The 69,693-nt window shown below is 40.6% G+C and overlaps 7 protein-coding genes across 9 annotated transcripts in view; 4 read left to right on the forward strand and 3 right to left on the reverse strand.

Annotated features, from left to right (window-relative positions):
* The first annotated feature begins 365 nt into the window (after nt 1–365).
* On the forward strand, nt 366–3,398 carry LOC119120836 (putative ubiquitin carboxyl-terminal hydrolase 50). Its single transcript, XM_037248052.1, has 7 exons — nt 366–1,163; nt 1,262–1,454; nt 1,539–1,727; nt 1,792–2,013; nt 2,098–2,240; nt 2,375–2,510; nt 3,026–3,398. Exons 1-7 carry the CDS (start codon nt 586–588, stop codon nt 3,212–3,214), a joined length of 1,650 nt encoding a protein of 549 aa, XP_037103947.1. The 5' UTR covers nt 366–585; the 3' UTR covers nt 3,215–3,398.
* A 1,830-nt stretch (nt 3,399–5,228) lies between these two features.
* On the reverse strand, nt 5,229–14,245 carry usp8 (ubiquitin specific peptidase 8). Of its 2 annotated transcripts, XM_037247374.1 has the most exons (20): nt 14,146–14,245; nt 12,355–12,522; nt 12,131–12,275; nt 11,974–12,056; nt 11,745–11,886; nt 11,426–11,468; nt 11,103–11,274; nt 10,832–10,994; nt 10,602–10,752; nt 9,909–10,177; nt 9,326–9,817; nt 8,833–8,907; nt 8,417–8,706; nt 8,060–8,281; nt 7,654–7,864; nt 7,517–7,519; nt 6,954–7,190; nt 6,589–6,731; nt 6,373–6,505; nt 5,229–6,091 (listed from the first exon to the last, which is right to left on the reverse strand). In XM_037247374.1, exons 2-20 carry the CDS (start codon nt 12,456–12,458, stop codon nt 5,933–5,935), a joined length of 3,237 nt encoding a protein of 1,078 aa, XP_037103269.1. In that variant the 5' UTR covers nt 12,459–12,522; nt 14,146–14,245; the 3' UTR covers nt 5,229–5,932. The 2 variants fall into 2 exon arrangements, with proteins under 2 accessions (XP_037103269.1, XP_037103270.1); XM_037247375.1 differs by lacking the exon at nt 7,517–7,519 and having other exon boundaries at nt 5,933–6,091.
* A 2,457-nt stretch (nt 14,246–16,702) lies between these two features.
* hdc (histidine decarboxylase) lies at nt 16,703–20,768 on the forward strand. Its single transcript, XM_037247064.1, has 12 exons — nt 16,703–16,791; nt 16,849–17,021; nt 17,110–17,223; nt 17,638–17,760; nt 17,833–17,970; nt 18,048–18,191; nt 18,321–18,387; nt 18,473–18,635; nt 18,709–18,799; nt 18,870–18,968; nt 19,087–19,188; nt 19,437–20,768. Exons 1-12 carry the CDS (start codon nt 16,764–16,766, stop codon nt 20,187–20,189), a joined length of 1,995 nt encoding a protein of 664 aa, XP_037102959.1. The 5' UTR covers nt 16,703–16,763; the 3' UTR covers nt 20,190–20,768.
* Nucleotides 20,724–25,878, reverse strand: LOC119120295 (very long-chain acyl-CoA synthetase-like). The gene is made up of 10 exons (XM_037247062.1): nt 25,367–25,878; nt 24,198–24,407; nt 23,950–24,108; nt 22,925–23,049; nt 22,648–22,842; nt 22,485–22,575; nt 22,209–22,407; nt 21,995–22,092; nt 21,556–21,686; nt 20,724–21,161 (listed from the first exon to the last, which is right to left on the reverse strand). Exons 1-10 carry the CDS (start codon nt 25,839–25,841, stop codon nt 20,988–20,990), a joined length of 1,857 nt encoding a protein of 618 aa, XP_037102957.1. The 5' UTR covers nt 25,842–25,878; the 3' UTR covers nt 20,724–20,987.
* A 1,247-nt stretch (nt 25,879–27,125) lies between these two features.
* Nucleotides 27,126–35,912, reverse strand: LOC119120297 (very long-chain acyl-CoA synthetase-like). The gene is made up of 10 exons (XM_037247065.1): nt 35,327–35,912; nt 33,923–34,132; nt 33,615–33,773; nt 32,050–32,174; nt 30,089–30,283; nt 29,542–29,632; nt 29,266–29,464; nt 29,061–29,158; nt 28,638–28,768; nt 27,126–27,991 (listed from the first exon to the last, which is right to left on the reverse strand). The coding sequence occupies exons 1-10, from the start codon at nt 35,805–35,807 to the stop codon at nt 27,815–27,817; spliced, it is 1,866 nt and encodes a 621-aa protein (XP_037102960.1). The 5' UTR covers nt 35,808–35,912; the 3' UTR covers nt 27,126–27,814.
* Nucleotides 35,913–38,963: 3,051 nt separating this feature from the next.
* Nucleotides 38,964–44,895, forward strand: gatm (glycine amidinotransferase (L-arginine:glycine amidinotransferase)). The gene is made up of 9 exons (XM_037247066.1): nt 38,964–39,108; nt 39,996–40,214; nt 40,304–40,499; nt 40,860–41,050; nt 41,133–41,270; nt 41,845–42,009; nt 42,109–42,172; nt 42,643–42,759; nt 42,851–44,895. Exons 1-9 carry the CDS (start codon nt 39,040–39,042, stop codon nt 42,961–42,963), a joined length of 1,272 nt encoding a protein of 423 aa, XP_037102961.1. The 5' UTR covers nt 38,964–39,039; the 3' UTR covers nt 42,964–44,895.
* Nucleotides 44,896–47,824: 2,929 nt separating this feature from the next.
* Nucleotides 47,825–69,693, forward strand: part of pde8a (phosphodiesterase 8A) — a 38,545-nt gene continuing 16,676 nt past the window's right edge. The window contains exons 1-3 of one of the 2 annotated variants that reach the window (XM_037247863.1): nt 58,901–59,252; nt 59,333–59,392; nt 67,979–68,035. In XM_037247863.1, coding sequence (XP_037103758.1) covers nt 59,378–59,392; nt 67,979–68,035 — 72 coding nt within the window. In that variant the 5' untranslated portion in view covers nt 58,901–59,252; nt 59,333–59,377. Of the gene's footprint in view, nt 49,287–58,900; nt 59,253–59,332; nt 59,393–67,978; nt 68,036–69,693 lie in introns of those variants that run through there. The other variant, XM_037247862.1, reaches the window with a different exon arrangement.

The raw sequence follows: 69,693 nt of genomic DNA on the forward strand, positions 1-69,693 counted from the left end.
TCCAGAGACTCACACAGAGAAACCCTGTGTCTGCCTAGCATCTTCAAGTCCAAGAAAGTCAAGCCCTTTAGCAGGACTCAGACAACAGGGCCGGCTTACCAGGTGTACTACACGGCCCGGGAGCTACTTTTGGAGGTGCTGGATCGAGGCGCCCTGCGGAAGCTGATTAGGAGAGGCTCCGCGCAGAGGTGTGGACCTCCTCGATCTTCGCACGCTCTGAGAAAAGAACAAGGCGGCTTTTTCTCCGAGGAGGATTATATCGAGATGTTAACTTGCATCTCCATGGTTCTGCAAGATGGTCTCTCTGTAGGAGAGCGTGAGGTAAGCCTGGGCTTAGAAGGATGGAAGGGGGTCCTGAAGAGAAATTGCTTCCAAAGCTGCCTCTTGCATCTGAGCCGACTGGAGGATGAAGACAAGCTGGAAGCCTTGTCTGCCTTCTGTAGCCACGTGACCAAGCGCTATCAAGGATTATACACGCCTGGTGAGAACCTGGCTGTGAAGAAATACAACCTTTGGTACCAGCAGACTCCCTGCTCGCTTCATCTTGCCATCCTCTACGACAGAAGCTCGGGCTTCATTTGCAACATGTACCTGTACGTCCCAGAGCAGCTTCGGAGACAAAAGAGGAAGCCTGTAGTTGTGCAGGTGGTAGAGCACCTGATCGGGCCTTTCTGTAGCCAACGTCCCGTGGTGTGGTTGGACACCAGCGCCCGGATGGAGGGCAAGCTCATCGACGTTTTTTCGGATTCAGGGATTCGGACGGCGACGACGGAACCATTTTCACCAGAGGAAAGCACATCTCAGTTCTACGGGCGATCTCTCCTCGCAGCGCATCTCAAAGGCTGGACCGGACCGGCTCTTCTTTTTCCAATGTCGGACACGAGAGGATCGCAGGCGGACGTGCTACTCCCTGGTCTCTGGGTGACGCTGCACACCATCTACATCAACACGTTTGTGCTTCACACCTTGCAGAGCTCAGGCAGGCAGGTCCAGTTGACCCAGTTCACCAGAACTTTGGCTTCTCAGCTGGCTTTGGACAAGAATGGCGGAGTGCCCGTCCTGCCTCAGCTAAACAGCACATCATACCAAGAGATGCAAAGTCTGACAAATGTCCTGAAGCAAAGGTTGGTCTACAAATCCCATTTCACAGATCGGGTATTGCTGTTTTGAGATTCCTCCATCACCCTCTTCGACCAACGAGTCTGTTTCTGCGAGAACCTGCGCAAATTCTGATAGTAAATTCACCTACTTTCACCTGCAGAAGAAACACAACCAGCAGTGATCATGTGATAGAAAAGCGACTCCAGGAGTGGGACCGTCCCGGCGTGTGTGGTTTAGACAACTCTGGAAACTCCTGCTACTTGAACGCTGTGTTGCAGTGTGTTTGTTCCACGGTGCCCCTGGTGGAGCATCTCCTTCATCAGGACACACGCAAAGACTTGGCACGGTGTGAAGCATTTCTATCCGGCTACTATCATTCCCATTCCATCGAGTGACGGGTTTTCTTTTGCACCAATTTATGCTCTTTCAGGGCCAAGTGTCAGGTAGCCCAGATGTTTGTCCGCCTCCTGGAGCAGATGTGGCTCGGGAGGAGTTCCAGCTGTGCCCCTGTGGAGGCCAGGAATTTGTTGCGTTCCATCCTGCCACAGTTCAACAACCACTCTCAGCAGGACGCTCAGGAACTGCTTCTCCTCCTCTTCAATGCACTCCATGACGACCTAAAGAAGGTCCTAGATTGATGTGTGAATGGGAAATGAATAGTATGTACCATGGTTATTTTTTGCTTTACAGGTTGGGAGGCGGAAGATGCGCTTCTCCAAGCAGCTGATACGAGACCAGGAGAGAAATTGTGCCACCGGAGTGGGAGAGTCTACTATCGTTTCCAAATTGTTTGAAGGCACGCTCAGCTACGTGACGGTCTGCATGCGGTGTGACCAACAGACCATCAACACGCAGATGTTCACTGTGCTCTCTTTACCCATCCCTACACATATCAGCAAGTGCTCCATTCAGGTCCATTTTGGTCCCAATTGGAGCCCCAGTACGGATGACATGATTTATGACCTCCCGTCTCTTCAATGTGTCCGTTTTGTGCAGGACTGTTTGTCTCTGTTCTTTAAGCAGAGTCTCTTGACAGGAGGAGAGAAGATTCTGTGCTCAGCCTGTGAGCTAAGGGAAGAAACTGCTCTCCTTACTTATCTGGACAAACCTCCCGAAATCCTCGTGCTGCACCTTAAACGGTAGTAGTGATTGCAAACAATTGCTCCTTTTAGTGCTGGATACAAGCATTGTCGTCTTTCCAAAATCCCATTTGTTTGGGTTTTATTAGATTGTAGAGAAATTGCAAATGCTTTCAAATGGATGTGTTCTCCAGGTTTGGTTGTAAAGGAAAGAACCAGGTCAAACTGAGGACTAACGTTATCTTCTCCACTGAGCTTGATCTAAGCTTGTTTGCGTCCAGTTCGGCACAAAAGACTTCCAGTTCTTCATATCGTCTCTATGCGGTCATGGTGAGTCCAACTTATTAAATTCTTTCAATGTATTGTAGTTGCAGTATTTGCAAAAAGCCTCTGAGAGTGCTGGAAAACATTTACAAGTAGTATTTTTGTACAATATCTGAAGAAATTCGACCTAATTTAAGATTGGAGTATTTGACGGATAAATTATCTCAGCAAACTGTGGAGGTTAAATGTTTTCCTAATTCTGTCCAGACTTAGACTGCAACGTTTCAGATGTGATATTTACATCATATTTATGAATTTGTTTCTTTTACCACAAAAAGCACTGCCACTTTGGGCCTAGTTTGGACATTTTCTCTTATGTTTCCAGCAGTATAAACATTAATGGTTGTGTCATGAGTTATTTTGAGGGGGATAGCAAATTTTACAAGGTTGCACTGACTACAATATAAAAAAAAGGCTGAGTGGCCATTTCATCAGTGATGATTTGGTGACAATGTTCATGTCATGATAGCCCATCATTATCAAAAGGCAGTCGTTGAATGGAGAAACCTTTCCATCTTTAGAACCACGCAGGTCACCTGAACATGGGTCACTACACTGCTCTGTGCCACAACACCCTGACCCAAACGTGGCACCGCTTCGATGACTCTGCCGTCCGGGAGCTACACGACAGTCACGTCCAATCCCCAGACGCCTACGTCCTGCTTTACAGCCGCAAGCCATTCCGAAAACCAAAGATTGTTGGCCTGTAACCAAAGGTCATAAAAATGACAGAAAACATGACTGCATCCCTCAAGCAACATTGTTCTACAACCACACACACACGCAAACATTCAAAGCGATTTTAATAAATAGTCACGAGCCGTTGAAGGTTATATTTGTTATACTGAAACATTTGAAAGCATTGAGAAATAAAGTCCAACATTTACAAGAAAATAAAAGTTTGATGAATCTAATGCTCAGTGAGACAAGTAAAATCCTTGCACATTTCTGCTCTCTGGTCCATTTATTTGTACTGTGCGCTTGTCCCCAGATTGGGACAGCTAGTGTTGAGCGAGTGAAGGCGTAACGTAAATTCTCATCTTAAAAGTCAAATCAAGTCTGGATTTATGAAAGAATTAAATTAAAAAGATACACACACGTTAACGACCTACAAAAACTCGACCTTTTAAAAATCACCCAGGGACAAAAATACCTTTAATGTTTCTTCTAAATGCATGTTATAATGCAGACAGTTATATTGTATAGCTCTCACACTAACGTTATAGGGCTTGACAAGGCCGGATCAATCAGAAGAGATGTTTGACTAATATTTAAAGCATTTGGCATTGAGTATTAATGGATAAGCTATGCGTTCCGCATCCTTGCGATTGCATACAGTTCAACAACATGATTAACATGAACAAGCAACCATCACAGTTCCCACCTATCCTTTAATAAGTATCATTACTCAGTCATTCCCATCGCATTAAAGAGGACCTATTATGCAAATCATCAACTATTCTGGGAGGCTACCCGTTTACGTTTGCATGATTCACAGTTGAGAAATGATCCCTATTTATTTGCACTGGAACATTATCTATACCCATCAGTTCATTGCTGGGGAATTTGTTTTTAAGCTCAAGGAGTTGTCAGAAAGATTCCAGGACTGGTGTCACAATATAGTAACTGTAGATGTATTTTAAACCGCGCGTTTTGCCCTTGTCAGTGAGCTCCATCATTTCTTCTACGTTTCACAAAAGTAATCAAAAACAAACAACAAAAAAACACAGAGTTGGAACCAGCATGGGGGTCTTGGCAAGGAACTGTCAGAGGCTCCTGGGAATTGTGAGCAGCCACCATTTGTCCTGCCTCAACTTTCACCTAACGTTGCAGTATCTCTTTGTAGACGGTGCTGGTTGATGAGCTATTTAGAACGGTTTCTAATTCCGTCCACCTCGTTTAAGGTCTCAGTTCCAGCTGAAGACGAATTGCTGCAAATTGAAACGGTGTGGCGGGCGGACACCTTATCTAGGGTGCGGTGTTCTTTTGATGACCAGTTTTGTTTGCGCCAAACATACTTTTGGGCAACCACATTATTTCACTTTCTACTTTTACAAATAGCGTTGCAAAGGTAATAGATCATATTATTGGTGAAAAAGATTTGAAATCATCCATGAGCAGGAGTGTGTAGACATTTTTTTTTTTTAAATTTAATTTTTGTTGGCCTTGCTTCCCACAAGACTCATGGGCATGGTTCATTCCACTGTTTGCCCTGGCTCAGAAATGCATTTGATGCAATTACTGATCAAACTCAATCGGTGGCCGATAAGTCTGGATTTCCAGGTTGTGCTACTTGTGTACAACTACTGAAAATGGTTAGAATACATCCATTCATCAACTGAACTTATCCTCACAAGAGTCGCAACATGAGGGTGTGCTGTCCCAGCTGACTGGCAGGGTACGCCCTGAACAGGTTGCCAGCAAATCGCAGGGCACACCTCAACAAACAAAGCATTCGCACTCACAATCACACCTACGGAGTTTACTGACCATGCAGGTTTTTGGAATGTGGGGAGGACATACAAACCCCACATAGGAAGGCAAGAGCAGATTTTGAACCCACTACCTCTGCACCATAAAGCGGACGTGCTAACTAGTACTGCCAGTTTGAGTACATAAATGTAAAAATAATTGGTTAACATCAGCCGATTATTGTGGCTGATGTTTGAAGGGCTATGATGGGTCGGCCAAGAAATTGGTTGAGCGCTATTTTATTTTATTTTTTTAAAATTATGATTATATCTATTGTTTGGTTTTGAAGTGTTTGAAACCAGTCCTTGAACTTTTCTGACACACATTGCAATTTCCTCTTCCAAAAGCCTAAAATGAGATTCTGTATAAGATTTGAGAGGGAAATGTTGAGGGATGGGGTGAGCATGATAGGTCCCCTTTTACGATCACATTAAATACAAGAAACTCGCAACTATAAACCTTAATGCAACGAACGTGGTGGGAGCTCCAACAACAAAAGTTGGTCAGACAACATCTTAACATGTTGTAGAATATTTACATTTAGAAAAGTGCAACATCCGCTTTGTTAAATACGTACAAGCTATGTAAATGTGAACCTGCTGTTTACACATGTGAGCGATCCAGCCATTCACATGAACCGCATCAATAGTATCGAAGCAGCCACCTGCCCTACAATGACATAGGTGCAGCGTGACGTCCAACTGGCATCTTTCATAGTCTCTCGAATAGATGATCAGAATTATGAGCAGCCGGCATGTTTTCACAGCTCTAGGGTCCTCTAGTGGCTGAAGCAATGCACGGCATGGCTGTGCTGCACTGCACTATTCTTGAGCCACATCCTTCAGCTATCAGCTCGAAGATGGACACACCTGCAACTGCCACGTTGTAGAAGAATGGGGGGGGTGGGAAAAAAAACTGACAACCTTCTACGGTGTTCTTCAGGTCCAGCAGCTCCATCACAGGGCAGAGTAAAACAAAATGTAGGCAGCAGAAGATTTGACGGAGGAAGTGGAGATTTCAGAAACCTCATGATCGTCAAACTTGTACCAACGCTGCTTTGAGGCGTTCTTACAATAGGCAGTGTAATGGCCACCGTCCAAACCTCCATAGTGGTTCTAGGAAACAAAAGAAATCACAGACACAAATAAGCTCAAACCAAGCGTTATGAATACTACACGGTTGGTTAGGAACGTGCAGCTCACAGGTGCCAAACTCGTCTCTGTGTCTGGGTATGTATGTTGTATTGCCTCCAGACACACAAACGGTTTTATTCTTCACAATTTGTTTTAATCTTAAAATAAAGTTTGACCGAGTAAGGTGCTGCTTTTTATATTAAGGAACATATTTGAAACTATTTTGCTGGTGTTTTTTTCTAAAGCTGGACAGATCTACTCACAGACACGCCAAAAAGGTTATATCTCTTCAGGGTCTGCTTCGGTCCAATGACATATTGGGTCAGGTCCAGAGTGTCTAGTGAGAAATCTACAGAAGTCTGCAGCTTCTGTTTCCATCTACCCTCATAGGAGAAGCTGTAACAATGCCGAGGATGCAAAGAAAAAGTAAGTCAACATGGAGTAGTTAGGAGCAAAGCGATGGACACGTCACTACACACCGCTTCAGGTGAACCAAGAGAATTGGAGGGACCTTCCAGATCTCCAGTTTCTTGGTGGAATCTCTGTGAGCTTTGCAGTGCCTGCAGAAAACCTTGTTGTTATCCGTCAGTCGCTCTTCCTTGGAGAACAACCTCAAACAATCCTGGAATACAGAGCAGATTTTCCACTTTTCAGTGCACACTTTTTTATAGGCGTCTTCATGTTGGTAAATAATGAGCACCAAGCTCAATATGACATTCATCGATCTGAACCTGAGGTTTAGGACGTTTGAATTATCTTTTATAAAAAAAAAAAAAAAAACCTACTCCTAATGTTTAAAGCAAGCTAATTTCTACTTGTTAAAAGAATGAAAGGTGTTACTAACCTGAAGTGAGCACTTGCTGGTGGAGGCCAGAGGCAGCGACAGGTACATGAACGTCTCAAAAGTCCGAGACTTACGGTGGCAAGTCTGACACTGCACGGTGGATTTGAACTGGCCCTGGAAGAGCGCCACGATGATGGACTCGTTCAGCAGCTTGTGTTTGTTCCAAGCCTGGTCTGCTGCCATCTGATCGTCCAGGTGGTCGTTTTCCTCCTCTTTGTAGCGCTTCCTGTTGTCCGCCTGACAACCCGGACAGAAACATAACCAACGAGAGAAAACTAAGTAACCAACGTAATACACAGATTTAAAGTGCTGGATTTAAAATTATAATAATCAAAACTCAAAAGCTAAAAAAAAGAAATGATGAAAATATACTTGAGGCACACTTGTATTTTAGTTCCATTTATTAACAAAACAGCTGATGCAAGCAATGAGGTGTGTCTTGGGTCTACATGCACAGAGGTTCCGATGAGCATCAGACCAGACAGATGCGGACAGAGCACACTCGCTGGCTGCAGCGAGAGCAAACATTGACACACCCACTCACACACATACAATTTACTTACTCTCTAATTTGTCATCAAAATGAAACCCAGTGGGGGAAAAAAAAAAAGGAAAAATACATGTAATATTTTCAAAAATGGCATGGCAATATATTTTCTGTGCTTGCTTGGTTGATTTTGTGTGTGTGTGTGCACATTACCTTATTGAGGTCCTCATGGAGGCCGTCCATGAGAAAGAGCAGCAACTCTTGGGAGTCTTGCTGGTCAAAGCCAGCAAATTGATCGTTGATCTTTCCAATGGTGATTTTAAAGTCTCGTGGACTGATGCACCTGTACAGACCGGTCCACAGCGCTTTCACGATCACGCCAAATTCCTCCGCCACTTCCCCTTTATGGCCGAGAATGTTGCATCTGCCGGAGGACAAGAGGTATTCATTGTCAATGCAAATACAAAAGAATGGAGCACTAGCTAACCATTAATTTACCAGAGCATGGACTAGTCAATTCATTTTAGAAATATAGAAAATGAAAATGTCATTAAAGGCCTAAAAAATTGTGTTTCTGTAGATGTAATGTTGCAACACGGAGTGCACTTGAACTACACACCTGTTGATATCATCCAGGTAGAAATTATTGTTGAAGTACTCTACCATGGCAGGTGTATTGCACAGACACTGCAAGATTGAATTCATGTAGCAAGTGTTGCCAAGATTACGAAGGCCGGTCAAACTTGCACCCAAGCCTCCAAATGTTGGATTCAGGCTGCGGATTTTGGCGGCTGAAGGTCGTGTAAGCTCCACTTTAGGATGGGCTTTAACACTGGGAGGTCTGATGAAAGAAAGAAAAAAAAGCTTTTAGGAATAATGTCAGACATTTCCATTTTTCCCCCCATGTAAACTGACAACCAAACATGCACCCCTTCAACCTTTGTTCTGGTCTACTAGTAACAACCATGTGCCTCACTTGGTTTCTCTACTGAAGGTGGGTATGGAAGCAGGAGGCCCTGGTGCAGCGCTCTTCTTCTGGGCCTCCTCTCTTACATCCTGGCTGATGTCTGGGGAAGAGTAGGAGCGTTTTAACGTAGACTGTTCCTGCTCCTCCTCCTCCTTTGCGTTGGAGGGTGCCACTGCTAGTTGCGACTGTTTCGGCTCCGCTGCCGGTGGCGTCGGAACTGTCACCTCAGGCGGGTACAGGTGGACGCGGTTGGTTGGGGAATGGTAGTATCGAAAGGTTCCAGTCACAGTGTCAAGGAACTAGGAGAGAGGGGGGGCAGTATAAACAGTACACCGTTAGGGATCAGGTATTCATAAATTCTATACGTGTGCGTGTGTATATGTATACACATCTTAAATTGTGTCACATCTTCAAATGAGAGGTACCTTCATCCAACCAACTGGCAGACCAGGCACACTCCTTCCCATTTCCTCACTTCTGGCTCTTGTCAGTGGTTCCCTCTGTGAAATCAAAACACACAGACTCAACTTTGGTAAGAGTAATAAAGCAGACTTTGACTTTGAGTAATTCTAATTGGAACTCTTAAACACTAAGACCACCTTGTAGCCTGAATTTCTCTACACCTGGCCTGTATTCAATTTTTATTTCAGAAAAATCTATATTTGTGATAAACTATAAATGTGACTAATGAATACACAGACATAATGAGATTGCTTTTCACTATCAATTGAACAGTCTTGGGCTGGGCTATACCATTTATTCGCCTCTCAATGACAATTCTTCAAAATGACACATCTGAGCGTCCAATTTCAAGTCAATAGTTTCACATACCATATTCACTACCTACAAAGGCAATAGTCTTGAGTGTCAAAATGCTTGTGTCTAAACAGTGCATGAGATCGGATGTGAACGACCTACCTTGACCTCACTGATGATTAGACTTGGACCAGGCGAGTCGAGAGACGAACTTTTGGAGGGGGCTTCAGAGTTCTGCTCTTTCCCCTTATTGTTTATCTCTTTGCACCCATGGTCCTCTTTGTCTTCCTCTTCCTTCGCCTTCTGTCTCTCTAGTCTCTTTTTGTCTTGATGTCCTTTGTCCTCGTCGCCCTTCTTTATCTTATCACTTTGCTCCTTTGCAAGCCTCTCTTTCAGCTCCTTCTTCCGCCTGTCCTCTTCTAGCAGACGTCCTTGAATGCGTTTCTCCTTTTCTTGCCTGGCTTTCTCCATGGACGCCACCACCTCCGAGTGTATCTGATTTTGTTCTTCTTCGGACAAAGAAGGGATGAAGGCTGGTTTGGCTGAGCGGTCGGGGACAGAGGGCGTGTTCGTGCCAGATTCTTTGTCTGGTCCATTCAGGCTCACTTTAGGCTCGTCCGAGAAGCGGACCGGTGGCTTCTTGGCACGGTCAAACTGGTTAAAAGAGAGAGTGAGTGTCATATGTAAGCAAAACCAAGTTCAATAGCAGTTTCCAGACACTTGTTCATGAATTGTTCAGTCATACCCGTGGGAGGGCCTTGGGTGTGGAAGGATGGTTAGATGTGTCTAGCACTGGTCCTTTGTCACTCAATTCCATCTTAGAGAAAAGAACGTCGATGGAGTCTACCAATTTGTCTGTGCTCTCAGGTGGTGTGGGTGGGCGGTCTTCAGTGGGAGCAACTCCATTTGTGAGTGGGGGAGCAGAGGGTTCTACAGGCTCAGGTCTAATCTCAGGTTCTGGCTGAGGTGGGGTTGGGGGTTTTATTTCCTTGAGGGATGGGTAACTGAGGTTTACTGTAGAAAAACAGAAAATGAATACAGCTTCAAATCAAATTACAGGTACACATTTATTCGATCTTAAATGGCCTCTTAATGTGGGTAACTAATGTTATGGCCAGTGAGTATATTCTCCATTCAATATTCAACTGCACAATGAAAACTTGAGCTTCCTTTCATAATGAATATTTCATATGGTATACTGTGTTGAGAGAGGGGGCAGGCGAGGAGCAGCATTAAGTTCCTTGCTAGAAAACATCAAGTTACACCAAAAAACCCCCCAAAAAAACCAGTGAACAGATGCAATGAAAAGTGTGGAGAAGGTCAAATTAAATTCATCTGTAACGGTTACAGTGGATTTTGGGTTCATTCTGAAATCCTAAGCAAAAGACCGATATGGCGAACTTTTTGCAAGTAGTGTAGTTGGACCGATGACACTCACACTGCGACATGGAGGCAGTCACATTGTTGACGTTCTGTCGAGGCGAGCGGACTTTTGCATTGGTTGTGTACATTGGGTAAAACAGCAGCCAGCTCTCATAGCCTCCCTCCAGCACAAGTGGCTCACTGCGCAAGATGGTCATACTGTCCCACTGTGGAGTGTCCAGATTGTTTAAGAATATATTCGTATACAGAAAGATATTCCTTCACATCCAAAATCTCGAACATTACCTTATATAGGGCATCTTTGAGGTTCTGCAATGTCATGCCTATTGTCAGATCTGTAGCAGAGTTAAACCAGTCCAACAGGACTAAGTAATCCACGGATCCCCTCTGTTTCCATTGCTCTTTGGACTCACTGGGGAGCTTTTCCTCGATTTGATTCACAGTGATTCTTGAAAAAAACAAAAATCAAAACAGTCTAGGTTTAATGGTTCACACACAAACAATTATAAATATCAAGCTCCAGACTTCGTCCCCATATTCTCCTTTTGTATCATACCCTGGACTGATGGCCTCCTCAGGCACGCTGATGCAGGCCTGAGATGGGACCTGAATGTGAGACTCATCAAAGTCTCTTTGGCTTCGAGCATCCATGACAATGATAGTTATCATTTGGTCCTTCATCATGTGGAAAAGTTTCTCCGCCGTGATCCCACCCGCCGCCGCCGCAGCTGCAATCAGGTCAAGTTATTTAAATGACGCACAGCATATGAATGCGGACAAGCCAGAAAGACCACAAGCCACAAAATAAGCCGTGCTATTTGAAATTAGCTACAGTAAGATAGAAAAACATTTAAGTCAAGTATCATGTCCTCAGCTTACTTTTAGTCGACGCATTCTTCAAATCATTCGCCTCTCCTTTAACCTGAGAGTTAAAGATAAAACAAGCGTGTTAAAAGTGGATGCAGACCCTTTCCCAGTAAGATCCTGCAATTACTTTGAGATGCAACCTTAAAATCTAGGATGTAATCAATAACATTTGCATATTGTACGAAGATGGATGTCTTGAACCGTATTCAAAACCAGATTACAACTGTTCCAGCTATTTTGTGGCATTGCTCTGGGAAAGAATAGTTTCTCCTAAACTTTTGTATCACACACAAAAAACGACAATACAAGTATAAGGTAACGCTGCCGTTACCTTATTGCTGTCCTTGTCTGCTACTGAGGATTGAGGAGAGCTTTGACTGTCATCTTTCTTCATCTCCACTTCTTTCTCCTTTTTCTTCTCCTCTCGTCTGTCCTTCTCTTCCAGTCTTTTTCTGACTTCAACTTCCTCATACCTTTTCAAATATTCACACTTTAGATGATAAGCTACCATTTTTGTCTTTAAAAACATTTTCACTCAACATTCCGTCAAATCTTCTGACCTGAGTTTGAGGCTTTCTGCGAGTTTTTCAGCTTCTTCTATGGCTTTCTTAACGTTGTTTGGCCCAAGCATGGTCAGGTAGTCCTGCACACAATGGAGTAAAGAACAACTCGTATATGTATTTTGTCTTGTTTCCAAACAATGGGTGGTCACCATACCGCCTGCTGCTTGAAGTCTGGTCTGGCCTTGACAATCTTATAGACTGTTAGATACTTCATGTAGAGCACATAAGCTCTCTCCTCATCTCTGTCCAGACGACTCTCTTCTGCCGCCTTGAAGATTTTGCAGGCACTCTGAACATAGCTGCATCACAGTAAAATTGGATTTGAATTGTGTCCATCTGTTTTGCCATATCAGTTGTACATCAACTATTAACACGTACCTTTTTGTGCTTATCTTGTCCGCCTTAACATCTGTTCTTTTATTGAGGTCACCGAGAGAGGTGCTCAAATAGAGGTCCTTGGCACCGGTGGACACCGCAGGCATCTTGGCAGGTGTGCTCAGTCAGACCTCACGAATAATCAGTGCACTTCACACACTCTAATCATACCTGAAAACAACAGAACAGACATTAAAAATATGCTTTTAACACAAAGTGCTGAAATCGACCAGTGGGGGAAACACGTACTGTACTTAAAATAGAATTTTAAGGTATCGGAGTTTATTTTCCTGATGACTTTAACTTTTGCGTATAACTTTTGTTCATGTACATTGTGACCTGAGGGATTAAAAATTCCGGAACTCCGGAATGCCATAGTGAAGGTAGCATAATAACAGCTTTTTTCTTCCTCTTTGGAGAATATGACCACATACTGAGACACCAGCTGAGAACCATTGCAAGGTGGCAGGCACAAGGATTTTAACCATTTGGTCACAAAAGTCTTTTAAATGTAACAAACTTTTTTTTTTTTTTTTTTTTTTTTTTAAATGATCTTTTATTGTAAAGGAGTGAATCATTTTTTAATTACTATTTTTTTTTTGCTTAATTTCATTTTTTACCAAGTTGTTTTTGTACAGAACTTTTTTTCAGCCGTGGTTGTTTTTAGAGGACTCTAATTTTACCAAGTATCTGTACTTTCCAAGTATCTGTACGAATATTTTAGCCAGTGTTATAGCTAAAAAGTACAAAAGTGGTTATTGTAAATGTTTACACCACCAATGAATCAATCATTCATTTTTACAGATAGTTTGAAATCATGTAAACAGTATTTGTTTTGTCTGCCATATTTGTGGTTGAAAGTGATAGGACTCTCGGTTGAAACACTTACGCACCAGAAAAGAACTAGGTGATTTCCAAAAAGGCAATACGTGAGGTAACAGAAAATCACCGTTCATATCTTGAATAAAGCAACACAGAACAGGTCAATTCCATCCATGATAGTGGCTTTGATATTTCTGCCATCCATCTTAATGTACATATGCAACTATGCGCTTTGTACTCCCAATTAAAAACAAAATGGAATACTAGTAGGCCAACTACATGTTAATAGTAAGGCAAAACAAAGTACTAGTTCACATCCGTGTACTACTAGTACTAGTCGTGACAAACATTTCTAGTTAATATCTACTTCTTCACTCGTAGCGTCCAAAGTTGTCCTTCTGATATGGAGACATTTATACAGTAGCGGAAGTTGGAAGAGAACACATTACTAGTTCGACAGTTGTTCCGCGAAGGAAGTAAATTATCTCCCTAGTGATGACAAAGCTCGTATTAGTACATGTACATTGGGTTGAATACCGAATTAACTACATGAATATTAGTTTAACAAGTAGATTTTGTTGTGGCAGGACTTGACGCAACAAATACTTGGAGGCTAACCTTAGCACGTCTTCGTTTCAGCATATTTATGAAGTGAAAATCCACGATTAGGTCGTTCTTTCATGCGAGTGACGCGAGATAGAAAGGGTGTGATGCAAGCGGCGTGAAACAACGCACAAACAAACAACTTGGCTTTCAACCTTTCGAAGTTAGCAAGATAGCGTTTACGTTGTTTGACCAGCTAAACAGGCAGCTCACGCAGTTAAGGTATAGCAGCTAATGTGAGCTACTTAAGACTCGACTAGCCACGGACCACTAACCACGCAGAGGCTGGGTTCGATAGAACTTCTAATTCCGTCGAGAACATACGCAAACATTTTCGATTATTTGCCGACTTGACTGGAAACGCTGTACCTCTTTCGATGCGTTCTATCACACGGGCTACTTTTTTGACAGCTGATTCCTGATTCCTTGTTTGTCTTCTTCATCGGTGACGACTGTGGGCGGGGCCGCCTTTTCTAGCTGCACTGCACCCTGCTGGAGATATTTTTCACTACAGCGCAATCCCCATTTATTGGGTAGACGGGTGTACATCCGCAATAGAATAAACCATATTAAAAGCACTACAAAGTTTAACCCCTCTCACACGATTTGAACACATAAAACCCAACTAATACACACAGTCGAACATATGAGTACATGTACGCATATGTATATTCAGTGCTGTAAATAATGAGATATTAAAAAAAAAAAAAAAAAAAGTCTTTCATTACAACAAAGTCAAAGGAATTATAAAACCCACTTCAGTTCTTGTTATTTTGAAGAAAAAAATCAAGACTCTCGCTCACACGGTTGTCTTGAAGCAAAATGTGCTCGTTTCAAGCTGGGGAATAGCTTATTTCTCCAAGCCTGAAGGCAGAGGCGTAGCCAGGAATTTTTCCAGTAGGGGCGCACGCCCACAGGAAAAAAAATCGAACATCACCCACGCCGTTCGCTGATCGCTAAAACAACATCCGGGTCCGGGAGGCAAACGGTGAATGGATAACATCGCGCACATAGAATAGCGCAAGCACATTCGCGCAAGACCGAAAGAAAAAAACGGCATGAAAATGAAGAATCGAAAAAGCTCGATTTTTTTCAACCGGGGCGCAGGGAGTCCTAACCGGGGCGCCGCCCCGGCTCGCCCCGGCTTGGCTACGCCTCTGCCTGAAGGCAATTGGACAACGTGAAAGGAATACAGTAATACAGTATTTAAAAATAATAAATAAATAAATAAATAAATAAATACTTCATACTATAGTTGCCAAAGAGAACAAAGATAACTAATCCATATGTCGACCTTTCAGGGAAGGCTCATTAGGACACATTTCAAATTCTTTTGACATAAATGTTAAACAGTCTTTCTGATGTTTTCATTGTATGGAAGCCAGTGTAATAAAACATTGAAGCTCTGGGTTTTTAATTCTATTAATAAAAGCACACAGCTCTCATGCAGAACTTCCACTTTGAAGTCACAAGGGGGCACATGGAGCCTAGATTGGACAATTATGAAAATGAAAGCGCTTTCATCAGGCTCAGACTTTCAGACAAGTGGAGGACAATGCTGTCATTGTGCTCTGCTCCATCAACCTGTGATTCTAAAGTTTCATATATTTTGTGTCACTCAAAATTGACATTCGCAGGCATTCAGCCTTCAATGAGATCAAAAGTCTGCAATATGTTCATTGTTTGATTTACAGTACGGGCCACATGCATTTGGACAGTATGTACATACATCCTCTATCAACAATCATTTTCTATGCACACATGTTCCGGGTCAATTTTGAGAATAGTCTCATAATAATTAGCAACACCAAATTATGACGTACAGACCTTCTCAGAACGTATTAATAGTCTGTATGACATTAAAAGATCTACGATAATGCCTAACTTAATTTTTCAGAGTAAACATTACAGTGAAGTTATTTCGTTTTCCAGGTGCAGATCCCACACCCGTGTCAAGGCACCCTCTGACCTTTGTATGACTCCTGTTCCTTGTATTGAATGCCATAATATACAATTTTATGTTGCACTATGATGCTTCAAAGTGCACGTTAAAAAACACACACAAAAAGGTGAAACAAGAGGAACCCATGCATACTTGACTTTAAAGAAATGCTGCCGTTCCTGTACACCAGTCTTGTATTGTTCAATAAAACTAAAAATGTACGGAAGTGGATAAAAGCACTCTTGAACTTTTCTAGAACTTCAGACTAGCCACAGTGACATTCCAAACAATGAAATGAGTCAAGTGTCATGAATGCACACACAAATAACAAGGATAATTAGATTATGAATAAATTCAATAAAATAACGCAGTTTTTCAAATGAAACATTTTGGTGACCAGCAAGTTTTCCAAATAAAACATTTTGGTGAGCATGAAATGTCCTGACGGAAAAGTAAATAACTAATATTTAGATGATAAATAAGATCATTTGTGCCACTCATTATTATTTGCATTGTTGAATTTGGCTTGTAGTCTATGTTGACTGAGATTTGCTTGAATGACAAGATAGCTCCAGGAGACAACTGCCTGTTAGCAATCTATTGCTGCTGGAAGCCCTTAGACATGATATCTTCCTTTGTTAATAAGACAATTTAGTGAATTAGAAAAGGTAGAGCACATTATTTGAGAAAATGTAACACATTTTCGCGCTAAATGTTGAGTCTTAGTATGTATTTTACCTTTCATTGTTGGGTCTGCAATGAATTATTTTCAGTCGCAGTACACAAGCCTTTATGTTGTGTTAATAGAGCCAATAGAGTTTTCTTTTCTTTTTTTTATATATTTTGTAAAACAAATTGGAGTCAGTGACTGACATCATAAAAGAACATTTGTTCAGTGTGAAATGCGTCACCAGTTTAGGGCGTGCTCCTGCTAATACTGGCTATATACATGTGAGGCGATCGCGAGCAACTACTTTACTCACGCAAAGGCAGCTTCCCTGCAGCATCAAAACAAACCAGTCAAGAACCGCCCACCTCAAGAAATATGCAGGCTGACGAATACAATCGCCGAGGTAATAATCCTTTGTCAATGCCGTATATACAATAGTGAAGTCTTATTTCCTGACCAGGTAAGGAGTTGGTGGAGTACATCACAAAGTACTTGGGCTCCATCCGGGAGAGAAGGGTGATTCCAGATGTGAAGCCAGGCTACATGAAGGAACTTCTACCAGACACGGCACCCACAGAGGCCGAAGACTGGGAGAGAATATTTGATGACATCGAGAAGGTTATCATGCCTGGAGTAAGTTTTGATGCTGTCATCATGTCATCCGCTTCACTTGGGGGTCATGCATGTTGTGAACGCAGACTTGTTTTGACATTTTGTGCAGGTGGTCCACTGGCAGAGTCCTCACATGCACGCCTATTACCCTAGTCTGACATCATGGCCCTCATTGCTGGGGGACATGCTGGCTGATGCCATCAACTGTGTTGGCTTCACCTGGGTGAGGCGAGAAAAAAGCAAAAGGGACTGAAAGACTCCTCATTCTAGGGTCATTCCGAAATTGTTTTAAATATTTGAAGTTTGGAAGAAAAACAGGTCGTCAACCATGCAGATTTTGTGAGTTTTTTTTGTCCTATTGTGGAGTGCCCATCAATGCTATAGATGCGGGAATTAAAAAAAAGAAAAATAGATCATGTAGATATCAGATCAATTAGCTTGATGATATTGCTACAGAGTCATGTGGCTCAATTTTTTTTCACTTCCTTTATTGTTAAAAGGTTTTCCGAGACAGGATTGCGTGTATATTGAGACTCAATTTCAGAGCATAATTACAAAAAATCGGGCAGAAATTGTCCTTCATATCTGGTAAAAGATCAAATAATCTGTGGTGGTGTTTCTTTTTCTTTTTCTACAGGCCTCTAGTCCTGCTTGTACAGAGTTGGAAATGAATGTGATGGACTGGCTTTGTAAAGCCTTGGGCCTTCCCCAATTCTTTCTCCATTACCACAGCGAGAGCCGGGGAGGAGGTATCATACAGGTAGACCACCAACACATCTTTTCATATGGTGAGGCGTCATCGATTGACAGGTTGCTTTGACTCGCCGAACAGAGCACCGTCAGCGAAAGCACACTCGTGGCTCTTCTGGCGGCCAGGAAAGACAAAATTCTGCAACTGCGTGCCGACCTGGAGCACGAACTGGATGACTCTGTCCTAAATTCAACGCTAGTGGCTTACGCTTCAGATCAGGTCAGTATTTGGACAGTGCCACCACTGGCCTAAAGAATAATCCATTACAATGATGTTTTATTTTACTATGATCACAGGCACACTCCTCAGTGGAAAAGGCGGGTCAGATCTCTCTCGTGAAGATCCGATTCCTACCCACAGATGAGCATTTGTCTCTGAGAGGAGAGATGTTGAAACAGGCCATACAAGAGGACAAAAGCAGAGGACTGGTCCCTTTTCTGGTACGGAAGGACGGAGATGATTAAATCATGCAACCGTGATGTTAACGAGCTGGAAATATTTGCAACTCTTTTTAGATTTATCTAATCGATCATTCGTTCTTGCAAATATTCCTTCTGTGTTTCTCGCAGTTATGTGCCACTTTGGGAACCACAGGCGTGTGTGCCTTTGACACACTCTCAGAATTGGGACCCGTGTGTATGTTTTCATATTCATCCTTGTGTATTTTTAAAGAGGATTTCAATCGCTACATGCAGTTAATGTTATTTGCAACATTTCACAGGCGCACAAGAGGGACTATGGCTCCATGTGGATGCTGCTTATGCTGGCTCGGCCTACTTCTGTCCAGAGCTGCGCTGGTCGCTTGAAGGCATTGAATTTGCACACTCGTTTGTCTTCAACCCATCAAAATGGATGATGGTCCATTTTGACTGCACAGCTTTTTGGTGAATATATTTAATCTGTACTCCAGTCGGTATTTCTTTTTTTTTTTTAATTGTCTTCCATGTTTGGGTCAAGGGTCAAAGACAAACTCAAACTTCAACAGACGTTCAGTGTGGACCCCGTTTATCTCAGACACGAAAACTCACAAGCAGCCACAGACTTTATGGTATGTCCCCTTCACGAGCAACACATTGAGGTTTCTGGGGACTCACTTTTCTTTGGTTTTATCTGTGCAGCACTGGCAGATTCCACTCAGTCGGCGTTTCCGCTCCCTCAAGCTCTGGTTCGTCATGCGTTCCTTTGGACTGAAAAATCTCCAGGGACATATCAGACATGTATGCTGAAGTTCATGTTCTTCACATGATTTGGGAGTTACAGAATGGGCAAAACAGAACAGACATTTTATCACTGCTTTAATTGGCAAACTTTGATTTCAATACTTTTCTCTTTCAGGGTATTGAGATGGCAAAGCTCCTGGAGTCTCTGATAAGAAGTGACCCAAACTTTGAGATTCCTGCAAAGAGATATCTCGGCCTGGTTGTTTTCTGTCTCAAGGTAGGTAGTCCCGGATTTGGGATTAAAGCAGTCAACAATAAATACGACGAGTTAACTTTCTGTGGAGCAACGTGTTCTACAAAGGCTAATTAATCATTGTTGGGATGTACAAACTTGCCAGGCACACCTCGTTCAAAGGTAGGTGTTTTTATCACTTGGAGGTGAAGGACAGGTTGATTATGATCAGAAAAAGCAGTTTGATTTTGTTAAATTATCAGCAGCTCTGCTGTTTTTATTTCTTTTTTTAGAAAGGTAATGCTTCAACCCAGGAGCTGCTGAGGAGGCTGACACGCTCTGGTGCCATGTACCTCATTCCAGCAGACATTCACCGCAAACACATCATTCGATTCACCGTGACCTCACAGCACACCACGGCAGATGACATTCACAGAGATTGGAACATTATCTCCAAAATAGCTTCCAATCTCCTCGCTGAAACGCGGGCTCTTGATAGTTCAAAGACCTTAGGAGCCACAGTGAAAGGCGATGAAGACATAAGTGTCAGGGCACTGGAGACTGAAGAGACCGCCCCAAGAATGGACAAGGCCCAAGTGGAGCTTTGGATCGACAAGGCTTGGAATCAATCCAGGAGACCCATGGGCTCTCTGAGCTGCAACAGTGAGCCTCTGCCATACAGTTATCTCGGTCTAAGAAGCGGCTACGCCTTTGAAACAAAGCTGAGCCCTCAAGATGAAGTCGACCTGCCAACGTTAGCGACGACTGGAGGTGCTATCGCAGGAAAGATAGCGGAGGTGCCTTCTAAAATTGTCAGCAAGCAAATCATAAAAAAGCTGACCAAGTTCAACAGTGTTCCAAGCTTCTGCAATCAGTGGGCGCAGGGTGGTCACCACCAGATCTGCTGCCCTCTAAAAGTGTCTCAGGCTCCAAAGCATTTGACCTCCACTTGTAGGAGAATAAGCTGTACGCCATCTTCCCCCGTTACCAACCCAGCTGCCTCTCCCGACCCCATGGAAACTACTCCTACTTCCAAACTTCTGTAAATGTGGCATTTAGCAAGTCTGTGAACTAATTCTCAAAGTGAATTGCACAGGCTCCCTCTAGTGGTATGTGAAAGTATGACTTAAATGTTCAAACTGCATCATGTTACAGTGGCTTCAACTTTTGTTTGTAAATTCAGATTGTTAGTACATTTGTTTAGGTCACTTCTCATTGTATTTAACATTTAAGTACAATACGCTTGCATGAAATCTTTTAGAATAGTTTTTCAATATTTCTTTTTGTGTGCAATACATTTTAACTGAAGTAATTTAAGTACTAAAGTGAGGGGTTAAAGTCTCTGTAAAGTGAAACTAAATCTGTCTTGTAAATTTGGCACACCACAAAGAAGCGTTTTATTAACGACCAATGTTTATTGTAGTCTTTAGAAACATTGCTGAATTCACTTTGAAGGGGTTTTAAACTTACACGCAATGCATTTTAATTGAATCATTGCCAATGTTAATGTTCAAAATGTTACAGTGGCTTACAATGACATAAAATGTACTTTTTAGGAATAAAACTTCTGCTCTGGTCAGTGGTGGTACTTGGGACAGGCAAGTATTTTTCCAGGAGGTTTTTGACATAAAAAGTTTGAGATTGTCAAGTCAGGGAATATCAAACTGGGTCTCAATTTTGTTTTGAGAGTTTTATCAAAAACAAACAAGGCATTCAATTTGAAAACATTCATAGAAGAAAAAATACATTGGCCTTGTGTTCTTTGCAATGTAAAAGATTCCTAATCACTTTATGGCTTATTGTATGGATTTCACAGTTGTTTGAGTAGTGGAGTATAAAGTGATTCACAGCTTGATTCTTCCCTCTGCTATGGAGTTGAAGATCTCCTGAGTCATGGGGACGTAGCCTTGATTGTCCTCCAGGAAAAGCAAACGATCCTTGATGACGTCAGGGTTGAAGCCCTCCTCGGCCAGCTTCACTTTCATTTGTTTGAATGTCCCGGTCACCTGCAGTGCGTTCTGCAGGAAAAGACATGAAAAAAAAATCCAAATGGCGTAACATGATGACATCATTAGCTAATGTGATTTATATAATTATTCATTTAATCGCTGGGTATCGCTTAAACAAGATGTGACATGTAGTGTGATTTACTACAGTCATTAAAATCTGAAATTATTTTGTGTATTTTATTTCAATTTAGCCATATATGTTTTGCATACAAATGGGACGGTTACTTGTGTATTTAATCACATTTCAAAACGGATACTTTCTTTTAACCTTTGCTGTATATTTAAGAGTTGAGTCAACACTTTTGTTTTTGTCTCGATGTCTACTTAAGTGGTGTGTGGGTACTTCAACTATCTCTAGATGTACTGTAATTGTTGTATTGTTTATAGGCAGTATGTGATTTACCTGAATGCGAATAAAGCGTGGTCTTGCGTAGCTCGGAAGGTAGCTTTTGACAAACTGATACACAGCTTTCCCGTCAAAGTCCATGTTTTCTTTCAGGGTCAGCGCAGCCATTCCAATTCTTCCCTCGTGTCCTAATAGGAAAAATATAAGTTAATGTTTGTAAGCAAAGTAATAGATGTGAAATAAATAAGGTTGTATGTGTAACAAATGTGTTTCATAAGGACTTTAAAGTTATATTTGTCTTGTCACGATTCCTAGTATGACACAGTTCATGGCTATATTCATCAATGATTGCCAAAAAAAAAGTCACATTGCGGTCAAAGAGGCCATGCGACACTAGAAGGGCTTGATGAGGGCACAATGTTAGCATTAAATAAACAAAACCTTTCATGTTTTTAGCTGGTAGCTTATCAATAGGATGACGATGATGCAATATTACCTGGCACCTTTACCCCATAGACATTAACCTCTTCAATGCAGTCCACCATGAGCAAATGATCGGCTATCTCTGTGGTGGCCACGTTTTCTCCTTTCCATCTGTGATTAATTGTAAAACAGACACTAAACAACACTGTAGGAAGCACAGGGAGTAAAAAATTATTTTGATTTAAGTTGTATCTCCAGCCTTTCCTACATTTGTTTCATCCACTGACCTGAAAGTGTCTCCGATGCGGTCTTGAAAGAAGACAAAACCCTCGTGGTCTATCTTGAGAAGATCACCGCTGTTAAAGTAGATGTCTCCCTTCACAAACACGTCCCTCAGTTTCTTCTTCTCAGTCTGCTGCTTGTTCTTGGCGTAGCCTGAGAAGGGGGTTCTCGCGGCAATCTTGGACACCAACAGACCAGTCTCTCCTTTGGTTGAAAGTGAAATGTTTTTAGTTACGATATTTGGGTTGTGGAAAGCACTTCCTATTTTGGTAAACATGGACCTCTGGGTACTTCAATGCAAAATCCTCTGGAGTCTCTGACTGGCTCTTCTTTCTCCGTGTCGTACCGTATGAGGGCATAGGGGCACCCCATCTGTGAAAAAAGAAAAAATGAAGCTTGTATTTACGAAATTGAATACAGTATAAATGATTTAATGCATCTTACTTTGTGGAGGAAATGTTCTCTGCCAATAGCTCCAATTTTCCCAACATAGTTGACAAAGCCAACATTTCCTTCCGTGGCTCCGTAGCACTCGCAGATGCAAACATTGCCAAACCGTTGCAGAAACTCAGCCCAGGTATCCGGTCGCATCCCGTTTCCCAAAGCGACTCTGACTTTATGATCTTTGTCATTGTCTTTCTAGAAAGGAGAGAATTACACAGAACTGTTGAAAAGACAAGCAACATTCTCATCAACAATAGCAACTATGTCGGAGTTTTACCTGTGGTGTGTTGCAGAGGTATCGCATAATCTCGCCGATGTACTGAATAACCGTAATATTGTACCTCCTGCAGTCGTTCCAAAAACTTGATGCAGAGAACTTACGTTTTAATACAACAGTAATACCTGTAGGTGAAGAAGTACACATTAACTTATGCCAAGTCACGCATGGACGTATACCGTAATTTTCGGACTATAAGTCGCACCGGAGTATAAGTCGCACCAGCCATAAAATGCCCAAAAAAGTGAAAAAACCCCATATATATGTATATAAATCGCTCCTGAGTATAAGTCGCCCCCCCACCCAAACTATGAAAAAAAACCGCGACTTATAGTCCGAAAATTACGGTACTAAGAAACTTTAGGACTTTGAAATATAAACAGCGAAGACCAGGGGCATACTGCTTGCGGTTTGAGGTCACAAACTTGTTGATTTGTCCTTTGATAAACTCAGTGTCAACGTCAGAACAGTGAACCTTCAAAAGGTTGTCAAATTCAGAAAATATACAGTAGAAACTTGGAGGTCAAACACCTATTGTGCAATGATTAAGGGACGTGACAAATTTAGGTCTTCAACTGAATTAACAGGAATAAACTAGGAATTGACCAAATGGAAGGTTGACTCTTTCTAGGAAGTTACTGTAAATACAAAAAAGGAAAAGATGTACAACACAGGTGTCAAACCCAAGGCCTGAGGGCCAGATTCGGCCCATCACATCATTTGATGTGGCCAGTGAAAGCAAATCATGTCTGTCAACTCCAACCGCAGATTAATTTATTGAACACTTTTATTCTATTTTGCTCATGTTAAATGCAATGCATGAACTGTATTATGGTTACAAATGATTTATTGATTATTTGACAGTCACACATGGAATAATGCACTGCATTGTGAGTGGGAGATTTCATCGGGTCATAAAAGACCGAGGAGGGTTGAGCATCTGTTTTGGGGCAAGATGTTTGGAGAGGTGGACAAGGTGAGACAATTGTGGGCCACTCATACAGTATGTGATGATGTCACCTTACCTTTTTCTATGGCTCCACACAATCCCATAAGAAAACCAGAACTGTGGTAGAGAGGCAGGTAGATGTAGATGATATCATCCGAACGTACGCCAGCAACCGACTGAAGAAAACTTGCCAACCATACCCTCTCGTGGTTAATGATCGCTGCTTTGGGAAGCCCTACATAGTAAAACAGCAAAAATTAAGTCCAGTAACATTTCCTGCTAATTGGACCGTCACATAATTTAAATGACAAGCTTGGACACAACCTGTGGTTCCTGAGGTGTAAATATAGAGGGCAGGGCTCTTCATGTTAATGTCAGCCCTTAGCTGTGGTGACACAGGTTGGTCGGAGGCCTGGCGAATCTTGTCCGAGAGACATTCGATGCCCTCTGACTCAGTGCCTTCGTCGAGGATGAACACACGGACCCCCAGCTGCTTCAGGCTAGGCAGCACCTCTTCGACGGCCTCTCGTAGTTCTGAGACAATACAAGGTTGTAAGAGGCCAATATAACAATACGAGGGTCAAATTTATAGGTGACCTTTGAATCTTGGCAATGGGATTGAATTTACATCGTAACTTAAACGTTGACCCAAAAGTAGCTATTTCGTTAAAACAACAACTCCAACACTATGTCCTGACAAAAATACAGTAAAAAATAATTTTCAGAGGGGGAGTTTCTTTAAGTCATTTTACATACTGATGAACTTGTAACTGGCCTTTCCTTCCAAGACAAATGTTGTCAACGAAAGATGATTTGATACATTATATCAAAATTACTTAAAATTTAAACGGTTTGATTCGGTCTAATTTAAAATCCAAAATGATTTTCCTATTCAACTCATTCTTTTGTTGCATCGTTAATTTTTAGCCATCCAGAACAGTGGTTGTGCCATTTTGAATATCATTAATCTAGAGAATGAGAGCTCTATAGATTAGCAGAAATGACATGATCAAGGTAATTGCTCTGAGGTGGGTAGGGCAAAGGTAACTGCTCTCTTGTATCTTTTTTTTTCTCTTCTCAATATCTTCAGCTATAATGGAGTGTCTCACCAACCAAACAAACCAAACAAATAAAAAACAGTTTCTCATATGATCAGAAAACACACCAATTAATACTTTTTTTTTTTTTTAGTTCTTGCCACTTAGCAGGAGCAAACAAGTTGCATGCACTCTTGAACAAAAATGCTTTACGTTTGCATTACCTTTCAACTGTGTTACTTTAGAATAATACTGAAATTAAAGTACAGTAAAAAAATGACAACTAAAAATAATACTAACTACTAAGAAGTACTAACATAACGGATTTATCCCGCAATTTATTTAAAAAAATATATATATTTAGGGGAAAAACCTACAAATTCTTTCATGGTTATTTTGTGCATTTATTTACAATCACGTTTCCTATGCCGGTGCATTCTGGAACATGAAGCTTACCAGCCGCAGCGATCAGAACTTTGGCGTCACAGCACGAGAAGCAGTGCAGCAAAGATTTGGATCGGATGTTGTAGTTGAGCAGAGCAGCGACACATCCCAGCTTGGCGAGGCCGAGCCATAGCCAAACAAAAAGCGGCTCATTGCCAACAAACACGGCCGCTGTGTCCCCAGGCTTGAGCAGGCTTGACAGGGCTGCGGCCACACGGTTGCTCTCCTGGTCGGCTTGCCTGTACGTGTAGCTACTCTCTTCGAACACTAGAAACTTTTTGTTAGGCTGTTTGGACACCTTGTCCAGAAAACAGTCAAGAATGCTGTAAAAGTGTTTCTTAGTCGAAAATCTGCTGAGCTGTCTGGCGATCTGAATGCCAGTGATTGAATAACGAAGATCATGCAACAAGTACGGATTTCGCCAGTACAGCAGCAACGGAGCGATGGCCAAGCCTGCCAACGCGGTGTAAATAAGATAGGCAAGCATGCTGATCAAATGGGGAGTGTTTATTTGAGCAACAACAGATGAGCATAAAAAACTGGAGCGTTGACGCCCATTGAACTTTCTCACTATTCTCCTAAACGCCCATTGAACTTTCTCACTATTCCCCCACCCCGCCTCCTTTCCTGCGTCCTACACGTCTTGCACGCCGTTTATAAGCTTGCAATGACAGGTTGGGTGAAAGTACACTACACAAAAAATATTGGCCATTAGAGTGAACCTAAAAATATGGAAGAGGATTAGGGCTAGTGAAGAAAAAAAAAGGGGGATGAGGATTCTGACTTTTTTTCTCTCAGAATTCTGACTTTAAAGTGAGAATCCCCAAAGTCAGAAAATGGGAATTCCCACTTTAAAGTCAGAATTCTCACTTTAAAGTCAGAATTCTGACTTTCAGTTTGTTTCTCTGGGAGGCATCTATGATTCTTCTGGTTTCTGTTGCTACCCACAAATGATCGTGATGTCAAAATGTGAACAGCTAGATGGAAAAAGTGTCCACACGACATACAAGTCACATAAGTTTAGGTTAAAATTAATAGAAATTGTGACAGTAATTAAGATAATGATGACAACACTAATAAGTATATAATACTAATAAAAATCATTTTTTCACTTTTTTGTCACTTTCCAATATTTCAAAATGGATTATTCTAGCGATTAACGCAATTAATTAATATAGTTAAATATTATATATGTATACACACGCACAATAAAATTAGCCAAAGAAAATCAGACATTACTTTTGAATGGCGTTTCAATAGAATTTTTGTATAAAAACAAACTAATGAAACAGACCAGGACGAAGATGGTACACTTGGTTTGATTGAAGCGATAGTCTCAGAAGGTTGTGCAACGAACTATTAAGTTATTTATTTGATTTCGATCACAGAGGGCCACTTCAGAACAGTCCAAAGTTTTGCTCTTAGCCATTTTTGAGTGCTTTTTATTTGTCACTGTCCGAGTAGACCCATGGCCTACCTATAAGGCCAAGCTTTCGCACAGCAGCACACTTCTGTACCCTGCACAGGTTTAAGATACCCAGTGCTACTTGTAGCAGAGAATCCCTGGTTTCACAGTGGGACGGTGTCTTTTTTTCTGAATAGGGTTAATGTTTGAATTTTGCCAAAAATCTCCACTCTCATTTGTCCAAAAGGACAAAAGCTTGTGTCTTGTCAATAACATTGGTGTTAATTTACCTTTGTCAGTTTCAAGTTGACCATTGCATTTTTTTTGTTTCATTAACAACATTTTTGTGTATTTTTCTTTAATCAGTAACTATTTACAGTTTTATTAGTTTGTGCCTATGGCATTTCACATTACAGGTTAGCTTGCAGCCAAAAAGCTTAGCGTACTGAGGTAAATACCCAAAGCGTAACTTTTTTTTTTAGTTTGACAATAAACTTCATGTAGGAGTAGCATTAGGCAGCTTGAAACCTCTTTTTGGAAAAATTGTTCATGATCTGCCAAAGAAGCCCTTGTCGTGAAGGGTGTTGACTTCACTGCCACCATATAGCACTTATATCCAAAGCATAAAAAATAGAAGGCTCATATATAGGCAAACTGGTAAATTCATATCTCAAGGTACCACTTTACACTGATGACGAGTATAGTCATCCTATCATAAATCTAGTTACACTGCACTGATCCATGTTTTGTTGGTCGCCACAATTTTACAGATTTATCTAAATTAAATCTGAAGATTGGTCATCACTTTACATGTAAACTCTTGACTATTCATGAGAACTTGCTGGTAAATATATATTTATATACTATATGCTATGTACAAATTATAGTGTAAAATTTTCACTTCCCAGATTGGGACACTTCTTAGTATGTCCATTGACTGCGCTTAAGATGGATTGTACACGGTTTCACAAACTTGATCATTAAAAGGCAAGCAGGAATCCCTGAGCTGGATGATCAATCTAAGTACCTCTGGACCTAGCACAGTGGGACTTGGTCTAGAGCTTAAGGTTTCCTGATACGATGGAACTGTAGACCTCGGCTGTCAGAGGTACATAACTCTTGTGCTTATCATCGAGGATGTACAGGGGCTCCTGGATTCGTCCTGGATCAAAATTCTCCTCCACCAACTTCACTTTCATTTGCTTGAATGTCCCCGTCAACTCGACCACATCCTACAAGGAGTTGAAACCAAAAATTGACATTCAGTCACAAGTTGGGGACACTCGTAATGTTATAATGAGAGTTATAAAAACATATTTACAGTGCTGTACTTTGTTATAAGAAGTTGTTAGAATAAAAAACTTCTGAAAACATTTATGCTATTGTACCTTGTTGTGAAAAGTTGTTATAATAATAGAAGAGTCCTAAAATACAGTATGTATACTTTAGCTACCTCGACATCTACAAAATGCACATAGCGCTGCGATGGTAACTTGTGACCACTAGAGGTCCCTGTTTAACCAAGGTTAACAATAGCACGTCACATCTACATGTTACACACAGACCCACACACATGATATTTATATTTTCAATATTTATACAATATTTTCTGTACGTTATTTATACTATTAATGTATTATTTACATGTTTGAAACTGTTATTTAATGCTCTGATAATAACATATGAACTTAAATGGTTTCATATCCATTTATTTACACACAAGAAAATGTACAGAGAGGTTGACCCTACTTTGCGGATTTCACTTATCGCGGGGAGGTTTTGGAACCAATTATCCGCGATAAACGAGGGATTACTGTACCTCCACCCAAAAGCAAGCTATAGACCTTCTACTTCCACAGGACAGTGAATGACTCTTACCTTTATCCTTATGAAGCGTGGCCTGGCGTACGCAGGTAGGTAGCTAACCACATGAGAATAGACTTTGCTTCCATCAAACTGGGCACCTTCCTTTACAGTAACAGCGGCCATTCCTATGCGTCCCTCATGCCCTGAACAAAACATACAAACACCACTCAAAGGCAAATCAATATAAAAACTGTAAAAAAAATATGTCAATTCACGAAATGTTGATTCTCAATTGTATTATGCAATTCACATCAATTCTTCTTGCTGCTAGCTGCCTTCTTTAGCTTAAATTTATATTTCTTTGGAATTACCCCTGAAAACATTTCAAGACAATAAGACCAAAACTACAAAACCATGTCTTTGCCATTAATCTTGTGGTATGGATGTGTGACAACATCGGGAAATGTCCGATTCATGACAGATATTTTGAAATACCTGGAACTTGGACCCCGTAAACATTGGCTTCTTTAAGACAATCCGTCAGTGTCAAGATGTCCGAAACTTCTGTTGTAGCCACATTTTCACCTTTCCACCTGTAAACAATTTCTTCTGAACTCACACTTTTCATACACAGTGATGCTTTGACTTTATTACTCTTTTCTTGGCAATGTAGAAGGCTTGAATGACACAATTGCTGTACCTGAATGTGTCACCCACACGATCCTGAAAGTAAATGAAGTTGTCTTTGTCAATCCTCATAAGATCTCCGCTGTTGAAGTAGAGATCTCCCTTTTTGAAAACGTCACGGAGTCTTTTGCGCTCCGTTTGCTCTTCATTTTGGGCATAACCGACGAAAGGAGCTATGTCGGTAATCTTGGATACCAACAGTCCTGTCTCACCTTCAAGAAAAAACATGACTAGTGTTAAATTCTGACTGTTCTGAATGTGCAAGTTACATTTTTGCACTTTAGCTGACCTTTGGGTGCCTCAATGCAGAGACCGTTAGCATCTCGAAGCACTTCATCACGCTCTGTATCATACTTGATGAGGCTGTAAGGGAACAATTTCTAGAAAAAATGAAGACAATAAAATGAATATCTTTGACAGGTTTTTTTTTTTTTTTTACACCAAGTAACACCTAAAAAAAAAAAAGTAGCTCTAAACGTTTATCAAACACGAGGCAGGTTTGATATTATTGTAAGCCACTCTAGCATTATGCAGTTTGAACATAAGAAAAAAAAAAAAACCAGGACTTATAGTGATTCCTTCAAAACGCATCACACACGCAAGGTAAAAAAAAAAAAAAAAAGAGCTAATAATGAAAAACAAACAGTTCTTAAAGATTAATACAAATCTACTGAACCTAAATTTGTAAATATAGCACATAACGGTACGTCTTAGGCAGTGATTCTTTTACCACTAGAGGGAGCTGGAATACAACTTTGGAAATCACTGTTAAATAGGATACACACTGTACATAAACTCACTATATTTACAGACACCCAGGGCAGTTGTTTGCTTACCCTGTGCACAAAGTTGACCCTTCCGAGGGCTCCAATTTTTCCTGCATAGTTGACAAATCCCACATTTCCTTCAGTGGAGGCATAGAACTCTTTGATCTGAATGTTCCCAAAGCGGGTCACAAACTCCCGCCATATCTCTGCTCGGATTCCATTTCCAATGGCCAGTCGTACTTTGTGGTCCTTGTCATTTTCTTTCTGTATTTGAAGCAAAGACAGTACGGTAATTCAGAATGGTTTCAAAACTAATTTATACACAATCGCAAATTGAGTAGTCACCATTGTTAGTTGGTTTCTTAAGATACCCAGAAAAAAACCTATACAAAATCCGTCCGTCCATTCATTTTCTAAACGTTTGAAGAACACCATACCCTGCACCTACGCACCAAGTAACGGTACTGGTATCATACCGAGAATTTTAGACGACACAATACCATCATTCCTAGATATTGGTAACTTTTGTTGAATAAATACAAATGAAACAAAATTGCCGTTGTTTACCTGTCAGTAACAGTTTGACTGTTTTTTAACTGATGTTCTAACTTTTTGCCGTGGTATCATTTCAGTATCAATGTATTTCATTCAGGTGTAGTAGCAAAGTCAAAATTATTGTATTGTTGCAACACTATTTGAGAGTCCTAACCCTTGAATTTAGCCAGTCTAGGTCATGGTTTTCAAAATTGAGGCAGGATATGACTTAAAATAGGGTAATAATCCTTAGTAGTTAGAGATCACTGGTTTAGGATTACAACTTTATGTAAGGTGGCAGACACCGTGGCTCAGGACCAAATACAGTAGTGTGGCCCCACCACTCGGAGCTTGTGCTCCAACGAAGCAACTTTTTTGGCAAGTACACACGCATTTGCAATCTTCACCTATTCAATAGGGCCGAATTCTGGTCTGCAAAATGCTTCAACTTCACTGAATCGACTGAAAGTGCACAAAATTTCGAAGCAAGCAATGGCTCACATTCCTTGTGAGAGCCGATAACCAAGTTTACTCGATATGGTCTGCCAGGGTAAAGGCCAGCATCTATTCCGAGTGGTGACCAGATACAAATGATACAGGGTCATGTGCTAAACTGAAGCTCGGGTGCATGTGACACAATTAGATACTCTGAATGGCCGTGTATGAGCAATTTACAGCATGACTGAATACAGTGCATTCATTTCAAGAAGCTAAAAACATTGTTTCATTATCCTCAAGAAGGGTCGCACTTGTACCAACAATTAAAGGTTACATTATGTATCCATACAGAATCACACCGTCCAAACCCCTGCTGATTCTGACGCAGAAGGCTGGAACCCGATAGTAGAGATTTAACGATTTCTATTTTGGAAAACCAGCTGTGACGAGCTGAGGGAGTGGGAATGTACAGATTTGGAAAGTTATCCCCAACAGGATCTGTAATAAAAGCTGCGGTGCTAGTTCGTTCTCAGTATTCTGGATGTGAATTTGTCTTGAATGAAAATACGATACGCTATTTCAAGCAGAGTGGAGGCATGGTGCCAACAAAGCCCTGCCAATGAAATAACCCGTGTCAGGTTCTTACTTCCACCAAGTGGGAATCATGTAAGGTGAGATGTTGTACAGTATTTGGACCACATTTGCTAGTTTCTAAGTTTGTTTCTTTTTGCCCGAAATTCAGATCACGATAAAAACTGATATGTATTTCCAATATTATGAAACTATTTCACAATGGTGTGATTAACTGGAAAAAAGTAACATAGTATATAACTTTGACATTTGCAACTTTTGCTTAGTTGCTACTTCAGACTTGTGTTAAAAGTGTATTGTACTCCCCAAGGACTTATCTGGTGTTACGCTGCTTTACATTTCACATTATTTCATCTGTTAGCATGACTTTCTTTTGTTTATCTCTTCTTGCACTTCTTGTTTGAGCAGCTACTCCTCATTCTCCTTTAGAGATAACAACGAAAGGGCAAAAACACTTGAAACTTTACCTTGGGTGTGCTGCAGAGGTAGCGCATTACTTCTCCTATGTACTGCACAACTGTAACATTGTATTTCCTGCAGTCATCCCAGAACTGAGAAGCCGAAAACCTCCTCTTCAGAATGATTGTGGACCCTCCAAAGACAAGACCATTATCATCAGTCATTAAACCCAACTGTGACTGTTGGCTATAATAATAAATGTTTCGACTCTTATACTGGGCAATCACTACCTTTAATATTTGTATTAATAAGATATTTTTATATATAAATATTGGAACTGATATCTGGCCCAGTAAACAAATAATCCCAGGCAGTAGGCAGGGGAAACCTGAACTGGTTACCGGCCAATCGCAGGGCACACGTAGACTTTGTTTATTTATTTTGGTCTTCATAGAACGGAGGACAATAAAAATGTGCTAAAAAAATGATGACATTTAAATGTGGAACATAATAAATTTTGTGGCTTGGAATAGCTTGGAAACTTAATGAAAAAAACGTGGGTGACAATGATTTATTTTATACTAATGTAGTTTTGTCTTGACTACAGATAAAACAGAGGACTTGAACAATCGTTGTGACACAAGTTTGATAAGTATGGTCTTGTGTGATTATCTGGTGTTCTATGCCAGGGAACACTGCAGCTAGTCCCTTCTGAGGTCAAAAGTGCGTTGAATGGTCTCAGGGACTGCCATATTTAGGGAATTGACAAACTAAGGCTGGATTTACACTAAAAAGTGCAAACATTTTTTGGTATATTATTGGTAATGTTGGAGGCGAAAAAATATGTAATTAAATATTCCCCACACATAGGGTTTACTTTAAGGCTTTGGAAGGTCATTCCAAAAGCTTTATATCAGACTGATTTATTCAGACAAAGAATCTGATTCAGGCACCATCAAAAATGAACACGGAGACCTTGAGGTGTTGTGATTGGTTATTATTATTATTTCTTGCGTATACTGTATTTTCCGGACTATAAGTCACAGGTTTTTTCATAGTTTGGGCCGGGGGTGCGACTTATACTCAGGAGTGACTTATGTGTGAAATTATTAACACATTATATCATTTCGAATGTGATTCTCACACTAAACCGCATGAGGGTGCTCCAGCCTTGTGGAATGATTTTAGAACTGCAAATGACAACGAGTCTGACGTAAGCCACGTAGAAGAAGAAGCGCTGCATCTTCTACTTCCGGGGTTAGCGGAGTTGTTTATAAGTGACACCGAGGATGACGATTTCGTTGGATTTAATGATTTGGAGTGACGCGGAAGGTTCGATAAACTTGTTAGCATGTCATTTATGCTATAGTTATTTGAATAACTCTTAATATGTTACATTAGGCACGTTCTCAGTTCCTTGTTTATGTGTTTATGTAACGTTAGCATACCGTACCTTCAGCCTATTGTTGCCTATTCTATTTTTATTTTAAATTGCCTTTCAAGATGACATGTCTATTCTTGGCTTTGGATTTTATCAAATACATTTCCCCCCAAAAATGTGATATGTCCTTTTCTTCTTTATTATGCATTTTATGGCTGGTGCGACTTATAGTCCAGAAAATACGGTACTCACCTATTTCAATGGAGCCGATAAAGCCTATAATGAATCCTGCTGTGTGATACAGAGGCAAGTTGATATAAATGACGTCACTCGACGAAACACCATTTGCAGATAAAACAGCCAGAGCTATTAGGAGGCGGTTCTGGTTGACCACTGCTGCTTTGGGCAGCCCTGCAACACATCAGAAAAACAATTTACCTTTAGAGTTTATCAAAAGAGTACGGTAATATAGGTCCTTTGCTAATATTGTAAAATAGGGAGTTAGTTTCTAATCACTCTGCAGTTTGGAGTGCAAGGGATGAAAACCCCCATTGCAGTACCTGTGGTCCCAGACGTGTAAATATAAACAGCAGGACTTTTGTACGTGATGTGTGCTCTGAGCGAGCACGGAACAGCGGCGCCTGACGCTTGATCCACTTTATCGGAGAAGCTTTCGATGCCAGGCGTGTCACAGCTTTGGACCATCAGGAGCACGACGACTCCCTGCTCTCTCAGAGATGGCAGAATGTCCTCAACTGCTTCCTTTAGCTCTGTGGGATACAATTGCCTTTTAGGCTTTATACGACCAGGATTGTGACTTCCATTAAAATGCATTGGGAAATAAAATAACAATTAAACCCTAAAAATTCACCCAAAACACAGACATTCACTAAATGGAGGGGGAGGAGCAACCAGTCCCCCCAAATCTGACTGCATATGCCGATAAACCTCGGATTATCAACAAGGGCAGCACAGAACGGTCCTGGAGTGAAGAAGATTGTCTTTTCTGTAATGTCTTTGTTTACTTTTGTTAAAATTGGACATTTTGGCTTGCTTTATCATTGTTTTTTTTTTTTTTGGGCCACTACATACATTTACAATGATAAAAATACTGCGTTGTCATTGTATTAGTGGCTAGCCGCTAATGATTATTCAATATATCAGTTACATGTGGGTCAGAGGATGTCACATGATTGCAACATCCTGTCAGGGTTCAATGCTATAAAACGTTGACACAAAACATAGAATATAGTGACAATATAATACACCCTTAAAACTGCTGGGTTAAAAATTGTACAGATCAAGGAAGTTGGGTTTGACCCAACTCTGGGTTCTTTTGTAAAAACATAAATAGCAATCCAATTTCTTGGGTTGTTTTGTACAAAACAAAAATAGATTGTTTGTGCAAAACAACCCAGGAAGTTAACCCAACTTCTGCCCAATTTTTAACCCAACTTGTGTGTTTTCTAACCCAGGATTTAAAGGGCGTATAATCAGGCCCAATTGTTGTGTTGTTCACATTTGAAATCTTGAGACCGGGGCAGCAGCCATTGAGTATTTTCAGAATCAAATATTCTGTCAATAAATCCAACACAAAACAAATAATCAAAGTGTAGCGATGGTTTAACACATTCCTAGTACTGATCCTGAAGTGTTGCGAAAGGTTTAAGAATCTGAAGCCTCTCGGCACATGTTTGACATGGCTGCACGTGGAGGCTGAAATATGATTGGACCAAAAAAAGAAAACAAAAATCGAACATCTTGGAAGCAGTGCAGCCAAGATGAATGTTGCCCAATGAAGAGAATAGACAATCAGAAGATAATATGTTACTGTAACATGTATGTAGTCGTGTAAATACTGTTAGGTTGTAAATGTAGTCAACAGGAAGGCCTCGCTGGCTCTCAATCCCATAAAAGCGAGGGGACCGTGCGTGATCTTAAACTCTTGCAGGCTTCTTGTTTACCTGCAGCTGCAATGAGCACCTTGGCCTTGCTGCAGTTGAAGCAGTGCAACAGAGACTTGGTGCGGATGTTGTAGTTGAGCAGAGCCACTGGGGAGCCGAGCTTGGCCAAGGCCAGCCATGTAAACATGAAGGAAGGCTCGTTGGGCATAAACAGGGCCGCGGCGTCCCCGGCTGAGTAGCGAGGGTGAGCGAGGAGCGCGTTGGCCACCCGGTTGCTCTTCTCATCTGTCGACGCGAACGTATAGACGTCATTCTCGAACACCACGAAAGGCTTGTTCGGCTGGGCAGCGGTCTGCTCCAAAAAGCGGTCCAAAGCGAAGTAGACGGGTCTTCTTCTACGCCTCCACACAAACTTGAGTAGAATCCTCACAATATCTCTGATGTACACGATATCCACCCACAAATAAGGAGAACGTCGTTTAACGGCCAAAGCTACGAAGGGGAGAGCCGCAATAAGAGCTGAAAACAAATACATCCACATGACTGTTTGATAAGGTCGGCTACGGGCTGACAAAAAATAAAAATAAACAAGTGCCTCGCCCCGCAGCGAAGTGGGGAATGTGGTAAATAGGATTTTGTCTGGAGGAGGGAGGCGGGGCATCAAATACTCCCAAAAAGTACTCGCAATAAGACAAAGTGCAAATACTGACGTGAAAAGATAAAAAGTACTGATGTAATTCGCTTTACCTAAGATTGAAATGTACTGTCAAAAGTAAAGTAGAAGCACAGGTTAAAAATGAGCAGGGAAAGAATATTGTTTCAACTCATTACAAAAATAAAAAAGTTCTATTGCTGAAATGTATTTAAGTACCAAAGCAGCAGTGTCAAAAGTATTAACACTCAATACTTAATATGCAATAATAATACAGACACTTGTTTGGAGAGAGAAAAAAAACTCTTGTAAAAGTTACATAGAAGTAAAGATCATTGTTGTTTTTTTTAAATAAGCTTTCTACAGTTGATTATAGGCTTACCTTTGGCGCAAAGGCGGTCTAATTTCTTATGAAATTTGAGTTATTTTGCTTTTTCTAACCTGCAAGACGCCTGGTTCACTAAACTCCGCCTCCACTGTACTCACCGTAAGTACACTAGAGTTGCGTTCAATGACCGCTCACAATGTAGGACGTACGGGAACGCATTGTTGAGGTAATAAAAATATTTTATTATTTATTTGATGCACCAAAATCAGAACAGCCGCGTGCCAACTCGAGTTGCAGAGTCTGCTCTGAGAAACTGGTTGTGTGTTTCGTCTGCTGGGGCTCGTCCTCTGGTCTTTACTTGGATCAGGCGGTACTGGCTGCTGATTCGAGAGGTTACAGTAATCCCTCGTTTTTCGCTGGGGTTACGTTCCGAAAAGGTTAACCGTGGTATCGCGAGAGATGCCTGTAAATGTGCATGAATGCTCCAAGACGACTGATTGGAGAGGTTTTGGTGAGGAATTAGTTTTTTAACATTGCTAAAAGATAAAAAAAAAAAAAAAAAAGTCCGTATTTAACACATTATGTATTATTAATATCGCTAATAAACACATGTGTATAAACAAAACAGAAAAGTTTCTGGTAAAAGTCTCCAGATACAAATTTAATGAAACAAATGCCAAACAAAATTACTGAATGCTTGAAGGGCCAGATTACACAAAGTACTGTGAAGAAAAATATTTCCCTTAAATGGAAGTACAAATATTTTAAAAAGGACCCCATTAAATGCAAAAATACTTATTCAACTTCTGCTTTTTGATTCAGATACCAAACTCACAATCATTTGACGGTCTTGCATCACTAACTTTCACACTTCTTCATTGATTTCTTCCTCACGTGCACTGTTTAATGCTCCGGATCTGGGTTCATCCTCAACCCATTTATTTCCTTCAGAAAATCCACCGATAGGAACTTGCATTGCTCATCAGTTCATTCATCTGAGCGCTCCTTTTGACCTTTGGGCATAAGCAAAATATTTTCCTTTTTTTTTTCTTAGGCCAAAGTAATATCAGCAGTGGAGGTTGTGAAACTCCAGTGAGCACAGTCCAGTCAAGCATGCGGTGACACTGCTGGGTTATCTGCTTTGATTATGTCTACTCCTTTTTCCACCATTTGTTGCCCTCACATGCTTGTGTGAACAACTTCCACTATTTGAAACAGTTGTTGAATTGAGTTTCATTTTGGGGTGGCTTCTATGATGATTATGTTCATTACTTCAAAAGAGTTATTTTTTTAAATGCACTGGATTTCGATCAAAAGTAAATGCTACACACTGACTTGACTTTAAGTTAATGGCTTCACGGGGTTAATGTTTTTTTCTGGTACATTTACATTGTTAGGGATTTTAAATCATATGAATTAATAATTTATTTATTTATTTATGATTAATTAATTGTGCTGCATTCTATACTTCAACTTCCTTTTCTTAAATTTACTCAACTCTATTCATCTGTATTTATAGAGCATTTAAAAAACCACTGATACACACAAAGTACTTTCTATGGAGCAAAATAAGAAATTGTAGTTGCAGTGGAGAATTGAGCATTAACAAAACCATGCCCCCAATGGTCACGGTTCGTCAAGCTGGTGTCTGGTCCATAGATTTCCATCATAAAATGAATCCAGGAAATTCTGTCAGCTGCCATAAAACCTTACCAAAATCATCTGCAAAAGGTCAGTTGCGCTGCATTTCATACTTTCTTTATTATAAACAATGCAACCCTGATATTCGCATGGGGGCAGAGCCCGGGCCTGCCCACCAATAACAAATAATTATAATTGTACAGCAAAACTTTGTTTCAAACCTAAAAAATATCGAAATGAATGTGGATAAATTGCATGTGAGCATTTTCCACACAAAGAACGTGGGTTGACCATCTAAAAAAAACAAGAATACTGAAAAATAGTCTGTCGATTGGTGAATCTGTCGGCGCCTCGACTTAAGTATGCACAGATCCAATACAATCTTGAGGTATGAGTGACCTGACTTAGAAATGTATACATATTTTTTCATGAGTTTTTTTGTTTTTGCTTTGACTTGTAAGCAAAAATAAGACATACAAGCGCTGTGTGGCAGCCTTATGTCTGCTTGTCTTAGTGTTGATTAAATACGAAATGCCATAGATGGATGAACGAATAGCATCAAAAGTCCTGGTGTTCTGACCTTTTAAGCCATTGGATCATTAAAGGTACAAATTTAGCGTCATTTTCTGACAGTGTAAAGTGGAGCACATTGCTGGCGTCCAGCCTAACCCTTCTGCCTTTGAGATAATTTACCATGGATCATCAAAGAGAGCGAGCCATTTTTAACACTTGATCAATAATTTACAAAACACCCATGAACTGACCAAGATAAGGAATTGTTAAAATAACAAAACTACCAATTCATAGTCCTGTTCACTGGATACCCTTTAGAAAAACATGCAGTTTCAAAGAGACTGTTTATCCCCGTCCAAGTAATGATTCTTACAACATTTTCAGACGCTCTCCTTGGAAACCTTTAGCGCCAGTAGGCCAGTAGATAAGAATTTGCTGGTGTAAGGGATTGTGTTTCAGAAATGCTTCTTTCCTCAAGTCACGTTGCCGCACAACCTGCAGCCGACCAATGGTTTTGCAGGCATGTATTTGCGATGCTATAAAGCCTGCCGAGAGCCGAGGCGTCTTCATTCGAAAGAAAGGGAGTAAGGAGGACTGGTAGCTGCGTTTGAAGTCACACTAAGTCATCATTGGGCTATAATGCTGCGAGTGAGGTGCCTGAGAGGAGGGAGCAGAGGGGCCGAGGCTGCCCATCTGATCGGAGCCATGGTTTGTATTTTGTTTCTTTTAAAAAAACAAAAAAACAACCACTTTAATTCAAATGCAGGCATGGGTATTAGTTGTACTATGTTCATTTTGTTTTCACTCTTCAGTTATTTAACTGGTTCTTTTATCACAAACAAGATATTTAGGTTGAATTACCTGACACGTTTCGCCTTGTACTTCCGACTCTGATGAAGTACCAGTTAAATAATTGGCATGGGTATTTAGATTTTCAGCTGGATTTATAAGTTTGTGTGTATTATGGCTGCCCGTCCCTGAGTGGCAGGACAGCTGCAATGCACAGATGCGCTCTGAACTCTGTGACACCAGCGCTGCTTCTGAGCCCTAAAGATTGCGTCTATCTGAATGTGGATAAGGAACACCTACTGATACGTGTACTTTGGCATAGGACCAACCTGTCTTTGCTCTGATAGCCAGTCCGAAGGGTCAAAACCTTGACTATGAAAAGCAGATTATAACATAAAGCCTTTCTATTCAATTTAGTTTTCCTCTCCGGGTGATTCTCAAAAGTTTGGCTCCCTTCAGTGTTACAGAAACACTCAAATGTTCAAACTGTCCATAATGCTACAACTTTTTTTTTTTTAATCCAGTACAGAACAGATAGTCAGTTGTATTTAACTTTTAGTTACAATACATTTGCCTTTAATGTTTTTGAATCGTTTGGATTTTTATATCTTGCGCTACTTCGCTCTTTCTCCTCGCCAGTAAAATAGCGCACTTGTCGAATGATTAGGGAAAACCAGAGTTATGTCTCTAACTATGGTTCTGTGAATCCAAATGAGTGCTAGGGGCAGTGCTGAAAGTGCAATGGATGAGAATGCATATCAACAAACATTGGTACCCCCCCCCCCCCCCCCCCCCTTTATCCATAGTTGACCCGTGCAGCGACTGGTTGGGTGCAGAGGGCCTTCCAGACCACCTCCAGCGCCGCAGCTGCTCAAACACAGCCGACGGTTGAAGACGACCATGTTACTGATCCTGCCCAGCAGGAGTGTCCTGTTAGCAGCTACAATGAATGGGACCCTCTTGAGGAGGTCATTGTGGGCCGTGCTGAAAATGCCCGTGTGCCTCCCTTCACTGTGGAAGTGAAAGTGAGGCGCTTTTGTTGTTCCTAAAATAACATCAAATTATATTCACAGGACTGGACAAAATACGACTGATGCGTTTTCTTTCCTGCCAGGCAAACACATATGAGAAGTACTGGTCCTTCTATCAGAAGTATGGAGGCCAACCTTTTCCCGTGGACCACTTAAAAAAAGCTGTTTCTGAAATTGAAGAAATGTGCAATATTCTCCGTCACGAGGGTGTGAATGTGAGGAGGCCTGAGCCGATTGACTGGTCCATGGAATACAAAACTCCAGACTTCCAATCATCAGGTTTCTGTTTGACTTTATTGTTTCATGCCATTGAACTGCTGTTTTATTTTTAAATTGTTGAATGTGTTTATTTATGTAAAGCACATTTTGTTAGTCGTGATTGTTTTTTTTTTAAAAATGCGCTATAAAGTTGAGTTGTCTGAAATATTCGAAATAGTTCAGTATAATTTCCAATGACATGAATTCCCTCAAATAACTGGTTTGCGCATGATTCGATTTAAAAAAAAAAGGAACTCCAAGTGCATGTGCACATGCACATGGAACGAAGACTCTCACATTAGTTCTTCCACCAACAACAATCGATTACTTGCTCTATTAGCAACGATGTGAAGGATGCTATGTTGCTATGTTGTTTCGTAGGCATGTATGCAGCCATGCCCCGGGATATCCTTCTGGTAGTGGGAAATGAGATCATCGAGGCTCCGATGGCGTGGAGGGCTCGCTTCTTCGAGTACCGAGCATACCGGCCTTTGATCAAGGAGTATTTCAGAAAAGGTGCTAAATGGACCACTGCTCCCAAACCCACTATGTCTGATGAGCTCTACGATCAGGTGACGCCTTACGGTCGTGGCCCATACTATGTTTCCTTTTCTTTCATTTAAATGACACTGGATTTCTTTTGACTTCTTCTAGGACTATCCCATCCGCACAGTGGAGGACAGACACAAGCTGGCCGCTCAGGGCAAATTTGTGACCACGGAGCACGAGCCCTGCTTTGACGCTGCTGATTTCATTCGTGCTGGCAAGGACATTTTTGTCCAGAGAAGTCAGGTACAGCTAAGACGCGTCTCAAGTAACTTTATTTCTCTACAGCTTGACCTTTACTTGAGCCATAACCATTTGAAAGATTACTTCCGCCTTGGACCGTAAATCAACGTCAGTTTGAGAGTTAATAGATGTAAAAAAAAAACAATTGCGCAAATTTATTGTAGGGTGCGGCTCCAACCAGTGGTATGTGTGTGTGTGTGTCTGGGGGGGGGGGGCGCATACACGCACGCATGCACACACACGCACACACACACACACACACACACACACACACACACCAGCAACAAAATAATAAAATTACATAACTAAATAATTAATTATAATAATAAAGATGTCATTTTGTTGTTTCTATAGAAAACACTATTGTTAATGTGCTGGCCTTACTTAGAGTCACACAATGCTATAAAAATCTCCACTTTCATCTTAAAAAAATAAGCCAATGTACATGGTAAATTTAAATTTGAGTTATTTCATACACGCATTAAGACCACAAGTCTTGTCGATTCTTTCATTTGACTTCATAATGAGCAACCGTATCACATCAAGCCACTCAGTTGAGTGTGTGTATATCCCGTAGGTTACAAACTACATGGGAATTGAGTGGATGCGCCGTCACCTGGCCCCAGACTACAATATCCACATCATCTCATTCAAAGACCCGAACCCCATGCACATTGATGCTACTTTCAACATCATCGGACCAGGACTTGTGCTGTCAAACCCTGATCGGCCATGTCGCCAGGTTAGAGTGGAATTACCTATGTAATGCAGGAAAACCTGCTGGAGCAAGTTTGGCATCTAATTGGAAGGTTATAATGGTTCTTATTATGTTTTCTTTTAGATTGATATGTTCAAGAAGGCAGGCTGGACTGTTGTAAAACCTCCGACACCTCTGATTTCCGATGGTGAGTACAGACTGCAATTGAATGCGCCTTGTTTTTTAACGTGAATATCACCTCGAGGTGAAAGATGAGATTATTGTTTTTGTTAGTGCTAGTGTACATGTTTATTGTTTTAAATAGATTTTTTTTTTAAATCGATGAACTGCAAGCAATCAATGTGCATGCATACACAGTACAGCAAAATATGTGCTTGCTGACAGGGTGGACAGTGACAGGCTTTTTTTTTTTTTTACAGTTAAACCACTTCTATTTTGTATAATTTCACCATTTAAACACTTTTGTTAGCAAACCGTTATGGTGAACATGCCAAAAATACAATACTTCTAATAAGACCGCAAAGCTTTATCATTCTGTTAGATTTTTATTTTTACAACTGATAGCAATTTATAGTGATATTGAAACACACAATAAAAGAAAACCATTTAAAATTCATCAATACATTGCATTAATACCTTATTTGCATGTTTGTGTAGATCACCCTCTATGGATGTCCTCTAAATGGTTGTCCATGAATGTTCTGATGCTGGATGAGAAGCGCGTCATGGTTGAGTCCAATGAAGTCACCATTCAGAAAATGTTCGAGAGCCTCGGTGAGTTTAACAAATGTATTGCTAATCCCAATTACCGACGAGTAGAGTCATCTGACAAATCTTTATTTGTATTTTTTTTTGTGTGATGTAGGTATAAACACCATAAAGGTGAACATTCGCCATGCCAACTCGCTGGGTGGCGGCTTCCATTGCTGGACTACTGACGTCCGCCGTCGTGGTACACTGCAGTCCTACTTTCACTAGCCTTGCCAGAAATGGGCAGTTTTTATTGAGCTTTAAATGATTAGAGGCTCAGTTTGGAATTTTAACTCAATTGCTGCTTATAAATTTATTACCTAGTGTCTCTATTAAGATTAACATTAATATTAACAGGGCGGCTGTACAGATTTTACTTTGCAAGTCAACTGTTCCAACTTGAGTGTCAAAATAGTGAACATTGTGATTTTTATAAGTGTATTGACAAATACACAAATCCATTCACTAGTCGTAACAGTTGGCACTAAAATCTTGCTCTTGATTGGGTCTTCATGTCTTGGGTGAATATGAATGTATTGTTTTGATTTGACATTGCTGTGCATTACAGTGCCTTTGCAAACAGCTTTGTTTTGATGTACAGTGAACCCCGACTTATTCATGATTGGGCAATTGTTGGATTTTTTTATGTGTGTGTGGGTGTGCGGGGGGGCTATCATCTGTTATTTGTTCAAACAAAAGTCACCAAAGCCATGTCTAATATAAATTACATTGGCCATCTTGGGGCCATAATACGTTGTTGAAGTAAGGAGAGGAGGTTCATATAGTCACTACAGCCTCGTCTAATAGAAAAAAGTGCGTTGCCAATATCTTGTGACGTATATTGGCAATTATAAACCTGTACGTGTGGCGTCAATTGTTCGTGACTAGCGGGGTTCACTGTACACTCACCAGCCACTTTATTAGCTACACTTTGTGATTGTATGCAACATTCCTGCTATGAATTCTACATTATACAAACATTTTTAAATCGAGGATCCAAGTAAACTTTTCTGGATTTTTTTGCATTGATTCAGAATCTGTCCTTGTTTTTTTTGTCGAGCACATCCGGTTTTTATAGTAATAATGAGGAAAATAAAAATAATCTAATGTTATATTTAAAATAGTAATATATTTTATAATATTTATGAATTAAGGGTTAGGTTCACTAAAAGGTGGATTTTTTTCAGAAACATCTTCGCTATGAATTACAAAGCAAGTCCAAGATTTTATCGGTCAATCGTAAAAAAACAATGAAAACATCTCATCATGTGCTCGCAAAAAAACCCAAAACAAAACATTTTTGAAATCTGCTTTAAAAATACATTTAGGGACATAAAGCCGATATGTAAGCTATGAATCTCCCTAATGTTGCTTTCTGTGAAGTTGATAGAATGCATTGTGGCAAAGAAATCATGGCAGAGTGGTTGCATTGCACTGTTCAAGTGTATCTAATAAATTGTTGACGTACGTGCTCAATAGCACCGTCACTTTCCTTCAACATACGTATATCTCAATATTAACTGCATTTCTGGCCTGGCTATTGTTTCTGGCTTCGACATCTTCAAGTCAACATGAGGACAAGGTAGAGTTTGGTATGAGAATGTCGCCAACCTAGGGCACAGGGGGAAGGGAACTACTTCCTTTTGAACACTCAGAAACAACACTTCTGTGGTTTTCGAAACTATTTTTATATTTAAATAAATGTATTCAAGTTGTTCTGTGGGTTATTCAACATGATGAATTTCTTTTCACTGGGAGATTTTGTAAAGATCTCAATTGATTGGACAAAGTTCTATTTATATTTGTCATTTTTCTCTTTATTTGGATTTCCCACCAATTCATGTTTTTTTATATATATATTTACAGTCCATATCATATATTGTAGCCTTTACCTTTTGCCTCTGCTGTTCTTGTTGCAAAACTGGGCCAGTTATATGCTGCAAGTCATTCTCACTGAATTGGGTGGCTGTTTTTGTTTGTACAGCAGAAATGCCTTAAGAATGAAGAAAGAAATGTGTCTGTAATGCCTGAATTTCATTTTCAGAAGGATACAGTCAAAAGTGTTTGCCTCCTAAAGTCTGTTGCGAGTGGAGTTCAGTAATAAGGAAAGCAAGTGCTGTTTTGTATTGTGCAACATTAATAAATAGAATTAAAAACATGTGTATCAATTTTGCAAATGTCTTATGTGACAAATATGGTCAATTTTCCATCCATTTCTGGCAAGCGTTGCAGGTGAGCTGACTTACCTTGGGTTGTTCGCTAGTTTCAAATGATCAGGGTCCTTATCAAGCGCCTTACTGATGACCTTGATCATTTAAATCGTGATGCGGAAGGATACTTCTGAAACAAGCAGAGCAAAACAGCTCCCTACGGCTGGACTTGGCTAGGCCTGGGTTAGTCGTGAAAGGTCAACAAGGTTGTAGGTAGAAACGTGGCGGGTTTAAGTATCACCAAAGCGTTTTGGTACTCTCCTGTTGAGTTACAGGATCAGTAGAAGACATACCCAATGCTATGTTGCTTGCATTACATTATACAGCAAAGGGTCAGTCGTGCAGACGCTGCTGTAATCTGATGATATTGCATAGTGTTGCATGTTGCTGACATCTATTGGTAAAATGTATTCACTACAGTTCAAGAAAGATGGAGGGAGAGGTGCTTTGAATAAACTGGAGAGCAGCAATAATAATAATAATAATAATAATAATAATATACACACTAAGTCGTAAAAATACAAAAAAAATGCCCAAAAGAAGATAAAAGTCACCTTAGAGGTGTTGTTTTGAAGATAGCTAGCGTTGACTTAATTCTCAATTGCTTTCCCACCATCTTGTGGCATCTTGGTGTCAAGGGACTATGCTGAAGTGAGTTGAGGAGTTTTGCTGAACCAAAAGTACTTTGTCGCCGTCTAGTGGCAATTAAAGGGAAATTTGAAACCTTTTTCAGGTTTGTGTCATTTACATGCAGATTCTTGCCATTCGCTGGGGAACACTGTTCTCAAGTCATGATAGATGAAAAATCTACATAAGTATAGTTATAAAGTATTTGTACTTTACTTCCCCACCACATGGCACAATCATTTGTGCCCCCAAGACCAATAAGCAATCAAAACATGGCTGTCCTGTACTGTCAGACACGAGTTCTTTGGGCTCTTTGACATTGTGCTCAAGAACGTGGCCTATTTGAGCACCTCCCATTCTTCGTCACAATGTGGCCTGGATCAGCCGCCGACGGGGTGAACGCGATCGGGTTGCAGCCGTGGCCTGTGATAAGGCCCGGGCATCCTAATCCCGCTGCATGGTCACACTTTGGGATTAGGAGGGTGGTGCGTCATGAAAGTTGGTGAAGAAGTTACAAAATTCTCTGTTGTTCCCAGCTGTAGAGGGGAACCTGATTCTTCTGACATTTTGGCTCCACTGATTGTTTGCTTTTATCCTGGCCGACGTGCATATCCACACTGCACATACTGCAACAGTTTTCAGACTTGACAACCAATTAGTAGGACACTACTGTATTTGTGTATGAAAAAGTATTTTTCTTATCAGATAATGTCCTTTGAAGAAGTAATGTGGTCATATGCGCACGAGGCTGCAGCTTGTATAGAATCTATATTAGGCCTCTGTACTGCAGTCAGCTGATGAAATTGTGACATGTTCCAGCACAGCGTGATTTGCTCACTTGTTCAAAAAAATATGGAACACATAACCAAGCAATTTATCAGCATCACAACTAACATTACTGCTTTTTTAACATGAATTATATTGGACAAATAAAATCATATATTGCAATGAAACACAGGATGAAGAAGCTTCACTTACGCCTGGACACTAAAGGGTTAAAGGTGCCTATTGTAAGCTGAACAACAGATTGGTCATGACCAGGAACTGCATGTAAAACAAAAACAAAGATAAAACGAGGACATTGCGTACAGACAATACATGATACAAAAGAATAGCTGCTGTGTTCAAAGTTTAAATTTTCTGTGTTGTGTCTAGACATTTTGAAAAGCAGACCCCTTGACATAGTGAAATCCTTGTTTGAACAAGAATATGAGAAAAAAGGTCACAATGTCTATATTTGCCAAGTCCAGAGTGCGTTTCTCTCTCACACACACACACACACGCACGCACACGCACACACACGGAGAAGGAATTATAATTAGCTGCCAGTATTAAATTGTGGCCATACCAGAAAGATCCCAGATTGCTCCTGTTTTCTGTGCTGCGTTCTGTCTCACTGGTTAAGTTATGCCTCTTAACAATTAGATAGATGACTTGAGCAGCAAACCAAGCATGCAAAGGTTTTCTCAGAACTTTGGACACAGAACTTTGAATGTTTTTCTATCTCTGAATTATGCTGTTTTCCTGGTCCTCCTCACTTTTAGTTGCTGTTTGTTTGCACTTTGTTAATTGCTCTTCTACCATCCTTTTGGTTGTGCATCATTCGTCTGATTTTTGTACTTTCTCTTTGTTGTCCTTTTTCCTGTTTTCTTTTTTGTACTTTGTCTAAAGTTACGATACCAACACATCCGTAGCATCGTTTGTTTAAAATTAATAAAGAGTATGAGTTACCTTTTCACAATCTATGTGATGCACATGATTATTCCTACTCCGACTGGCGGGTTAGAGGAAAGCTGATTCCAGCCAAGTTTGATGAATAAAACATCTGTCTTGATCTGTACACATCAATCCATTTAATAATAATTAACTCTTGACTGGAATATTTTTAATTTGTTGTGTTATGTTATGATAAGGGCAGAAGCAGGAAAATAATCACTTTTGCAAGACCATTTCTTTTATATCCATCTTAAGGTTCTACTAGTAGGCCCTAATTGGCACTGGTATGTTTTCTATAGTTGTTCTACTAATGCGCTGAATTGTGTAGTGAGGACAAACGTAGATGCTCAAAATGCAGTGCGTGGAGGAAGAAACCCGTTTTTCTTCTGCATTTAGGCATTTGGCCAAGAGGAAAAAGTGCAACGAGCGCAGTTGGTGTATTCAAAGTTCCCACGCCGAGCGGAGGACCACCCACTGGCTGCGGGAGCGCGGCGCCCATTAGCTGCGCGCACCTCATTTGCATTAACGTCAGTAAAGGCTGTAGGTCAATCCTTGCGGGTGCTTTTATTGGATGTGCCGCTGTCAAGCAGCGGCGAAGAAATGGAAGGGCAAACGCCAGGCAAGGCAGAGAAAAGACAAGCCTAAAAACGAGCTAGCCGTTGCAGCTTCATTCTCGCTCGTCCCTGCGCCCTCGATACCTTTAATCATCCTGCACCGAAAACTTGTCTTCAAACACTGCCTTTTTTGGGCACTCTCCAGAGGGCGGTATGTTCGTCATTTCTACAATTTGACAGCCTCTACATACATCCTCCGATTTTTTTCTCCTTCTTTTTCGCTCCCAACGCCGCCACCACCGGAATGAGGAAACATCGAGGAGGAGTCCGGAGACACTGCTCCCGGGTTGGGCTCATCCTGAAGCGGGTAGCGGATGCCTGAACGCCGGTTGGCTCCTCCGCGTCCTCCACTGGCCAATTCTGGAGCTGATACATGGGGAGTTGCGTTCTGTTCCACTGGGAATGCTTCGACGCGAGTGTCCACAAGAATGCCATGCAGTGTGAATATTGCAGCCTGTTGATGATGAGGATGATGCTGGTCGGCTCGAGGTTGGAGCAAAGCACAGTGACAACGTGTACCTTGACCGTCCTCAGCTGAAGTGGGCCAACAGATTGTTCGAAAAAGAAAACCCACACACGTTCTGTCTTGTCTTTATAGTCTTGGATGGCACCAGGGTGGATAAGGACCACTACCAATGCAAGATTGCACAGCAGAAATGGATACAACTGTTGCATGAGGCTGCACTGCGTGCGTGTGAGCGTATGTGAACGTGTGTGTGTGCGTGAGTGTGTGTGTGCGCGTGCATGTGAGTGTACGTGTGTGTGATTGTGTTCAGGCCTACTTGATGACTGAAGAGCACAAAAAAGCAACATGAAAAATGGTGATGTGGTACGAGTGTCAAGAGGAGCCTTGTGGGATCCGAGCCGTCCGGTTGAACTATAACCCAACTTTTTTCCCACCCGCCAAAGAAGGACGGCTACTTTGATTAAAGATCTCCAATTAAATTCATGTGAAAAAACAAGAGAGAGGAAATCAGCTTCCTGGTCTCCTGGAGGGGTATTTGGGGGTTAGGGTTGGAAAATTATTATTCATGCTGCTTTTCAGAGCAATTACAGAACTGGATTTGTTGTGGCCCAGATGACATCTATCTATTTATATATTTAAGCTGAGAAAATGGGCATTTTGTGTCATTAAGAACGACAAGTGAGCGTATGACACTGGTGGCCCTCAAGCTAACGAGAACTTGCACAAAAAAAGGACAGGAAAAAAAAGGCTGAAGTGAGTTGAAGCATGGGCTGTGCTTCAAGTATTCATATCTCTGATAGGGTGGTCTACCACAGTGGAAAAGAGTCCGAGGATTCCCACTCGCCCCAGCAGACAAACACCACTCAGCATCAAGGAAATCCTGTCTCGGGACTACCCCTCAAACCCCAGAGCTGCAAGGTGAGGGAACTCACGCACACACACACAAACATGCACGCAAACACACACACACACTAAATGTTTGTTTGTCACATGCACCAAAGGACTTTGCAGTGTTGAACTTCTAGAGAAACTTGAATTGAGTCTCACTTCATTAATGCTGCACCTAAATGACGCTACGCTTCCATTTCATATTTTTATGCCCCCTTGTTGGAAATGTTTATGAAGGTGGAGATGTCATTTATTCTTAAAAAGTACCTTAATAGTGTTATATTAGACAACACGCAACAATAGTAAGTGAGTGTAATGTTCTGTGCACTTTGAAAATGAACAGAACCACTGATATATGCTTGACTACATTTAGAGGCCATACAAAACGTCGGATTGAGTGACGAACCAGAGCTGAAATCTGTGTCAAAGTTTTCACTCGACATATTTGGCCTCTGCTTCACCTTTCTACTGCTTCTCATTCGGAGGCTTTCTTGCCAGTACTTATGGAGGCCTCTAAGGTCATCATACAAAAATATACCTTTTCTTTTAATGGAAAAATGACAAACGTAGGTAGGATTGACACTAGCACACTGCAAAGTGTACACTATGTTGCATCATCACAAAATCTAACAGTTCCATTTGTCTTTTGGACCATGAATAATTGCAGTCCGAGTGGCGTAATGAGATGTGCTGCTTGGACGCTTCGAAAAGAGATGTGCTTCCCATCAGGGGGATGATCAATTTCATTCTCATTTGCATGTTGCGTAAGAGCTCACACACGCACGTTGGTGTGTTTGCTGCGCAGTAGGCTGAGATGAGAAAGACTGATGGCTTTGATTTATGGCACAAATCAAGAAGCGAATCAATGTTGAGTTGTTAAGTGAATATTAGTATGAGAAGTTTAAGTCATCTTCGATTCCATTGAAGGTCAAGCACTCATGCTGTCATGTTTGCATGTAGAATTGAAAGGCAATTAGGGTAGGTACCGTAATTTTCGGACTATAAGTCGCGTTTTTTTTTTCATAGTTTGGGTGGGGGGGCGACTTATACTCAGGAGCGATTTATATACATATATATGTTTTTTTTTTCACTTTTTTGGGCATTTTATGGCTGGTGCGACTTATACGCCGGTGCGACTTATAGTCCGAAAACTACGGTACTTACATTTTAAAAACTGGTTTTCTGGTATTTTTAAGAACAGGCCATTAGGTCCAGTTCTAACATCAATGGTTAACATTTTCCGAGATTTGTTTTTGTTTTTATACGAATCATTTTGCTGTGTTTGACGCAACCCTGTTACAGATACTCAGGTGCCTGAATAAAATATTATTTAAAAAGCATATAGAATAGAATAGAATAGAATAGAATAGAATAGAATAGATCTTTATTTGTCATTGTCACATGTACAACGAAATTTAAAAAGTGCCAACCGATCCGCGCATGCGATAAAAAATAAATAGAATAAAAAGATAAAAAAAACAAGCTAAAAACTATATTGCTACTTGAATGCTAATTTCACTTTACTCTTACTCTAATTACAGTAACAGGATTGTAAGTAACAGGGTTGCAAATCAATGCTAATGTTATTATTATTTTTAGAGTACATGCTAGCTTTGTGAACGGCCATGCCAACTGGTCAAGAACCTTAATCCTGATGATATGAGCAACACTGTTGCATTTCTTTGAGCGACATACTCCATTATGGCTGAAAAATATGAAAATGATAAGAAAGGTCTTGGTCAGCGCAATTATCTTGATGTCATTTCTGCTGAGTCATGTCCCTCGTGCGTTTATGTTGCGTGACATAATTTCACAGTACAATTATTACTTTTAGAAACTTGTCTGGGATAAAACAATCTTTGAACAATTCAAAAACGAGACTTGAAGATAGTTATAAAAAAGATGATTAAAAACTGTCAAATTGACACCAAGGGAAAAAAGCTATTTATGGTGCTCAAGATCTGTTCGGTATTTTATGTAATATTTAAAAAACAATTTTACCACAGCTCCACTTAATTTTTAACTATTATTTACACAACAAGTGCAAGGATTATTTCAATTTTCATGAGGTTGGGGGATAGAAAATGGCCTTGTCTGTAATGACCCACGTCCTGTACATCAAATTTAGGAACTAATTGAGCTTGATGATAGCGTGTGTGCACGCATATGATTCCTGTATGTACATTTTGTTCGTCAGACCGCCGCCTATTTGAGGGCTCGTGTCAACCTGAATTTTGTGGCTAAATGTCTGCGCAGAATGCAGCGAGAAGGCAGCGTGACAGATGCCCCCACGTCAGGACGCCCACTGTGCCTTTGATTGAATTAGTCCCCTGATTGAGTTAGACTAATGGTACACAAATCTCCTTCAGCTGGAAATGGTTAATCCTGAATCTATAAGTTGTCATCTTTAGCGTCCTACAGCGACTCACAGAGTTCAATTGACGCTTAGCGTGGAGAAAAGTGCATTTTCTGTGTTACATTATTGCTAAGCATCAGATGGAGGTCGTGCTGCAGATGCCTTTGATTTTTTTTTTTTTCTACCGCTCAGAGAGGAAATCAATGATATCTATTGATTGTTTTGGAAATTGTGTACGTGCCACCCTTTTAAAACACCTTTTAAACACTAACCCAAAATATTCATGCCCAAGTAGATTTTGCTCTCTTTTACTCTTTTTTTTTTTTTTTTTGTTTTCTCTTTTTTTAGCAGCTCCAAATCCCAGTAGGTGACTGTTGTAAGTAGAGCTGAAACAATTAGTTGATTGATCAACTCTTTGCTGTAGGGGAAAATAATGAAAAACCTTTTTAATCTTTTAGTGAGACACATTTCAAAAATCAGTATGCCTCCTCTTTTTAGATTTTTTTTTTTAACCCTTAACCCTTCTGCTACGTTCAAATTTCCCAACATCATTTATCCTTTGAACGTTTTGACCTCAGCAGTTTAGATCTCCAGAAAAGAGTAGTTTCACTTGTACCTCCAACCATTGGATTTTTTTCCATCCGGCTTGGGATGTTAAATTTGAAACAACAGAATTAATAAAACCAATTAAACTGATGCAATGGACTAATTCCTGGACATTAAATGTCACTAACCCGATTCAATATAGCATTTACATTGAACGTGTTGAAAAAGGACAGCATCATAAATAGTAGTGATAAGTGCATCCATCTGTTTTCAAATGTAGGGAGTGAAGATAAAATGTTGTCCAAGAACGAAACACGCCACAGTAGTGCACATACCTGAAAAATACACAATATACTACAAGTATTTGTAGTTCCCACCACTGCAAGCCAATTTGCCATTGCTGCACCATTGTAACATTAGTGGATGGAGGAATAGGTTTCACTAAATACGTAAGCATCCAGAGTATTTTTTTTTTTGGTCATGATGTCTGGGTGTATTCAAGTGACGGTATGAGGGAGGTAATTTTGGCAATGCTAAAATAACTCACGGTTGTAATGGTTGCCTAGGATTTTGGCACAGTACAGTACTTCTCCTGTGGAAATGGGGGCTTCCTGACCATAAAAACCCAATTCAGGAAATATTGTAAACTGTGAAATAATCAGTTGTCTTAGTGCAACATTCTCAATGTTGTTTTTTCTCATCCCATCGTGCATATGTGTTCCCTGGCTTGTGTCATTGTGGTTGTGAAGATTGCGCACACATTCATCCCTGTAAGGATGATAATTATCCTCTCCAACCACACACAGCTGCTCGTAGCCACAGTGAAGTTGAGCCTCTTGCAAAAACACAGTGAAACAAATGCGTGCTGTGTGTTTGGAGCTCAGGCGATGGGGAGACAGCGTGCAGGCGTCTGCAGTGTGAGAAACATTCAATAGAGCTTTGGGAGCGTGACGTGAGTCTTTGTCAAGGGTATGGTGCCATCTGGGCTGCTCTGAGGATGATAAGGCTCAAGTACAAGGCCCTGTGATAGTGGGCATTTCTTCGAGCCAAATAGACAGTCACAAGCCTCGACCAAACACGCCGCCATTTGTCCGGCCTTGACTTTTTCCATCGGGTTGCCCTCTTTCCTGAGGTGGCAAAAGTGCTTGCATAGAAGTACAGATACGTGAGCAAAAAAAAAGATGGCCAAAGAGCAGAAAGTACTGTTTCCAATTTGCAGTTGAAAACAGAACTATTTCAATCATCGGTGTGAACATTTGTAAGGAAAGCATTTTATGACCTTAAAGTACGCCCATTAAAAGATGGCACAATTAGTTTTTCAGAAATGTTCCAATTATTCTTTTGCTCACTGTTGTGCTGTTCTTGCAAGTGTGTGCACATGCAGTCTATGTTAAGAATCATCAGAGTAATTTTATTCTAAAGGACGGCAGTGGCTGACTGGAAACCGATCAACAATGAAGCATGGCCAGAAAATTTTTTTGCTGAATATTGCACATGCTGAAGTCAATACACAGTGGCATAATGGGAAACATTCCATGTTTTTACCATTTAGCCTATATTTTACCCTACACGATCGGATGACTTTGTCAGTACATTCAAACAACGTCAAATTTTTTTTATTCCTCATCGACAGTTCCATGCCTGCGTAGTAAATGTGTGAATGACATTTATCAACTTGGTGCACTTTGTAAGTTGTCTATGGCCTTTCCCATTATTTTAGCATTAAGCTTATCGACTCGTTTGATTAAATTACATGTTACATGTTTAATTACAAGTTTGTTGAGCCTTCTGTACAGTAATTACATATTAGGCAGGTTTTACACTACAGGCCTTAAGGCCACATTGTATTTCAGTGCCAATATCGATTAATCAGTGCATTTGGATGGTACTATATCCTGTATGTCCTTGCTGACTGTACACTGTGGCAGTATGGTAGGCCATCCCCTGATTTTTTTTTTTCCTTTTTATCACCCCCTTCTTCCTCTCACACTCTTACACTCTCATGACGCATATGCAAAGTGAGCCACATGGGATGGAAAATTGGGTCACTTGAACCACGTAGTCTAAATCCAGCCTGAAATGTGAAATCTGTGCCTCTCCACTGAACCATTTCCATCATGCCCAACTATTACTTGAGGTACGACTTTAGCGGCTCATTGTGTTTTATTTTAAACATTATGGTCAACTAGAGTTTGACCCCATCCTCCCTTCCTGTCCACAGGCCGGCTAGTGGCCGTGTCATTTATCATCTGTCACACATGAGCTGAATGAGTCGGAGGAAATGAGTTGGCTTTAGTTATGGTGCATGACGTCCACTGACTGATGATTTTGCCACTGCAATATAGTTTGATGTATATAAACTATACAGTGGTGCCTTAAGATGCGAGTGACTTGGCTTCGAAATATGAGCTGTCACTTGCTGTCATTTAGCTGATTTTTTATTTTATAGTTTTGATTTGCAAGCACAGACTGGTGGTGATACAAGACCGGAAGACTGGAACGGATTAAAGGTGCTTCCATTCATTTCAATTGTAAAGATGGTTTGAGGTGTCAGTATTGACAGTTCAGATCATAGTGACTGAACAAATAAAACTCTCATATCAAGGCACAATTGTACTATTCATTTTGAAGCCTTTCCCAGAAAGACAGAAGGTCTCCTCCTTCCGAGAATATTCACTTATGACGTGTAACTGGGGTGAAACTAACCTCCCGCTGTTTTAAAATAGCCTTTACAAAGAAGGCCACAGTCATTGCTCCCCCTCGAGGAGAATACGTTTGTCATGAATTCCGCATGTGATAGTTTGGCTAGATTAGGCAAAGTTATACAATAAAGGTCTACGTGCTGTGTACTTGGGTTCTGTTCAAAGAAGACCAACTTGGTGCCATTCCACTGTTGTACTTTTATATTGTGAGAATTGGCTTTCATGAATACTTGCAGTATTTATTCCAGACAAGGTGTGTGTGAAATGGCAGCCAGGCATCAAGGCTAATTGAAAACTTGTCAGACTCTATTGTCATGTAGAATTTCTTATTTTACTGAGATGCACCTCCCATACCTCGATAATATTTAGTTTAAGAGCTTGCACCAAGCCATGATGCAGCACACTAGGAGGAGCCATTAAACTGCGTATGCCAGTCAAAGAAAATCTAAACAAAGATGCTCAACCATAATTACTACGTGAACAGACTAGTCAATGAAGACTTCCCCCTGGTGTTTTGATGTGTTTAAAGAGAATGACATTGTGCCATTTTATCTTACAAACGCAACAAAACCAATGTATGTGATATCATTTCTAATCCAGTGGACCTTTGTGAGACAAAAATACATGGTTTGGTTGAATATTTTGTTTTTGAAATATTTATTTTCCCTTTTATTCTATGCTATGTAAGTGTTGCCGCGCCGTGTATGTGGTGTGACGGTGTTTAAGTATGTATGGATGTTTTTATAGCATGTGGGAGGGTTATTAAAAAAAAAAAATTATATGAGCAGGGTATAGAGTATATCCGGAGCGTTTGTGAATGATGCAATACTTAAATTCCTAAAAATAAATTTAGAAAATCCATATTAATTTGATATATTTTGCTTCAAAATGTTGTGTATCTCTTGTTTCAAAGGTTGCTCAGTCAAACGTCTTCATTAAAGCTGCCATCTGCCTCTCATCCAGCTGACAATGGGCGAGAGGTGGGGTACACCAACCAATCACCAGCCAATCGCAACCATTTAGTTTTCCTTGTAGTAGAAACATATGTCAATGTTCAATTTACGGCTGTTGAGCCCTTGGTATGACACCAAAATCCCCTTTTTTGCTTTATTTGAACGGACCAAGCAAATGGTACAGTGCTGTCATGTGAGTTGAGATAAGATGGCTCAAGGTTGTTGAGTGGTTTTGAAAAGTACAGCATGTACAGAACACGCCATCTCTGTTGCTTCAAAGGACTCGTTCATCTGAGAGTGATCATTCGTGTGACACCATGTCAGTGCCTTCGTTGGTATTGAGTGTGTTTTCAGTCTTCACATGAGGGGAGCATGTGTAACACACTGGTTAAACAAACGACACGTTTACGTAAGCTTCTTTCTGGAGTGCTTTTATATTTATGTTATTTACATAATTCCACGCCTTCAGCAGTGTTTTCATATTAGGCAAACAGGGGCTTCCGAGCAGAAAAAGTGCAATCACCTTTTATATTATCTGATGAGAATTTAGTGTCTGTTGTAAGAAAAAGTATGTGAACCCCAGATAGCTGAATAAATTGGTCATAAAATGTGATCTGATTTGCATCCAAGTCCCAACAATGAGAAACTTCTTAAAGGAACACTACACACACACTTATACATGTAAATGTCACAATGTGGGATGGAAAAAGTATGTGAACATTTGGCTTTAATAACTGGTTAAGCCTCCTTTGGCAGCAACCAAACATTGCTTGCATTTGCAGATCAGAGCTGTACAATGTTCAGACAAAATTTTCCTCTTTACAAAACTCTTTGGGGTCAGCAATATTCTTTGGATGTCTGAATTACCAATTGCCTCAATATCTCAATCAGTTTCAGGTCAGGACTCTGAGTGGTCCATTTCAGAAGGTGTATTTTCTTCTCTTGATTTACTTCGTTTGGTCTCTTGGGTCATCCACTTTTCGTTTATGTTTGAGTTTCAGTTGGTGGACAGATAGTCTTTAAGTACTCCTTTGAAATGTCTTTGGAAATGTGGGAGATTATCTTCACGTCTATGATCAAAATGCATCCAGGCCATGAAGTAGCAAAGCAGTCCCAAACCATGATGCCTTCTCCTTCTATATACTATATTTCCCAGAAAACAAACAAAATATGCCCTTAATAGTAGTTGTAGAAGATGAGGTCAAGGATCAAATTAAATTCATTCCTCACGGCAGAACTGCACTGCTTGAAACACACGCAAAATTTGAATTAGCTACTAAATTCCTTCCTGTAAGCCCCAAAGTGCTGAGGAAAGCTTTGGACTGCACAGCACTTCGTTGGATGACACTTCCCTTGGCAAGATTTTCAAAGTCCCACACATTTAGATTTAGTTTTATATTCATGAATCCAATGGATACTTTATTAAGAAAATTGGCAGCTGATCTGAAGCAAATTCGCTACGGAAAAACTCCCGAAGACTTAAATTCTTTTTATAGCCTTTGTTCACTTAGGCAGTAATCAGTAGAGTGTCATTCACTTGATTTACAGTGCATCCAGAAAGTTCTCAAAGTGTTTTACTTTTTCCACATTTTGTTATATCCCATACATTCAACTACACAGGTTTGCATTAAGTGGGTGTCTCCTTGCACGTTTGAACGGACACAGCTATGATCAGAGGTCGGAAAGGTTCTTAGGCACTGTACTTGCGTAGAAGTACACATACTTGTGTAGGGAAAAGAATCGTATTCATAAATTGTATGTTAAGGCAATGATCGTGTCGGATGTCATAATCAGAAGCATAGAAGAAGTAACAGGTGTCATCTTTCAGTTGTAGTAATCCTGACCATAGGAGAGTCGGCTGTCGGATGATGTCATTGTGTAGTGAGAGTGTCCGTGTGGGGACTGGGAGGAGAGCGGAGCCGGCCGGGTCGGGGATGTGGACGCCTCACACAAACACCGGACTTTGGTGTAGGAGACTGCTGTTCATTTCCTCTTTGAAACTCCCAGGCAAGACAGTGCTGGGAAAGATGTCATTGTTCCCTAAGCTTTGCAAAAGGGTTGAAAAAATGTCTATATTCTATTTATAGTTTTGGGAGCTCGGCGCCATTTTCGGTAGAGTGTACGGTGTCTTAGGCATGTGCATTAGGCTTAGAAAATATTAGTTTGGTTTGTCCGCAGATACCATCATTGTGGAAGTTTAGTGGGATTTTAACATCATACACAACATTTGTCTTTGACCTTGAGTCGACACAAATCAGAGCGGTGCAGTCAGAGTTGCTGAATCACATGATGGTCACATCCAGGCTTTGCACTGAGTTGCAATTTGCACACGACCAGGCATGCCGTACATAGTGTATATGATACCGCATCTCAATCATTGGCTGCCATGAGAGAGCAGATGATGTTCAGTGGAAACTATGCAGGTTCAGGTGTTCTGAAAACATATAGCATGTAAAATAATAATAATCAAAAAATAATTGTATACATAGGCCAAGGTACTGCATGATTATTCTTGAATGTATTTTCCCCAACATTGTTCAAATGGCCTATTAGAAGCTTATCTGTAATTTTGTCAATTCCTAGTTCATTCACGTTTTCTTCTCATAAATGCGTACGATTCCTCTTTCATGTTCCTAGTTTCTTTTTTGCAACCCTATAATAAATACAGTGATTGTCAAAGTGTGGTCGGAGTACCACAAGTGGTACGTGAGAATCGAGGAATAACATGTTCAAACTGTGCGTAATGTTATGTATTATGGGGGATGAACTTTTTCAAGTCTAGTAATGTCAATTTGATGGGAACAGCTCACTTGTATTTCATTTTTAAGAACAACACATTTGCATTTAAAGGGATAGTGCACTTATTGAGCTATTTTCAGCAGTAGTTGTCTATAATTAATTTGCTAATGTCATTTATTTCCATGTACATTTAATACCACTGAGAATAAATGTTGCCACTTGCTGTCGACTGAGAATGATGTGCTGTTAACTGTTAGTTATCCCACTGTAAATATTTTTTTTTTAGGAGGTACACTTTAAGTGCTTAAACAACGGAGCTGTAATTTCTCTCAATGCGAACCGACAGAAGTTTTCACCCTCTCTTGACTAAGACGGTATGTGTCTGCGTGTGCATCCCTGGGTGTGAGTATGTCAAGTGTGTTTGTGTGCCAAGATCCGAGCCGGCACCACGGCTCATGTCACTCACTGATCCCTCATGCAACGGTGACATCAGTGCCCCTGTTTTAGCAGGTGAACAAGAGGAGGGGAGCCCGGAGATTATATAATGCTTTTTCTTGCTCAGCTCTTCTCTGATATTGTCAAAAGCGAGCAAGTTGGAGAGGTGGAGTCATGTAAATTTGCACATAGAGCGTGGCTGGCGGGACCAAAGTAGGCGTATTGTTAATGCTAATCCTCTCCTCAGGCTGCAGTGCCAGGCAAGGTAATAAAGACAGTTGGATATGGCGCTGACAACATGATAAAAGTTGTTAGTGCATGAAGAATTCTCTTTTTTTGAGCTAGCAGTCTTGATGACATGCTGGACAGGAAGAGGAGGAGCCTGCTGCAATGGAAAGCTTCCTGGTAAGATTACAGTAAACTCTTGTGTCACTAGGTCGGCCGGCGTCCCACTTAGACTTTGTCAAGCTTCTTTACCGTGTCCTTTTGCTTTATTGACCTTTGACCTTACCTAGAATGCGAGTAAGGAGAATGTTGAGTTGAGTGCGGGCGCCCGTGCGAGAATGGTCTGCGTTTCGCGTATCCATTGACGCTCTCCTGCAGCTAGATGTGGAAACGAACACATTTAGCATGTATTGCTGATAAATTCAGTGTGTTTTAAGAGGAAGCGCTGGAAGGTCGTGCTTTGGTTCCAGCAAAATGCGGTGTGGTTCCAAGAGAAAGAAATGGAATCCAAAGCTGTCCATAAAACTGGACTCTGGTGATGCTGGGGGGCGATCTGGAGGAGGTTTTAGTAAGGGGCTGCTCCCGAGCCCGGTGTGGCTTAGGATTGTGCAGGTCTTATGGGGATTTCACAGTAATCTGGATAAGGACAGAAATATCTCGAAGGAGAACATTGGAGAAAGTGCTTTGCTTCCTGTGCATCGGTGTCCCGTTCAGCTAACAGCATTGAATCTAGTGGCAGATTCTCACATTTGCTTTAAAGACCCAGTCCTTTAAAAAGCACCGTGAGGCTACCAACTTTGTGAAATAAAAAAATGTAAAAAAATGGAATGAGCAACTCACGGGACTCTAAAATCCTTCATAGTAAATTCACAAAAAATAATTAATAACTAAGTATATGACCTCAAATCTGCTGCCTCACAAACATAGTTTCATTTGCACTACTTAAGTTGATTTTCTGGGAAAAGCAAAGTAGGTTCAAAGGTCACTGTAATTTTGACGTGTTGACAAAGAGAACCCCTCAGAATTTCAGTTTATTGGTGGAAGTTTTTAATTGAAAACGTCAGCCAATCAGAGGAGGACATTCCGTAATAATCAAGTTAAACTGTTTTACTTGAACTTGAAGGGATTTTTTGGGAGACTACAAACAAAATAATCCTTCCCAGAAAAGTCAATTTTTTTAGCGACAAAAAAACATTTCTCTGCAAACAATCATCTGATTTTTCAAAATTCTTGTCGCGTCATACTTGGATTGAAGTGGCAATTTCATTATGTCACGTTACTAGTGTGACGTAAATTCAGAGGTTTGTTTCTAAATAGATTAGATGCCTAAATGCTCGACGGGCGCTTTATGCATTCAGCAGATACGCCTACAGCATTTAAGAGTAGCGACAAGGGCTCGATATTTCATAATTATTTTTTGAAGTCTTAATTTGCATACTTTGGTAGCGTCTTTTGTTTGTATAGAATTTGTGTAAATGTATCAAATGTAGTAGGGCCAGTCTTTACTATGGTGTGTCAAACTCGGGAGACATGCTTAGTTTCACATTAAAAGGACTTTTATTAGTTTTATGTATTTTGTGGTGGGTCTTGTTCAACAAATGAAATCTTCTGGAAAACATTTTGGGCTCTCCAAATTATATGAATTATATTACATGGGCATCTGAGTAATTTTTCATGGAAATTGCATGAAACAGATCTGAACAATGTAAGAACGAAAGAGTGGATTTATGGCATTGCCTGCTTTTCAAATCTTCACAAAACTCGATTTAATTAGATTGTCCAGCCAGCATGGCAACAATTATTGCAATGCTGAATTTTGCCACCAAGACCAGTACCCGTAGAACACAGTTGGAGGGAAGGGTTCGTAGAAACACATTGCATTTCCGTCTGTAAATGCTTGATTGTTTTTTTTCAAAGCACCCCAAAATCCCTCCTCACTTGTACTCAAATGCAGAAAGCAGGCATATTTTGTGTTGCGTGTTCCATGTCTGTGGCTCTTCTCATGTGCCTGTAGACTAGTGTGTCCAGGCTCTCAGGACCCCGCACCCCATCACTCGGCCACTATGCCAGGCGTCATCCGCTCACATACACACTGGCGCCACTATGGGCACGGGATATGCAGGCTGGCTTATAGCCCAGGGAGGACTTTAATGTCACATACAATGTATACAGTACAAGAGGTGGTCACACTGCTTAGATTACACCACAAACACTGTGGGTATGCTCTTGTTCTCAGGATGACCGAAGGAAGGTGCTAATTTGAATTGCGGGGATTTTCAGAGTTGTAAACTTATTGCGTTTGTGTGTATGTGAGACTCTAGTTGAGAGCAATGCATTTGCTTCGTTAGTTTGAGCGACATTATATGAGAAAATGTCTACATCACCACAAACTACAACTACAAGAAATTTCAAATTCAAGAATTTCCCCTGAACCTTCCCAGGCCTTTGCAAGCCAAGCCAAGGAATCTGTTGTGCGGTGTAAAGCAATTGACAAATTGAATAGCTTGCTAGTTTTCTGCAAGCTTGTACTTTAGAGCCTCAGACGTCATTCAACGTCATTCAGGAGTGAATTCCAAGTCAAGTTCATTCTTCTGTGTGAGTGTGTTTATATTCATGTATGCTTGAATTGGGCTGCTATCTGCTGAGGGCAGAGCGATGTCACCAAACACAGAATAAAGGTCACAGCCGCCTCTGCCCAAAATACACCCGATGTGTATGTAAACATGTCTGCACTCTGTAGCGTGACTGCTCAGAAGGAAATGTCAGTGAAAACCGGTAGTACTTAAAAACATACACAACAGTTAAAAATGTTGGGGTCACCTATTCACCTAATTTCACGTTTTCCGTGATAACGCACTGTAAAAAAGTTTGGGTGTGAGGACTTTTTCTTTTAACACATTAACAATGTCAACTGTATTTCTGACTAATCCAATGTTATCTTTATTGGAAAAAAAAACCCACACAAATGTCCTTATTTTGTAAAGAAAAACCTTAAGTGACCCCAAACCTCTCATTATAGTGTATACAATAGATATAAAAAGTCTACACACCCCGATTCAAATGCCAGGTTTTCATGATATATAAAACAAGACTTGGATCAACAATTTAAAAACTCTTCCCACTATTAATCTGCCATATAAGATTTACTCAGTTGGAAAAATAAAACTGATAATTTCAAGAGAGGAAGTAAAAATAAACAAATCAGATGATGTGGTTGCACAAGTGTGCACACCCTCTTATAACTGGGACATGGCTGCTGTATTCAGAATCGCATGTTTATATTGCCCACAACCTTGACTAAGAGAGAAGAAAAGCCCCAAAGCATGATGAATTTCTAACTAGCTGGTGGTTTAAAAAAAGAGCAACATGACGTCAGACGTGGAAAGTTAAGCTAGATTTACGCACCGCCACTATGGATTAATTTACTAATTCTTCCGAGTAGCATTATTCAGCTCAATGCAGCACTGGCATGTAAACGCCTGTTTCCATAGATGCAAACTTTGTTTCCATGCCAGTGTTGTATCGGGAGAACATTGAGAGACATTCGGCATGAATTAAAATGAAAAATAATCCATTCATTGATCATTTTCCTTGTGCTGAAAACCAAATACTCAAGTAATGCAACACGGACCAGTTGGACAGTTTTCAAAGTTTTAGAGGTCAAATTGAGTTCACCTCTCAAGAACTTAATGGTCATCCTGCAATTTTAGCCGATAGATCAATATGCTTTGGTGAGCAGCGTATGTTTGTGAGAATTTGCAGTGTTCTTACACGAGTTGTATTCAAAGAGCAACAAATGCACAGAATTAAATGACTTATTTGTGCACATGTGATTAACTAGGGATGTTTGGAAGGCATTGCAAGTTTGCTTGGCCATTGTCATGGATACCTTCAGAGCAAATGCAAGTAGCTTGGACATAAAAGTGAATAATTCTGTTTGAGCTAACACACACACACACACACCACGGGCCCTGTGCGCAGCTATCTGAGTTGCACAGCATATGGTGAGGTTGATGTCGCACTGTGCCATTTCGATTTTTGTATCGTCTGCGCACAATATGAGTGCGCAGTCTGTCTTTCCGGTACATGGTGTACGCCCCACACCTGTGGCCAGGACCGTTCCTCTTAATTACACCTAATAAGGAACATTGATTCATCCATATTGGATTCACACTTTTCATCATTCTTGACACGTTGTTGGAGTGTCTAAAACAGTGCCCATTGGTTTGTCATTGATATGAGCCATTGCGAGCTGTCCCTCGGGGGTCCTCTTTAGCGCTGGGCCTAGGCAATTTCCTGCCCTGTTGTGGTGTCGCTGCTGGTTATACTATAATGCTTACCATTTATAAAAAAACTGACCAATAAGTGATGCTGGTTTTTAGGATAACTTTAGGCAAGTACCGTATTTTCCGCACTATAAGGCGCACCGGATTATAAGGCGCACCTTCAATGAATGGCCCATTTTAAAACTTTGTCCATATATAAGGCGCACGGGATTATAAGGTGCACCCTCAATGACTGGCCCATTTCAAAACTTTGTCCATATATAAGTCCATCTATTTGGACACGCCTGCTGTAGTGGCTCAATATTGGTCCATATCTAGTCCGGAAAATACGGTATACTGCTAATGAATGCATGGATAGCGAATGAGATGTCAGCCAGAATCTTATGGAAAGTTGTTTCATCTTTTAGTTGATATGTAGCTTAACATCCCTAACGTCCTCTCTGCACACCACTACTACTACTACTACTACTACTAAAGAAGTGCAAGAGCTTAACTAGTAGAATTAGACTTGCCCTAGTACAAGTAGTATACGAGGATATTGAATAAATGCCTGAAACTTGTGGTTTCAAAGTGGGTACTTTGGTGCTATTTGTTGGTTACAGAAGGCTTCTCGCGTGTGACACATTCCTACTTGTTGTTCCTAGTGGCGTAGTAGAATATTGCGGTGGTCAATACACAGAGCGGCCACGTGCATTCTACCGCACGAGCAGGGCGGGCATCCCAAGATCCCTGCTTCCTGATCGCAGCTCTGCGTCGAAGGAAGCTGTTTACTCGTTCTATCTCTCACTGCTGACGTTGGCGCGCCAAACAATGTCATCCAATTTCCTGTTTTTCACTGTAGTGGAAAGCCGCGCTCCCAGAATGTATGGTCCAGTGCGTTGAGGAGAGGGATGGTAAAGAGGAGAAACATGAGTAGATCCATAGGACCGGATACAAAGAAAGCAGGATATAAGGATCAGAGGAAAATCTGCTAAGTAAATATAGTCCGTGTATTCAGTGAGAAGTAGTGGGTCGTGAGGAAATCTTGATGGTGATTGGAGCAACTTGGCTGCTCAGATGACATCACAAGAGGAAGACAAAAGTACACAGCTCCAAGTGATGAGCCTTTGTGAAAATGCAAAATTAGTGCCGTAATGATGACAGGAGTTGAGCTGTCTCAAAAATCTGTCTGTGTTCCTCAAAGGTGGGCACATAACAGAAAACAGCACAATGGGCATTCAACTGATGCAATGTTTCTGTTGATTTCCCTTTAACTTTATTTGTGTCATTGTATGATTTTAAGTATAAAGAACAATGTGATGTAGTGTTATTTTTTTCCCCTCCTTAAAATACACAGTACTACTGCTTTTAACTGTTTTTTTCCTCAAGTATTTCTACTTCAGCACAGTGTGAGTACTTTTGCCATCTTTGGGATATTGCCAAATTACACTCGCGTTGTTCCTGCGTCGTGCACGAGCAGTGGTCCCTGAGTCGTACAGCGTGGCACGGGGCTCGCCATGTTTGGATTGCCTGCCCGCTGCCCTACATGCTCGTTTGCTCACTTCCTGCGCCTTGTTTGTCTTTGCTTGACTGCCAGTGTGACGTTTAGGGGATGCAAATGTTTGGCTGATTCATTGCACAGTGCTGCACTACACACAGCATTTGTGTACATTGCATTTGTGTGCAGTGTGTGTGTGTGTCAGGGGGGATTTGTGGGAGCATACGGCAGCTGCACTTGTAATGGTCATGTCAGTGTGTGTTAGAGGGAGAAGTCTCATTGGATGGAGAAGGAGCACTTGCACTCTTCTAGGCCTCAGCTAGCTCCAGGCCCTGTGGCCAAACTCCTTACCTCAGCTAATTCCCCTAACAATCGACATCAGAGGGGGAAAAAAAAAAGCAGGATTTTGAGAGAGAGTTTATCTTCCATCAGGGACATTTACCCAGCGGTCTCGTATGCAGGAGAGAATGTTCTGTTTCACATCTCCAGGAAAAATGAATGACTGGAATCTTTAGTCATAGTTCATAAAGCTGATGGCTGAGTTATTTGTTCTGACACACATGGTCAACGTCATCGAAATCAAATGTGACAACAGGGAAAGTACAGCCTCTATTCTGACCTCTATAAGCACAATGAACAGCATAAAGTGGTCTTGGCTGCACACTGTTGAAATGTGTGGGCGAGGAATTGTTATATTAAGCGGTATTTGTTGGGTTAAATTACCTTTTGTAGATTTAAAGTTAATAAATACTTTGTTGATATACCTTTGGCAAAAAATGGTAACAAGTTACAGTGGAGTTTTTAATGTTGGTGAATTGGACAATTTCGACTTGATTGGTGAATCAAAACGTTGTCTGTAACGCGCTTTCGATTTTTATTGTCTTATATCTTGTGTTATTAATCTTCAGAAATACATCAATCATAATACTCACTTTACATTGGGTGTCAGAGGTGTTTTTTATTGTATTGTATTCATTATAATCTTATCCTCCTATGTGAAACTGTATGCGTTAAATAAAATAAAGCAGCGTAATATCACAAAATCAGGCAAGCTGCTACAAAAGCGCACGCCACAAAGACGATGTCAAAAATAAAACCAATATATTTTAAAAAATGTTATTGTTTACTGCATTACTTCTTTTGCAAAAATAATTTCTCATTCTTTTTTGTCACTGATACACAAACTCACTAAGACAAACCAAGTGCATGCATAATAAAAATAATAGTGTCTTTGGAAGAATTCGACACTGGCATGTCTTGAAGTAACCTTATTTTGAAAATAGTTATTAATAATTATAATCATATATAATAAAATAAATAATAAAAATCATTATTGTTGTTAGTTGTTAATTCTCTCACACTGTAATCAAATTTGTGTGTTGACCCACATCATTATTTTTGAGTTGTCATTTTCTGTTCATTAAATGTTCATGCTGTTTGTCCTTGATGTAGTCACACGTAATGGCCACAAAGTGTTACATTATCATAATTGCTGTCACTACCTCCATTGTTTCAGTCCCAAGCAGCATGCTGTGAATGCTAATCGACATCAGCACTTTCAAATGGGCAACATTTACAATGCAAACCAAAGGAGAACATTTTGTTTATGACCACGGTGCAGCAATTAAAAAAACAAACAAGAAAACATATCGGTATACAGTAGAAACCGACATGCACACACACACACGGTGTTCCTGTTCATGAATTGATCATGTGACCACTGTCCTCGTGTTTGTGAGGACATCACTTTGATCACACAGCGTCATACTGCTGCGACTACTCGGACGGCAACAAGCAGCCCAGTGTCAGAATGACGTCAGTGGTGCTACACCGAGGCCTAATCAGCTTTGTTCCCCCCTTGTTGTGTCACTGAGTCGGCAAAAGGCTTACAGTTCAGCAAGAAATGATTTACGGGTGCCCGGCATGCTCTGAAATTCCTCCCTCTATTCTGCTCCACATGTGGAGACTGTTTACGGAGAAGAGGAATTCTAGTGGGATGGCTGTTCACAAGGGGCTTGGTTGCTATGGTTACTAACCCCTGAGCTGGGTTCCATTTAGAAGAAAGGAAGTGAAATTTGTTGCAGACAAAGATTGTGTTCTAATAAGTCGTGCTCTGCTGGCGTTGTGTAGCGTCTTGATAGCATCGAACTGTGTTCCAATGAGTCTGAGCTAGTAGACAAAAGTTGCACTTTGCGAGCATCTTGTGACATCTTAGTGCCAAGCAACTATGTTAAAGGGATTTGAAGCGCTTCAAAGAGACAAATTCCAAGCTTATATGTTCTGGAACCTTGGTTCCAATGAACTATGTTGAGTTATGAAACTTCATTCATAGAAAAATTGTGCTTTGCTGCCATATTGTGGCACCTTGCTGACAAGGAGTTAATGTGAATTGATTACCGTATTTTCCGGACTATAAGGCGCACCTAAAAACCTAAAATTTCTCAAAAGCCGACAGTGCGCCTTATAGTCCGGTGCGCCGTATATATGGACCAAATTCCTAAATTTAAACTGGCCCGAAGCATTGTGTCATGAAATCAATCATAAGTGGCCCGCTGAAGACTATGAATCATGAATCAAAAAGACTATGGATCATTATTTTGTGATTATAAAGTAATTTGTAGCGTCTGAAGTTGAAATAAAAAAGATAAAATGGAGAATGATTTGATTTGGATTAAAAATCTGACATGATGCATTAATGGTGCGCCTTATAGTCCGGTGCGCCTTATATAAGGACATAGTTTTCAAATGGGCCATTCATTGAAGGTGCGCCTTATAGTCCGGTGCGCCTTATAGTCCGGAAAATACGGTAACTTAATTGAGATAAAAGTAGTGCCGTAATCAAACTGAGCAGCTTCATTCAGCCGAAAATTATGTGGCAACAAACTATGTTGAAGTGTGTTATAGACCTTCATTTAGTGCTTTGTTGGTATCTGCTGGCAACTTTAGTCATGAGATGATGTGAATGTTTTCTGTGTAATGACCCTGTATTTCTTTTTCTTTCAGACCGCATTAACAGAGGTGCAATTTGGACCAATGAAGTTATTTAAAGACCCACTTCAGGTATTGTAAAAACCATACACAATTTCTGAATGACACTTAGAGTATGTGACTGAATTTATTATCTAGATATTATTCTCCATTTTCAAACAATGAGTGCCCTCATTAAACAAATGTTCCTAACATTTAGAAGCTTCTAACATTTGAAAGCAGAACTTGGCAACACTGTCAACATTTAGAGGCATTTTTCTTATACACTGTGTAACATGTTTCTTCGGTTTATTGATGCTAAATTGATCTAAATGGACCGTAGCGGTCAATGTGTGCGTGAATAGTTCAGCTGGGATAGGCTTGAGCTTACTCGTACTCCTAATGAGGACAAGTGAAACGGATGATTGGTATTGGAACGTACGTTTTCCTTTTTTTGTAGTTACAACTGTGCTTAGGTTTAAAGAAAGTGTCAGGGAGACAGTTAATAGATGTTTTGTCTGCGATGCAACTTGGGTTGTCTAGGCAACAAGACCAAACATTTCTGACCTAGAGCATACTATAATGAACAATGCATGCTATGGAAGAATCAGTTCAATTTTAGGCACCAATGTTTTCTGTGTGTGTGGGGTGGTTGAATTCCACAATGTACAACTGCGCAGGCATTCAACAATTTCATTTTAAATACCAGACAGACTATATTTATTGGTGGGCTTTTTAATGGGTTCTGCTCGATCTGTAAAGTTTCAACAAAGGGTAAAACATTTCCATCAAACCATAAGTCAAGAGGACTCAATGGCCCACATTAAAAATAATAAAATTAAACAATTCAGCATGAATTAAAAGTATTTTTCAAGATATATTTCCAATGCATGACTGAATGCTTAAAAGTGCCATTTTCTAAAAGAAAACTTGTAGGTTTTTATTTTATTTTATTTGAGTGTGTACTTTGCTGCTTAATCAAACTCGTAACTCAATTTACTTGCCCTATTGAAATGACGTGAAATGACGTTAATCTGATTTAGTCCCGAAAGAAAACATCTGGCGTCCTGGTGTTGGGGCTCAACGGTAATATCAGTTAAAAAGCTTCAACAAAACAAAGGTTGTGTTTTGCCACCATCTTGTGGCATCTTGCAGCCAAAGAGGTGAATTGAAGAACTTTTTTATGGCATATAGTGGCATCTTGGTGCCAAGGAACTATCTTGAAGTCATTTGAGGAATTTCATTTAGACTGAAGTGGTGCGTGCCAAAACACGGTAGCTATGTTTACATGGAGACGCTCTGTAGATCCAAATAAATTCCATTCGGATTCATGCTTTTTTTTTTCTTGATTGAGGTGTTTTATGGAGCGTTTTTATTGGCCATTCGGTTACATTGGGAATACAAGACTCCACCCAGTTTGGGCTGAAACGAGTTGCATTGTGCTTTGAACCTAGACTTTTTTTTTTTCCACTTTACTCAAGCAGTGACATATCTGAAACTTGGTCACGCTCTATGATTTAATTCCACGTCGCACCAGGATCGTGGAGATTAACGTCAAAAATCAATGCGATGGAAATAAAAGTGAAGCAGATTCTACGCTATCAAGCCAATGTAACGAGACGGAGAGTAATGAATTACACATCCTGCAATTTCAAATGGGAGTGCACAGAGTAGCTTTGACTGTCTGATGCGCTCCAGTAGGAAAGCGAGTGAGAGATAACCTCTTCCTGTTTTTGTCAATCCCATCTGAT

The sequence above is a fragment of the Syngnathus acus genome, chromosome 3 (genome assembly GCF_901709675.1).
Source record: "Syngnathus acus chromosome 3, fSynAcu1.2, whole genome shotgun sequence".
In the NCBI taxonomy this organism is placed as follows: domain Eukaryota; kingdom Metazoa; phylum Chordata; class Actinopteri; order Syngnathiformes; family Syngnathidae; genus Syngnathus; species Syngnathus acus.

Bases quoted from the DNA above. Each gene is read 5' to 3' on its own strand.
- LOC119120295 (XM_037247062.1), bottom strand. From the start codon at position 25,841: ATGCTTGCCTATCTTATTTACACCGCGTTGGCAGGCTTGGCCATCGCT. The intron at 22,843-22,924 runs GTAAAACTCCGA...TCTCCTTTCTAG, and splicing joins ACCTCTGCAACACACCACAG to AAAGACAATGACAAAGATCA. The intron at 21,162-21,555 runs GTAAATCACATA...CTTTTCCTGCAG, and splicing joins CACGCTTTATTCGCATTCAG to AACGCACTGCAGGTGACCGG.
- gatm (XM_037247066.1), top strand. From the start codon at position 39,040: ATGCTGCGAGTGAGGTGCCTGAGAGGAGGGAGCAGAGGGGCCGAGGCT. The intron at 40,500-40,859 runs GTTTCTGTTTGA...GTTGTTTCGTAG, and splicing joins TCCAGACTTCCAATCATCAG to GCATGTATGCAGCCATGCCC. The intron at 41,271-41,844 runs GTACAGCTAAGA...TATATCCCGTAG, and splicing joins TTTTTGTCCAGAGAAGTCAG to GTTACAAACTACATGGGAAT.
- LOC119120297 (XM_037247065.1), bottom strand. From the start codon at position 35,807: ATGTGGATGTATTTGTTTTCAGCTCTTATTGCGGCTCTCCCCTTCGTA. The intron at 34,133-35,326 runs GTAAACAAGAAG...TGTATCCCACAG, and splicing joins GGTGCTCATTGCAGCTGCAG to AGCTAAAGGAAGCAGTTGAG. The intron at 29,633-30,088 runs GTAAGCAAACAA...CATTTTTTCTAG, and splicing joins GGGTCAACTTTGTGCACAGG to AAATTGTTCCCTTACAGCCT.
- usp8 (XM_037247374.1), bottom strand. From the start codon at position 12,458: ATGCCTGCGGTGTCCACCGGTGCCAAGGACCTCTATTTGAGCACCTCT. The intron at 11,887-11,973 runs GTCAGAAGATTT...ATATTTGAAAAG, and splicing joins GCAGAAAGCCTCAAACTCAG to GTATGAGGAAGTTGAAGTCA. The intron at 8,908-9,325 runs GTAGGTCGTTCA...TTGATTTCACAG, and splicing joins TAATCATCAGTGAGGTCAAG to AGGGAACCACTGACAAGAGC.
- hdc (XM_037247064.1), top strand. From the start codon at position 16,764: ATGCAGGCTGACGAATACAATCGCCGAG. The intron at 17,022-17,109 runs GTAAGTTTTGAT...CATTTTGTGCAG, and splicing joins AGAAGGTTATCATGCCTGGA to GTGGTCCACTGGCAGAGTCC. The intron at 17,224-17,637 runs GTGAGGCGAGAA...CTTTTTCTACAG, and splicing joins ACTGTGTTGGCTTCACCTGG to GCCTCTAGTCCTGCTTGTAC.
- LOC119120836 (XM_037248052.1), top strand. From the start codon at position 586: ATGTACCTGTACGTCCCAGAGCAGCTTCGGAGACAAAAGAGGAAGCCT. The intron at 1,728-1,791 runs GTCCTAGATTGA...TTTGCTTTACAG, and splicing joins TCCATGACGACCTAAAGAAG to GTTGGGAGGCGGAAGATGCG. The intron at 2,241-2,374 runs GTAGTAGTGATT...TGTGTTCTCCAG, and splicing joins CTCGTGCTGCACCTTAAACG to GTTTGGTTGTAAAGGAAAGA.